Source organism: Mytilus edulis, chromosome 1 (genome assembly GCF_963676685.1).
Source record: "Mytilus edulis chromosome 1, xbMytEdul2.2, whole genome shotgun sequence".
In the NCBI taxonomy this organism is placed as follows: Eukaryota; Metazoa; Mollusca; class Bivalvia; order Mytilida; family Mytilidae; genus Mytilus; species Mytilus edulis.
Genome location: NC_092344.1, coordinates 120509413 through 120581501, shown reverse-complemented (window position 1 = coordinate 120581501; position 72089 = coordinate 120509413). Strand labels below are relative to the sequence as shown.

At 32.4% G+C, this 72089-nt stretch overlaps 1 protein-coding gene across 4 annotated transcripts; it reads right to left on the bottom strand.

The window, feature by feature from the left end:
- Window positions 1-13495: 13495 nt before the first annotated feature.
- LOC139503618 (uncharacterized) lies at window positions 13496-60694 on the bottom strand. 4 transcript variants are annotated; one of them, XM_071293454.1, is made up of 4 exons: window positions 60465-60694; window positions 51100-51207; window positions 26534-26698; window positions 13496-14411 (listed from the first exon to the last, which is right to left on the bottom strand). In XM_071293454.1, the coding sequence occupies exons 1-4, from the start codon at window positions 60479-60481 to the stop codon at window positions 14024-14026; spliced, it is 678 nt and encodes a 225-aa protein (XP_071149555.1). In that variant the 5' UTR covers window positions 60482-60694; the 3' UTR covers window positions 13496-14023. The 4 variants fall into 4 exon arrangements, with proteins under 4 accessions (XP_071149555.1, XP_071149543.1, XP_071149562.1 ...); XM_071293442.1 differs by lacking the exons at window positions 51100-51207; window positions 60465-60694 and adding an exon at window positions 41976-42722; XM_071293461.1 differs by lacking the exons at window positions 51100-51207; window positions 60465-60694 and adding an exon at window positions 33706-34161.
- Window positions 60695-72089: the final 11395 nt, after the last annotated feature.

The window sequence follows — 72089 nt, the reverse complement described above, 5'->3', positions numbered from 1 at the left end:
TTATACTTGATGCACCAATACTAACACCTAGTATAAATTTATTTAAAGAGCTAAAGGGGTTGAATTTCAAATCTAGAATTTCATATCATAAACTTAATCTTGTTCATAAAATTCTTAACGATAAAGCACCTGATTACTTAAAGGAACTCTGTTGTCCAATTGTTAACATACATACTAGAAATCTAAGGTAATCTGCAAATGATAATTTAGCTGTTGTACGACCGAACACAAATTCAATGAAGAAATCTTTTGCATATAGCTCATCTATACTTTGGAATAAACTACCAAATGAAATAAAATGTTGTGAAAACCTGGACACTTTTAAACAAAAATGTGTTGATTTCTTGACTATAAATGATTTATAACAACTTACTCAAATATTCTAATGATTTGTATGTTATGTATATATATATATGAATTTATTTTTCTCTTGTTCTACAGACAATTTATAGTTAGTATGAATAGTGCATTTACATAATATGTTAGAAAGCTTTGTAATATTTGTACTGTTTGTTCTTTGTGAGGGCCTCAAGGTAAATTAGCGAAAGCTAATTGTGTCACCCTCTTTAAATAAAGTCATTACTTACTTACTTACTTAATTATTTGTTATGTATTTCTGTCATGTAATGTTGTCATTTTAGTGGTGTATTTAAGAAAGCGCTAAGTTCAGTTAGCCACAATTTTTTTTCTTTAAATGTCCTGATATGGCAGTTGTTATCTAATAGTTCGTTTCTATGTAAGTTGCACTTCATTGTTTCTGTTTTCCTCTTATAGTTGATGTGTTTCCTCTGAGTTTAGTTTATTACCTGGATTAGTTTTCTCCCAATCAAGTCTGGGGTCTGGGGTAAATACAACATTTAATCCTTGTATCTATGATAAGTTTATTTATGACTTTTGAACAACTGTATACTACTGTTACCTATATTTGTTACACCAAAAACCGTCCAAACAGTGTTATGATGAAGTCTAATTGATATCGACATTTCATTAGTATCACAGTCACCATTATGAGTGGATTGACCGAAACAATATTTTTATTTCGTAACAAACTATCGTTTTGCTATTACAGTCTTAAATGTTTAGATACCAGAATAGTCGTCTTTATTTTAAAATATTACATTTTATTTCTGGGTGTATTACTTTCCGGAGTGTGGATTTGGATGGCGAATGATACACAAATAGCAGGGAATATGACGTAAAAATTTGGAGGTGTTAAACATGTCTACGAAAGCTCGATCTTCTTCTCACTAACAATAGCAATAACGTGTTATAGAAGTTTTTTTAAAGATTTTTTTGGACTATTACTTTTACTGTGTATTCATATCAAATTGACTTGGCTCTGTTGTTTTACATCCCGTCATTATCGTTAAATGATAAAATGTTTTGTATGCTTGTCTTTCGGTTTTGCTAGTGTGCTTTGTGTGTTTCTGTGTTACATATGACGTGGCTCTGTACTTATATATCCCGTCATTGTGTTATTGCACTATGGTAAATTTGTGTACTAGTATTCTTGTCTTTCATTTTTGCTTATGTTCTTTTTCTATATGCCTTTTTGAGCTTCTTTGTTACATAGTTTTTTTGTTTTTACAATTATTTAGAATATAGCACAATGTTGACTGTTGTATCCCTTTTTATTTATGTGTTTACCTATCATATCCACACATCGCTGTCGATAAAATGAAATTGTATGCGACTGTCATACAAGTGAGAGGTTTAGCTAGCTTTAAATCTACTTTTAATCTACCATGTTCTACATAAAAAAATGCCTGTACCAAGTCATAATATGAGTTGTTATCCATTCGTTTCATGTGTTGGAATTTTTTATTTTGCCATTTGTTTAGGGACTTTCCGTTTCAAATTTTCCTCGGAGTTCAGTACTTTTTAGATTATATTTTTCACTAATGACAGTGGTGAACATCACAACAAAGAGAAAAATGCAAAATTTTTTAAAATAGATTAAACTCATTTGATGGGCACTTAACACAAAGTAAACTAACACAAATACACAGTTTCAATCCATGAGTTGTTAATGAAATCTGTCTTAAAACCCCATTTCTATCGAAACATAAACCGTGTTATCCCCGAAGGAAATATCAAAAAGTTCATCTCCTACGCATTAACTATAAAGACGTCATTAGCAGTCTGAGAAAATCAGAATTAACTATCTAGTGGTTAGAGGACATGGGTAGAGCATCGAACCAAAAACATCGGATGTTCAAAATACTCAGTGTTTGTTTTTGCATCTAATATGAATAAAAGATGTTAGAATACGTGTCAATGAGACACCAAGCAACGACATAAATGATTATATAAATAACATTGGTTTTTATTTTATAGAATACAGGTGACCATACAATATGCCATGCACTTAAAGAGTCTGAAATAATTGGGGTATAAACATTTGGGTTTCAACTTGGAATTTAAACGAAAGTCATATTATCCAACTATAAATATAATACCGGTAATGATGACGGCCTTGCTAGATGAACAAAATGTGAATGTGAAGAAATCCATCATTGGAAATTTCTGTCAAATAATTTATCAATTATGGACAGATAAACGATTAATAGTCTGTACTTCAAAAACAATCATACGCGAATAGCGAAAATCATTTTGTTTGCTTCTTATCATAATGAACTACACAAATTGACAATGAGTGTGCGCGTTTATATCTTAACTTTATGATAATAGATATGATTTAAATTTTCTAATTGTTTAATATCCACTTTATGCATTTTCATTTGAACAGAACCGGTATATATTATATATATATATATTCAAGTTGATATTCAAGTTGATACGATATATTAGGGCTTGCATTTTCTTTTTAAGAACTTTCTTCATAAAGATTTTGGGCCACATGTGCACCTATTGGTCAAACAACACATGATAGCGGCCATATAACTTTCAAATGAACTTCAATTATACACATTTTTTAATGGCATCTAAAAGTCAGCAATCATCTTGTAAGGAACTCTTTGGGGCAAAAGCAGGCACCGCTTGGATTTCATATCATCTGGAGATATATATTCCATATGTAGCCGCTCCTCGAATTTTGCTATCAAGACTTTACACGTACAGAAATTTAAGCTTAAATCAACTGTTGTGTCATAAAGTTTTGTTCAAATGGCTCTCATGGTAAATTTTGCAGATGTATTTCAAGGTTCAACTGTATTTTTGGTAGCTTTTATTACAATATATCTATACAGATGGGATAGATGTTCAATTAACATAGTCATCAAACTTGGATTTGTATAAAGAATATCATATGGAGATATCGTCTCTTTTTGCATGTCCACTCAATAAACCTCTTAAATTACATACCTTAACAGACAGAATGTCGTAATCTGAGATGTCAGTATATAGGGAAAAGTTAGAAATCCCGTCTTTAACCATTTAATGGTGTAGGTCTGAAACATTCTTACCAGCTTCACACAAATAATACAAGATGGTCTTGAAGTATATTTGCTAGGTACTGACGTTGTTTATTATCTTAAGGTTATAGTATTCTTTTAATTGTCTTTGTATAATATGACTTTAATTGGTTAATCTATTTTTGACAATATCTATTTGACGTGGCTCGTTACTTATACATCCCGTTATTGTGTTATTGTGCTATGGTAAAAAAAAATATCCTTCTCTTTCGTTTTTTGCTTATGTGATTTGTCTATATGCCTTTTTGAAATTGTTTATTTTGTCTTGACATACTAGTATGTGCTTGTTTTTATTTAAGGAATGACTGTAATATTTTTTCTGTCTATTCGAAATAACATAAAAAAAATGTGGTACATACTGAATAACCTGCTTAGCGGGTTATTTTAAAGTGTGCCCCACATTTTTTTTTAAAGTAATTTCACATAGACAGAAAAAATATTACAGTCATTTCTTATAATTTAATTCTAAATTCCATTTTAAACCGGAGTAAACCATGAAAAAACGTTGATGACGTCACGATCACATGACAAAATTATGTCTATGACCTGATAAAAAACAACGTCAGCCAATCAGAAGACGCGTTGCATCCAAATTAAATTATTCACTTATCGTTATCAATATAATGAAATTTCATGCGACTGTCATACAAGTGGGATGTTAAGATTGTTATAAAACCAGGTTTACTCCGTCATGTTCTACACAAGAAAATGTCTGTACCAAGTGATGAGTATGACAGTTGTTATCCATTCGTTTGATGTGGTTGAGGTATTGATGTTGCCAATTGCTAAGGGACTTCCGTTTAGAATTTCCTAAGAGTTCTGTATTTAGTTTATTTTTCCTTTTTTTGAAACATTTACGCAGAACTTTTTTTGTCTCACTACACATATAACCTGATACCGCTTTACTATTGGCGTAGTTTTTCATTACTTACACAACACCAGAAGACAACTACTAAACTACTCTATAGATAGGCACATACAGAATAGGCCAGATTAAACATGTATTCGACCGTCCAACCTTCTATCTAACTTTGGAGAGTTGTGTAACAGTACAACATAAGAACAGAATATAAAAACATGACAAGAATGTGTCCATCGTACACGGATGCCCCACTCGCACTTTAATTTTCTATGTTCAGTAAACCGTGAAATTGGGATAAACCCTCTAATTTGGCATTAAAATTAAATAGATCATATCATAGAAAACATGTGTACTTAGTTTCAAATTGATTGGACTTCATCTTCAGAAAAAACTACATTGACCTAAAACTTTAACCTTAAGCTGGACATACGGACGAACGGACGCACAGACCCAAAAAAAATAATGGCCTAAGTGGGTAAAGCTTTCTCGAAAAATACTCAATCAAAATCAACATCATTTTATTATCTTTTTCATGAAACAAAGTTTGATCCCCATTTCTACATCACAAATGCCAGGTTCAAGTCAAAAACATGACAGTTTGCCTTTCTTTTAAGATCTTTGGACTTTTTATTTTGACATTTACTAAGGAACTTTCCTTTTTTAACATTCTTAGGAGTTGTTTATTTATTTATTTTTTTAAAACGCCAATGTGTTTTTAAAATTAGTTTTGGTGTTTTCGGTATTACCAGAAACTAACGGACAGACCATAGATTCTGTTGATTGTTGACCAGATTCTTCATATGCTAGTGAAACGTGTATGTGACTAAACTCAAGTCCGAATTAATTTTTGCAGCAACCAAAGCAGGCTTTTTAAGTTATTGTTAAACTTCCTATGCTGAAGGTGGCGTGAATCAGATTTTGATAATTCGAAAGAACATTTAAACTTTAGAACATTTAGGAACTTTAGAACTTTCCCTTTTGAATTTTCCTCGGAGTTAGGTATTTTTGTTACTTTACTTTTTTTTTTTTTTAGAGTGCATACATCTAAGACTCTTTTATCTCGCAATAGTATTAAAACATTTAGACTTTTCTACATTTTACAGATATATTTACCATTCCAAACTAAAAGACCTATCTAACTGGTTGGTTCTGCTTACTTCCTAAAAAAGATTACTAACGTAGAAACAAGTATCGTATCGTAGGGAGGGATAAATCGTACTTTGTAAAATATCACTCTGATTCAAACTAAAAATTCTCTGAAATTGTCATCATCAAGATGATTGATTTCTTGATTGAAAACATATTCGCATCGTTTGGAGGAACCAGTTGTGCTCCTCATCTTGCCTACTTGTTCCTTTGTTCATTTGAGACTGACGCCATACAGGAACTCCGTTGGAAGAACAAAAAGAGTATTTTTTAACCTCACTTCCCGCTATATAGATGATATTTTATGTCCTGAGTGTTTTGTCTTTTATTTGTACGGTTTTCCTGTCACACAACATTGTCATTTTAGCGTTTTTTTTAGCATTGACATAAAAGCAGGAGGTTGAGCTAGCCATAAATCCATGGCCAACCCACCATGTTCAAAGTCAGGTATGTCATGTACCAAGTCAGGTATATCCTGTACCAAGTCAGGTATGTTCTGTACCAAGTCAGGAATATGGCAGTTGATAGTCCGTTTCTATGAATGTTGATTTGAGTTTTGATTTTTTGTGTTTTAACGCCACTTGTAAGCACCGCATTTATATAGGCTATTTCATTGCGGTTAGTTTTTATTGGTGGAGGAAGCCGAAGTGCCCGGAGAAAACCTCCGACCTTGGATAGGAAAACTGACAATCCTAGTCAATTAAGATTGGAGCCGAGTGCACCCACACGAGCGGGGTTCGAACTCACAACCTCAGAGTTACTGGCTAGTGATTACAGTAGTAACTACTTAGACCACTCGGCCACCGAGGCCCATATGAACGTTTGTTTTGTAGCAGTTCAGTGCTTCTGTTGTTTCGTTGTTTTCCTCTTATATTTTGATGTGGTTCGTAACCTGATTTATTTTCGTTTAATCCATAACTATTGAACAGCCCATATACTACTGTTGCCTGTATTTTTCTTCCTAAACAATTCAAATTCGACGACTTTGTTGAACCCATTTATGCCATCGACTTTGAGGTAAAGGACACAACAAATAGTTACAGTTATTCTGCTCCATATCTTGGTCGCTTGAAAACAAATCTATACGCCAAAAGCGAAGAATTCAGCTTCCCGATTGTGAACTTTCCATTTAGACTATGTAGCAACATTTCAACAGCGCATTCATACGAGTAACTAACTCCCAGTTAATATACGATATTCCATGACTTGTATTTCCTAGCATGATTTCCTTATTATTGGTTTGCTGCTCAAAATGAAGCTATGTGATTCAATTTATCTACTTTGTTAAAATCGATCAATTAAGTAGGCAAAGTCAAACACATCAAATGAATGGATAACAACTGTATTGCTGACTTTGTACAGGCATTTTCTTATGTTGAAAATGGTGGATTAAACCTGATTTCAAAGCTAGCTAAACCTCTCACTTGACAGTCTTATACAATTTTATTATATCAGGTACAGTCTATACTTACTACCCCTGATTATATAGACATCAATGTGTGAACAAAACAAACAGACAACATACTAGTAGGTAAAAACTTCAAAGTAGGTGTACATCAGTCTACATTGTTTTACAATCTTAATCATTATAAAAAAGAAAACAAATTTAAGTCATCAAAGAAAAACAAAAGGCAAATAGACAAAGCACAAAAGCAAAAAAACGAAGGACAAGAATATAAAAATTTACCATATAACACAATAACACATTAAAATGATGTAGAAGTACCGAGCCATATCGAATGAATATAGGCAATGACGGGATGTATAAGTTTCTAGGCACGTCAAATGAATGCATGCATTGACTGGATGTATAGGTATCAAGTTACGTCAAATGGATAAAACCTTAATAATTTCAAAATTTATAAACGCACAATTTTAGTAAAGTTTGTTAAATCATGTCAGTACCGAAGTACTGACTTCTGAGCTGGTGATACCCTCGAGGACACTAGTCCACTAGCAGAGGTATCAAGCCAGTGGTGTAAAAAAATTAATACAACACGTTTAATAATTTCCTTCGTTCGAAGTGCCTTTCTGGATTTACCTTCATCAGGAACGGCAAAACATTTGAAATACGAAGATGTATAAGTACCGGAACCGTTAAAGAGCTATATGTCAAAAATACCTAAAATAAATAGCCAAATCCATCTAAAGCCAACTTTGCCCGAAGGAGTTGAAACCTTAAGTTTCTTTAAAATAATTTCAAAATTTATAAACGGACAATTTTAGTAAAGCTACTGAGCTGATGATACCCTCGGGGACTGAGTAACTGTGCAAGTTTGTATCACCGGTTTTGACTAAGCACTAAAAAGATTTTTTGCAGAGACCGTCGACTAAGAAATTTATAAATATAACAGACTCCAAGGACTCCAGAAAGACAGAGAGTTGGTGTATTCTATATGCTTGTATATTGTATAAATGGCATCCACCATCACTATTTATTGTGCCTTTACAGGGATCGTGTGTTGTATCTTTATGTCTGTGAAATCCGGTTAGTCTTCGGAGTCTAAAATGTTACTCACAACGTAGATAGATGATTGTTAATGTTCCCAGTCCTTGGCGGTAAAATTCTAGCTACAAGAACAGCGAAAAACACTTCTAGAGTTGGACATTCCTGTGTAGGTGAGGTAGTTCCTCCAAGATCCTTAATACATACGGATTGTGAATACTATTTCAAAAGTCGTAAAAATATCTTTCAATACAACTAAACATTATTCCTTTTTTTGCAGGGGTTTTGTTTGTCTATTTCGATTCACCCCCTTTTCCCTTGACATTTTATTTCTTGTTTGTTGTTTTTCATTGAGTCATATACATCCATGCTGATTTATTCCATCTTATAAACTAGTTTATGCAAGTTTTCTTTAAGTACAGGATGGCTTTGATGCTTAAAATAAACTCAAACAATTCCGGACATATTACTGTTCACGGTTTGCTGAATTTGTACAACCAAAATTAGAATAAAACCGGATATTACAGATTGCAATGTGCTGTCAATTTCCTGCTTCAGTAAATCATGCCCGTGTACTTTAAGATGTTTGATTAACAGACAACAATAGATTTAATATGTTTGAAGGTTATTGATTAGGAAATGTCTGCCACTAAGTTGCAAAACGACAGTACCTTAACATTGGTCATGATAATCGCATTGCATGAATTTACTTATTCCATCAGTTATTCAATGAGAATGTCATTATTTACTGAACATGTGTCGCTCTGTTCGATTAAATGAATTATACAGACAAATAAATTGTCAAAGAGAAATTAAAGCAGAAAGAAAAGAAACACTATATACACAACAAATACGCATTCCCTATGTCGAGTTATCTGAACAGTAGAATGACCGTTGTAACGGCAGATCGGCGGAACTATGCAGTGTTGTTTGCTAGAATGCATTAACACTGTCCATTTTTCTCCAGATGATTCAAATGTCAAATGCATCATAAATAAATTGTTTCGTTACAAAATAAAAAGAAAAGGTATGATTGCCAATGTGACAACAATCTATTCGACTCCAAATGACGGAGAAGTTATGTGTCATCGTACAGCCTTCAACGTGGTTTTATTTCGATATAGTTAAAAAAAAAAGTCTCGCTCATGAGGTCATATCAGATAACTGATGGTAAGTTACTAACAAATATTATAAGATATTTCAACTGTTCTCACTCATAAGATCACATTTACCCTTTTCCGTATCAACTTCACAAATAATTCACAATGGTCTTGAAGTCTAGATTCTAGGAACTGTCGTGTGTTTATCATCTTAACACGTGTTGTAGTATTATTTTATTTATCTTCATAAATGATTAGTCTATATTTTGGCAATATCCATTTGGCGTAGCTCGGTACTCAGTATACATCCTGTCATTGTGTTAGTGTTGTATGGTTATTATTTTGTATTCCTGTCTTCCGTTTTTGCTACTGTGCCTTGTCTTTTTCCTATTTGTTTATCTTTGTTGACATATTTGCTTGTTTTTTTGTTGTGATTCAGATTATAACACAATGTTGACTGCTGTACCCCTATTTTGACTTTTTTACCTTCTATGTCTGTACATTTCGTTGTCAATATGATGGGGTATTATGCGACTGACTTACAAGTGAGAGGTTTAGCTAGCTATAGAATCAGGTTTAATCCACGTCCGATTTTCTATATAAGGAAATGTCTGTATATAAAGTCATTCGTTTGATGTGTTTAAGCTTTTGATTTTGCCATTTGATGAGGAAATTTTCTTTTTGAATTATCCTCGGAGTTTGGTATTTTTGAGAATTTACTTTTTACATCGGATGACTTATGGTAACAAATTTGATACATATCAATGTTTGCATCCTTTCCATTGGTTTAAATTTGTATCAGTCGTGTCACATTTCCTTATGTTTATAAAGTACTATCAATTATCAACCGTTATAATGAAAAGCTTGGTATTTACATCTTCATTTGCTATATATAATTTCCCAACTGTTACATATCCGTGGTCTTTTCATAAACCCATAAACCAAACATATATTGGTCACACTATAACACGAGTGCCTCATATGAGCAGATACAGACATGTTGGTAATACTCATGCATTTATACCAAAAATATATCGGCTACAATATAATATGAGAGGCTCCTATAAGTATTAACCAACAGCATAGTAGAGGGGGAGGACAGGGGATACCCTTCTCCCTTCTCCCACCCCTCTTCTCCTTTCTCCTACCCCCGTTCTCCTTTCTCCCATTAGAATAAAACATCTCCTTTTGAGACATTTTTTCTTGAAATATTAGATCATTTTTTAAAAGGAGAGATATTTTATTTTTTCTCCTTTCTCCAACATTTTCTCCTTTCTCCTAGCCTTCCTCTCCTTTCTCCTACCCCCTTTCTCCCTGTCTCCCTTACCCTTTCCTCCCCCTCATAGTATTCACCAATTACATTATTTTACTCATTTGATTTTAAACTTTTCTAATTACAATAAGTAAAATGTGAATAATTTCCCAAAAGCAAAACAGACAATAATCAAAATTTTATAAATTTTATAAAAAGTGTCTACGTTCTCATATTTTCATATATCAAATTTGAATGTTTCATAGACCAAACCTTAGCTTTTCAGGAATCAGAATATTCAAAGAGGATAAAAACAAAATATTTTGGAATAAATGTTCAATTGCCTCAATCTCAAGTCAAGTAAATGTTGTGACTTTTTCATTCTGTATTATGTATCAGATATATGACAATTTAGTACATGATTTACATTTTTGTTTCCAAAATGTAGCAATATACTGCTTGTGGGAATTTGCTCATGTATTAACAAGTATACCTGTTGAAGGCTTTTGATTTTTTTCTCCTCACAAACATCTAATAATGTTTGAAACAGTATTTCAACTTAATTCTGACCGCTTCAGTGTTGGTGCTTTCACAGTGGGTTCGATAATATGTTCTGATAGTGTAGTGTGATGTGTTTCTTAGCCAACACTTATTACATTTATATGTTTTCTTTACATTTGAACGAATAAATGGGCACATTAGATACTATCGAGTGGTTTTAAGCGGTATATTGATATGTCACTGTTAAGTTTGTGTGTAGGAGCTGTAATCTTATCAAGGTACTTGGGGAAATAACACAGACTATGCAAACTATTAATTGTTGGAGAACTGGGATTGGTCTATAGTAACTGAGTTCCTAATTAACCTGGCATTCCAGAAACAGGCGGATAATACAGCATGACGCAGTACATTATTTTTGGATTTTGGCGCTACAGTTATTGATTCAAACTTTTCAGCAACCTGTCAATGATCAGAAAATGATCAGTAAACCGCCTTTTATTAATGTTTACAGGTTTATAACACGTGTGTTGCTTAGCTATTTCTATGGTCATAATCATAATTAATTGGGTTTCTTGTAAGATATCAGTTCGTAATAATTGTTTGATACACTGGAATCAATCGAAACTCAATTACATTTGCTTGAAGAATTCCATTACTAATGGTATCCCATAAACAAGATTCCTTTCCTAAATTATGTAACAATGCAGTTTGCCTTTTATTCTTCATTTGATTATAGATTTTCAATTGTCGAAAATAATATTACGATATGATGATATCACATGCATTAAGGAATAGCAGAAATTAAGTTCAATTGTATAGGTAAAAGGAAGTAAATATAGATCATAGGTAGAAGTAAATTTATTTTCTGCTGCCTTGGTAATTAGAAATTAAAATTGAAATAGTGAGAAATGAGTGTTGGCCATTGGTGTAGAAATAGCGAGAAATTTAGAGAAAACTCTCTAAGACTAGCAAGATTTTCTGTGCCAAATTAAGCATGGGGTGTTCTTCATTCATACTATTTCGAAAATTCCGGAACCGTTGAGTACCCTTAAAAAATGCCATTTTTCTATCAAAAAAGCTGCGGCACCATATGTGTTTGACCATTGCAATTACACCCAAAGGTGTTGATAATTCAGAATTCGAAATTTTTTTTAATGGATCTTTGATAGTGAAAAGGCAGGACCAAATAAGGCTACCATTGTCGCCTATGTAAATAATTACTTCCTTGTAACCTATAACAATAGCATGTCTGGTAAATATTAATAAACTGTTGGTCGTTATCAAGGGACATAACCTAACCAACCAAATTAACATGGTTTACACAATTCTTTTTATAAACCACTGTTATATATATATATAATACATATTAAATGATACATCAAACTGCTGTCCCCAGTATAGCAACACTCTTAATTCAGACATGAAATGACCAGAGACATTTGATTCAAAGGCACTTGTCTCAGAAAAAAAATTCCTATATACCTTAATATATAGGAATTTTTTTTTCTGAGACAAGTGCCCGTGTTCGATTGTGACTGAAAAAAAAAACATTTGACATTTGGGATTTTTTTTTATATCTACACCAACCACCCACTGACCCTCAAGATAATTGTTGCGAATTATCAGGCTGGCAAACTGTAAACAATCTTTTTTTAGTTTTTCCTTTGATTATTTGCTCTCGTCATGGAAGTAATATTCAATATTACTTCCATGCTCTCATGATTTGTTTGTACAACATTTTGTACCTGATCTCAATGCAATACACATAATCGAAATGTCATTCATCGTATAAAAGCATCCCATTTTGAATGAAAACCTTGCACGCTTTAGACAACTAATGATATCTCGTGCAAATAAAAGTTGGTGACCCAACTTAAAAAGCGGGAAAACAAATGGAAAATGCATAAAATGGCTTTTTCCACTGTTGTACTCTTTTTTCATTCAGGTTTTGAGCAAAGATTAACATATACAACAAATTTTTAAAAGCTGTCGTTGGAAACTGTGTGTTAATGGATTTAGGCACATTTTATCTTGATTTCATTTTGATTTGTTTTTAAATAATGGGGGCGATGTTGGTTAATGAAATAGAATTAAGTTTGAAATTCAAAATCGAAATACACTAAGGATCATTTATCATGTTTATGTCAAGTCTGGTTTCATTAGTTTCAGAGAAAATGTTTAAAATTAAAAATGCAAATCAAGCCTGGTGAAAATAGTCATTTCACGCTACAATTGAATAAACTTTCATATAATGAATTGTCTTATAATTTTGAATTTTGAGGAATTTTAAACTATTTCAGATTTTTTTTTACAATGAATGTTCTGGGGAAAATTGTCTCATTGGCAATCATGATATACCTCCTCATGTTTACATGCAAGATAAAAACATCATGCCTCATGTTAATGAGCTTGTCCCAAGTCATGATGACCTCTGCAGTGGTTGGTTGTCTTATTTTTTTGTATGTTTTGTCCTCTAGAGAATTTGTGTCTGTGTAATATCTCCTGCTATTCTATCAATTGATTGCTTTCTAGTTATTCTACGACCAAAATACGTGTATTATTCATCGCCATGCTTTCAAAGATTTACCACTTCTCTGTTTAGAACGTTGAATAACAGGAAATATTGATTATAAAATGGTGAACATTTTGGTTTTGCAGGAAAACAAATTTTAAGATCAGTTAACTATCTCGATGCTGTTCTGAGAAATAAACCCCAACATTACGTGTTCCTTCGAAAGTGCATCGAAACTGGTGCAAAAATATATTTCATTTTATTTAACTTGAAATAAACATAAGCAACATATATTTTTGATTCACCATATTTGGTAATTTGCAAGTGAAAGCTAATTGTAGTTTTCATAGTTATTAAGTACCGTCCTTCTTCTCGTGAATCCACCGTTCATGTATTGCCTAAAGAAATTTACAGCAATTAACATACAATGAAATGGTTTACTAAATGCGAAAGTAACGTGTATAAGACGTCTATATCGAGTGTATATCTCACAGCTCTGGATTTTGTATTGGTATTGTGACTCTTATGAAGACTAAATTTAATGCGTAAATAAATAATGAATGTACAATTATGTTGAACACATAACCTGTTTGTTGACGGAGCGATAGGAAGCCAGACATTTTCTCCCATTCTTTTATGGCACGACACTTCCACCGATTCACGCTTCACCATCCAGGACCACCACGCGCATATTCCCTTTTAAACCAGATAACGCAAGTGAAATTGGAAGCTAATGTAAATCCGCATCACGAAATGATTCCTTGATAATGCTACATAACACTACAACATTTTTTTTGTTTCTTTTTATCTTTCAGTGATCTGTCCAGTGTTCCGTCTTTCTGATTAATGTCCACTGGCTGAGAATCCGTCGATATAGATTTGCCATTTAGTTTAGTTTCCGGAAGCGCCTGCGTACTGTTTGTACTTTGTTGCAGAATAGTCTCCTCTACAATATCCTTATTTGAATTCTCACATGTATTGTTTACATCATTTCTAATGTCGGTATTTTCGGGTGCTGGATGTTGTTCTATATCACTATATTTTCTATGTTCACTTAATATAAATTGATCCCGAATTATCGTAGCCCTCTTGAGGATATCCGAAGCTTCTTGATCAAGACTGCCTCCCGGAACAAATGGGTTATCCCGGCTTTCTAAACTGAAAATAAAATAAGCAGATATTAAAATATGATATTTTATCTCTATTTGGATATGAAATGCACACTAAAATAATTGTGGGAACGGCTTGAGGATGTTTTATTGTACGGAACTTGAGGGCTACGAAATATAACAAGAGGCTCTCAAGAGCCTGAATCGCTCACCTTAATGTTTTTGGTTAAATCTCTCATCAATGATTATTTTGGCTTTTCAATTTATTTAAATGTTCTTTGAATCGTCCTATTTTCTTCAAAAGCAAAAAAAAAAATAAAAAATCATTTTCTCCTATGTTCTATTTTAGCCATAGGAGCTATAATGTTTCTTGACATACAAGGAAATAAAATATAAAATTTATACTAGATACTCTGAAACTCATTTAGCCTAAGTTTGGCTGAAATTGATACAGCAGTTTCAAAGGAGAAGATTTTTTAAAGTAAGTCAACATGATGAACAAATTGTGAAAAAAGTCTTTAAAGGGCAATCACTCCTTAAGGGGTCAATTGACAATTTTGGTCAAATTGACTTATTTGTAGATCTTACTTTTCTTAACATTTTTGCTATTAACAGTTTATCTGTATCTATAATAATATTCAAGATAATAACCAAAAACTGCAAAAATTCTTTAAAATCACCAGTTACCCAATTCGGCTGAAAATTTCAGGACAGGTAGACCTTGACCTAATAAATACTTTAACTTCTTGTCTTCTTTGCTCTAAATACTGGAGTTTTTGAGATATAAGCCAAAAACTGCATTTTACCCTGTGTTCTATTTTTAGCCATGACGGCCATGTTTTTTGACGAAATAGAAAATAAAACACAAACTTTATTTTATACACCCTACTGATCATTCAGTTTAAGTTTGGTTGAATTTGGTTGAGCAGTTTTAGAGGAGAAGATTTTTTAAAGTTAGCAAATATGATGAACAAATTGTGATAAATTGTCATTAAAGGACAATAACCCCTTAAGGGGTCAATTGACCATTTTGGTCATATTAACTTATTTGTAGATCTTACTTTGCTGATCATTTTTGCTGTTTACAGTTTATCTTTATCTATAATAATATTTAAGATAATAACCAAAAACTGGAAAATTTCCTTAAAATTACCAATTAAGTGGCAGCAACCCAACAATGGGTTTTTGATTCATCTGAAAATTTCAGGGCTGATAGATCTTGACCTAATGAACATTTTAACCCTGTCAGATTTGCTCTAAATGCTTTCGTTTTTTAGATATAAGCCAAAAACTGCATTTTACCCCCATGTTCTATTTTTAGCCATGGCGGCCATGTTTTTTTTCACAAAAGGGAAAATAAAACACAATCTTTATTCTAGATACCCTAAGGATCATTCAGCTAAAGTTTGGTTGTAATTGGTTTAGTAGTTTCAGAGGAGAAGATCTTTGAAATAGTTTACGACGACGACGACGACGGACGGACGGACGACGACGGACGCCAAGTGATGGCAAAAGCTCACATTTCCTTTTAGGAAAGGTGAGCTAAAAATACTATCGACATTAGAATTGTCTATTGCGTTCATGATGCAGGTAGTTGGAATAATTTTTTTTACAGAACTTTGTTAAAATATTGTAAAAGAAATTTAACAAAGGGTGTTCCGTAATGAAGCTGTTAGTAGATTTGTTGAAATTCTGGATTTTTCTGGATGCAATTTTCACTGGGAAAATATGTTTATTTAATGAAAACATATACTTAAGACCTTGTTTATCATGCCTGTAATTGATGTGGGATATAGTTACAAATCTGTCGCCTACGGCTAATAATCCTGATTGTTGTGTAATCCGGGATCAATACGACATATTTTGGCATCCTCCTCAGCAATCAATGTGAACAATCAATAGTCTGACGCCTTTGTGTCTCAGTGATCTTGTATATGGATATTAGTCGTTCCAATGTGTTGGTTTAACGACATTAAGTTTTAATAGAGTTCTAAAAAATGATCAACTGATGTATAATATACTAGTAATAGACTCGTATGTGTTACAAAAACAATTTTATTAGCATATTTGGTCAAATTTTAACTATTGATCTGTGTTCTCAATCGAAACAAGTATAGAAACCAATAGAAAAGTGTTTTTATACGAGTGAGGAAGATTTCGATTGGGTTCGAACTTCCCTCCTTTTGTTCATTCAAACTTTAAATGAGTAATTAAAAGATCGCACAACAAATGTCCTAAAACTTTACCGGCATAGAGAACATTCTTTTTTTAAAATTCTGTTCATTACCAGAGACATATAAAAATTTAGTATACATGTCTCTGATATTACAAAGTAATATTAACATTATTATTATTAATGCAAATATTTAATTTAGAAGTTATGTTTGCCATTGTCTGTCTGAATACTTAAAGCTATCATGTATAATTTTCCATTTTGTTCATTATTGTAAAGCCTTCAGTTAAAACATAAGTGGCTGGATTTTGTTGGTCTATTATCTGTTCATGTCAGTCAGAAACTCAATCCCAGCTAATATACTACAAATCAATACGGTTCCCAATTCTACATTTATTCTCTATCAATAATAAATAGTAATAGAACATTCCCATAATTCAATACACACAATGTCAAACACAACACACACTAATTAAATGCATGCAGATTAATTACATAGAACATGCACACGTGTTGATGGCATCATTGGGAGGATCAAACCGGTGAGATCACTCGTAGCTGTCACGGAGAATGAACCTATCATTAATAATACTCAGATAAACACATTATTTGTATTGACAGAGAGTCTGTACACAAACAATTCTGTCTAAGTCCTTGAACATTTTTTGAAAAAATGCCATGACTTCTGAAGATGAAATGATTGTGTTCTTCACAGTACCGTGGTATAAGTGTGTTTGTGTTACAGTATTTATCAGTATTTATGTAGATATACACACGGCTAGATCTAATTAACCCAGCTGGGCTGCAATCTGTTGAGGTGTGGGTGTGTCATAATTGGATAAACTACCAACTATCTTTTAAGCATCTTCAGTGCAAATATTTGTTATTTCATATTAACAAAGCGAATGACACAGATCTCCCAATAATTATGTTGGGTTGACGCCTCTTCATATGGTGATGATTAAACCATCAATATGTTGTATGTAAATGATTTTTAATTTATATATTTTACATGTTTTAAAGTTCAATCGATCATTACATTCCTGGCAACAGGTGTTAGGAATTTATTTCCGTTTCATTACTTGCCGTTTATCATCGATTCTGTAAGATAACCCTTCCTTCTGTAATGTCGCGTAAAACATCAACCTTATATATTACTTCAAAATGATGTACAACTCAAACCTTCAATTGATAAATATTTGTTCTCACATTATTGATAATGACTACCTTTAGATCAATGTGCTATATGAACCGTTAACTGATAATAAACGTAAATATTTGTTATATGGGAAAAATGCATAAAATCTTACCCCTCCTCGCCATGACCTTCCATTATAAAGCCAGCATTTGTAAGTCCTGTTTCTATAACAACCTTATTGATGATAATTTATGACCGCTACCTGATATTTGTATTTTGCTTAAAGATGGCGAATAGCAGAAAAACGTCTGTCGCATAAGATCTAGCTATGTATCACTAATTGTTGATGTAATAAAACACACATAGGCCTTCAAATATTCAATGCAACATCCTATTACTACAGAAGCCTCGTTATCTTCCAGTAAACGCGCTTCCGGTCTATTTCAGATAAGAAAACAAAACGTTTTTGAAATAAACAAATATTTGACCTATGCAATTATCTTTCGTTACGTATTATTACAGCATTTGACGGCTACTGAGAATGAATTGTGTTATCGGAATGCCTTAGATAAGATCCTACTATCGACTGGATTCCGAATGAATTCTGGTGAGCCAGGTTTCATATTTCCAACCTCTGACACATGCTACAGGTCATAAATCATACCGTTAAGTCGAATGAAATCGATTCGTATGATTACTGTTGTATAAACACAGATATATTAGAGGATATGATATAGTACGAGGAAAGTGGACATACTGCAAAAAATCATGGCTGCTTCTACAGGCTCTTCGAAAGGAGAGAGGAATAATGCAGAAATTGAGGTAAACTCGAAAAGGCGCAAAAGGTGTAAAATGAAAAATAAATGAATATGTTTTCGTCAATTAGAAAGCTTGTTGGGCATTCGAGCTCATAAGTTGAAAACTACCAACAGTCTGTACAGTACCTTACATATAAATATAAAGACTGAGCAACACGAACACCAGGAGTGGTATCAAGTGTTCCAGAAGGGTCAGAAGACCCTTCTCCACATGATACACCCGTCGTGTAATACGTCATCAAGGCAAAAAGTAAAAAAGCAAAAATACCGAAATCCGAGGAAAATTCAAAACAGAAAGTCCCTAATCAAATGGCAAAATCCAAAGCTCAAAAACATCAAACTGCTTAAACCTGGCTTAATAGCTAGCAAAACCTCTAATGTGTATGACAGTCGCATAAAATTCCATTCACGGTATTGACAACAATGTGTGAACAAAATAAACAGACAAATTAGGTTAAATGTCAAAAATAGGGGTACAGCAGTCAACATTGTGTTATAATCTTAATCACTACAAAAACAAATAAATATGTCAACAAAGTAATACAAAACAGCTTATATATAGACAAAGCACATTTATATAAGCAAAAACGAAAAACAAGAATACAACATTTTACCACATATAAAGCACATTAACACAATGACGGGATGTGTAAGTAACGAGCCACGTCAACTGAATATTGCAATAATAGACCATAAAAAGTAATAATTTATAAAGACAAATATAAGAACACAACAACACGTTGAACAAGTACCGAAAATCGAGAGAAAAAAAATGCATTTATTTATTAGTTTCAAGAATTCTTCCAAAATAGATGAACATTTAAATCTGCGAAAAAATAGGGTTGTTCAATTTGTCTTAATTATATATGAAATATGCAATTTGAATCCATAGATTTTTCCTTAAAAAATGATAGGGTGTAGACACTTAAAAATCTATTTGATTGATAAAAACAGTTATAGGGTCATATCAGACTTCCAAATGATAAGATAATAAAAACTCAAGCGTTTTGTAAATATAAGAAATATTGTTTTGAAAGGTCAAGGTTTTGATTTAAACCAATCTAAGGGTATTTGTATTATTCGAAATTGATATAGTCAGAATCAAGAATTTCCTCATCAAAAGCTGTTTTAAAAGCCATGAAAAAGATAAAATCATACAAAATACTGATTTCCGAGGAATATTCAAAACGGAAAGTCCCTAATCAAATGGCAAAATGAAAAGCTCAAACACATCAAACGAAGGGATAACAACTGTCTTATTCCTGACTTGGTACATGTATTTTTTTTATGTAGAAAATGATGGGTTAAACCAGGTTATATAGCTAGCTAAACCTCTCACTTGTACGACAATCACTCTATATTATTAATATGTTTGGTTGCTTGACAAAAAACAACAATACTAGAAAACAAGAATTAATAAAACGAAACCCAAATGTGATTTTTATATCGAAAGATATGGTATACAATCGGTAAGGGTCGACGAGACAGTACTACAAAAAAGAATATACAATATAACCTGTCAAAGATTTTCTACAAATCCAAATGATTATGCTAATCGTTTAAACCATGCAAATGGTCCGAGACCACGATTGTCGTCCCTTGATTACGAATATAGTCCCTAGTGTTGACAGTGGGTTACTTGCCATTAATTTTTATACCCCTTCCAAATTGATTTCTTTATGTTTAATGCCTCAAATTGCAAGTAGGGGGGTGAAATTACACTGTTAAAAAATTTGGGTCCAGAATTTTAAAGGAAAGTAGTGATTAGGTCCAGCTGAAAAAGGTTAAAAATAATCACTTCGGAAGCTGTCAAAAGATTTCAAGACGCCCTAAACATAAAATTGTCCATATTTTAAGTTAGAGCCGATGAAGTTTTCTATAATTTTGATATAATTTGTCCCAAAAGTAGTACAACACACTGTAAAAATTTCTTTGAGAAAGCGCAGATGGGATTATTTTAATTTTCATTTATGTTCTAAAAGAAATGCACTACGAAATAATTGTGGTCTCGGACCAAATGGTATGTTTATCAACAACAAAAAACAATTGAGTTATCCCCCTTGCAACAGGATGAACATGTTAGAATAAACAGAACTGAAGGTTTTTGTGGCCACAAACACAAACGTTTTGATAATGAAATATATACACGAAGTATAGCTTTTGGGACAAAATTTACAATCAACTGTAAATATTATAAGTTTAAAAATGAGTTATTTATGATTAAGGTACAATGACCAATATTGAAAGAGATAAAATATCAGAATAGACATTAGTTTTCTGGTTTAAAATGTTATACATACATTTGTCATTTAGGGGCCTTTTATAGCTGACAATGCGGTATGGGCTTAGCTCATTGTTGAAGGTCGTACGGTGATCTATAGTTTCTGTGTCAATTGGTCTCATGTGGAGAGTTGTCTCATTGGCAATCATACCACATCTTCTTTTTTTTTTTTTTTTTTTATATATGCAGTGTTTGAAGGCTATTACGCAATTGGTATATACTGAATCATTATCATTGAGTTAATTAAAAACGAATGTACAATACAAATTGAACAGAACGACGATATAATTTTCAAGGGTACTATTGAATGTTCTCTTATAAGGACTTATCAAATATGAAAATAATTGATCTTAATCAGTAAAAATATGCTGTAATTCCAGGGTCGGAATTGTGAGTCAAGTTCAGGGTGAACATATGGGAGTGAGACTTAGCATCAAAGTACTAGTAATAAATCCCAACCATGGAGTTAGTATAGTATATACGTGTTCATTTGATAGATCGGGATACATTTTACAATAATGTTTGTTAATTGACTTCATTCACTTGTTTCCACATGTATAAAGGTATACAACTATAATGAATCAATTCTAACGATCCAAGTATACATCAAACAGTCGTTAAATTAATTGAAACGACTTGCCTAATGTTCTTTAATAAGAAAGAGTTTGAACTTACTGATCTTTGAAATCTATTATAAAAGAAATTGTTAATAGAGGCACTTAATACGATGTGTTCCTGTTAAACCGCCATTGAAGAAAGTATGTGCTTAGAGGTACACTTTTAATTACAGCTATTTCACCAAATGATGGCTAGAGATAAAAAAAAAAAAAGAAAAAAAAAAAGAGTTATGGGGTCATGAATTACACTCGTCTAATAAACTGGGAGTAGTAAATTGATACTATACTACTACTCTATAATTATACGATTTATAATTATAGTAGTAGGTGAGGGTAAAACAAGAAACGCAATTGTTTTTTACTGATGCCAACGAATTTTCAAGAGGAGATATTTTACTTGTGGATGATAAAAATGAATTATCTTTCTTATAAAAGAGGGTTGAAAGATACCAGAGGAACATTCAAACTCATAGATCCGACAACGCCATGGCTAAAAAAGAAAGAAACAAAGAGATAAATAACAGTACACAAGACACAACATAGAAAACTAAAGACTAAGCAACACGAACCCCAACAAAAACTTAGGTGATCTCAGGTGAGCAGATCCTGCTCCACTTGTGGCACCTGTCTTGTTGCTCATGTTATTACAAACCCGGTAAATAGTCCAATACGATAGGTCACATTCTAGATAAGGGAACGGAATTGTAGTTACGACACTGCTGGAATGTTGCTACATAGAAATGAAAAGTTTACAATTGGGAAGTTGAAATCATCTCTTTTGTCGTAAAGTTTTGTTTTCAACCGACCCTCATTGTCAATTTCTAGAAGTAAGTCAAATATGAGGCAGACGTAACTGTATCTGTTGAACCCTTTATCGAAAGTTCGATGGGATAGATGCGTTCAACAAAGTAACCAAATTTTGAATTATTTATTGAGAGCTAGAACATCAATATAGCGGAAATTAAAGTTAAAAGATATATTGCTAACTTCTGTTCTTTCTCCTTAAGTAGTCTCTGTATGAATCCAGCCTCATAAGAGTAAAGGAACAAGTCGACAAGAAGTGGAGCACAATTGGTTCCAATGGTAATGCCGATAGTTTGTTGAAAAACACGTCCCATAAACGTTACAAAAAAGTTGTCAATCAAGAAATAAAGCATCTTGATAATGTCAGTCCCAGAGATTTTTTGTTTTGTTTTAATCAGAGTGATATTTTTAAATAGTAAGAAAAAAGTAAAATCACAAAAATATTGAACTTCGAGGAAAATTCAAAACTAATTCATCCCTCTCTGAGACATGATACTTGTATCTACGTTGGCCATTCCTTTTTACGTAACAAAGCAACACCAACTCTTTCAATTAGTGTTTTAGTGTGGAATTGGGAATACTTGTGTAAAGTATAGAAAAGTCAAATGTTTTAATACTATTCCAAGATGAAAGAGTCTTAGATTGTATGCACTCTTTGAATATTTTTAGTATCCACATCTGAAACACGCCACCTTTAGAATATGCAGTTTCACAATAACTTTGAAACCTGTCTTTGATTGCCTTATTGTGCTAATTGTGCTAATGCGGCGTAAAGCAACCAACAATCAATCAATTGATTGCTGATAAAATTGATGTTGATAATTTAGAAAGAGGTTTCGTGGAGCACTTGGAAGACCCAGCAGTAAACCGTTGTTTGTAAGGACACTTATGTAGTTTATGTATCCAATACAGTGATGGAAGATCTAGTTCTTTATCTTTGGTTGAAATTCCAAAGGAACATAGAACAGACCTATGATTATCCTAGTAAGTGTCGTGGGGGTGTATGTTAAGTTTCAAACACTTAGATAATTTACTATATCAAATTTGTATCATGACGGTTGAGACCAAGTACAACCGAGTCAGCGATAATAAAACAATAAAAAGTAAAATCACAAAAATACTGAACTTCGAGGAAAATTCAAAACTTATCAAATGGCAAATTCAAAGGCTCAAACACACCAAACGAATGGATAACAACTGTCATATTCCCGACTTGGTACAGGCAATAATCCACAATGACTTACAAATGTTTTCACCAATGATAGCTTTTGAGCGTATTTCAACTAAACTTCTCATTTGCGTAGTCTCATATCCGCTGAATATAAACAAGAAATGTTTATTGATATTAATCATAAGAAACGAGTTATGTCGTGATTTGAGTTATCACAGATTCGATGATATTACAATTGGAATGCCGAGTTCTATTTTCGTCACTAACACAATAGAGAAAGGAATGTCCATACAGAAGCTGTTACAAACCCTCTATACACTAAGTTGTTTGTACTTATGATCGAAATAACAGATTATACGTGATAAGCATGAAGTTATTAGCCAATTATCAATACCTAATTATTACCAATATATCTAATTATACTGAACATTACCGATAACATATATCTGGTTCGTCAACAATGCTGCTTTATGACAGCTAGTGCTAGTACGTATTTGTTACTGGTCATAGAGTAGTCCACATAGGATATCAATTCCTTTTACCGTAACGCCTTTAAAATTTGTTATGCTCATTTAATATCCTTTATAAATTGAAGATTGAGTTGCTTGAAAATTGAAATAAGAACTGGAGAAAGTATTTACGACTGATTTAACTCTATAGTCATTACTATTGAAATCCGGAGATATGGTGTGATTGCTCTTGACTGCGGACCAGTACTTTTAAACAAAGACATAGTCTAAAAAGGAGTATTAAATAGTCTAGCAGAACATAATTTAACGTGGCACTGGTTTACAGTACAAAGTTCCTTGGATTACCTTATCTGACAACACAAGATGACAACACATGACAACAGGAGAACAACAAACCACCCCCATAAACTGTCCATTCAAAAATTAAACTATCGAGAGTTTACATAGTGTCATGAGCGGGGAAAGGTGGAAGAATCAAGTACAATGTTCAACAAAACATCAAACCTATACTATAGATAAAAAGACAATAAAGAACAATAGACCAAAAACTTCTTACAGGGGTATAACAACAACCAAAAACAAATCAATGCTGACAGATATACAGACACTGCAGAACAACAATCGTCAAGAACTGTTTAAATGAAATAGAAAAACAAAACAACTAACCAATACTGACAGATATAAAAACGCGGCAAGAACTGTTTACTTAGATAGAACTTAACATACAGAACAACAGAGTAGTGTCACCAGATATAAAGACACAGCAAAACAACAATCGTCAAAAACTAGAAACGTTAACAAAAATAACCAATGCTGACAGATATAAAAACACGACAAAAAGGGATAAGAAACAACAGAACAATTAAACCAATGTTTAGAGATAAAAATACATGGCTGAAAAACAATCTACAAGATCTTCATACTACAACAAAAACTCAAACAGAACAACAGATAAATGGCAACAGATATAGACACGATAGAACAACAATCGACAGGAATTTCTTACTGCAATAAAAGCCTAAACAGAACAACAAACCAATGCCGATAGATATAAAGACACGCTAGAACAACAATGACAGGAACTTCTTACTGCAATAAAACACAAACAGAACAACAAACCAATGTCGATAGATATAAAGACAAGACAGAATAACACTCGACAGGAATTATACAATTACACAAAGCTGTCAAAGGAACAACAGAATAACAAATCGCAAGTTATAGAAACAACATCAAATGGCATGTTTTACAGACAAAGCAAAAGCAATGAAAAAGTGTTGATAAAGCAGATCGACTCCCATCATTGTGTTACCGTGCTATGTTTATTATATTTTTGATATATTAAAGTAGTTTGTATCTCAGCTGTGTTCATTGTACACTTAAAAAAACATTTCTGGTGCATACCTTCATCTTCCCTTACCAATGGTTACGATCCAGAGGAGCGTAGTGGATCATAATCCTCGGAGCGGAGATGGCATACCTTAAGAAGAATATTTGAAATGATATAAATTCGTTATAAGTTTTGGTATCAATGTTAGGATAATCCCCAAAGTACACTTGTAGAATTTAGATAACGCTAAACGATCAAATGAAGATTGGCTACTTCAACATATTTTCTGTGCTATTTTATTAATTTTATGTATGCCAACAACCCCCTTGGGGTAAAACTGTGCATTTATTTCTATAAAGTATATAAAATTTCTTTTTGTAACAGCACAAACTTCCATAAATGTAAATCATCAATGCGGCTTTCTCACTTTCTGACAATTATACTTCCCTAATAAATGTCCCTACGACCTTTCATAGACTAAGGAAACATTTGTAGAATGAATAAAGATGATATCGATTCTGTCTGTGAAATTACCCTCAAGATACTCACTTCAAATGCATTGTGATTAGAATTCAATATGGATAATTGTTCTTTTCTTCGCGCTATAAATGGACATGTGCAAATAGCCATTCCTTTCTTCATAAAAGAATGAATTTGCAGCTACCTTTTGTCAGCCATCATTTACGCAAACCATTTATTGTTGCTATAGAAATAAAATATTTCGATTATTTTCACGTGTTCTTTTCAGTTAATTAAATCTCTTATTAAGCTGAGATTAGACATTTCTATCAAATTGGAAAGATGTGTGCTATATAAACAAACATATACTTACTCATTACTTTTGCTTTTTGTAATTAAAATTTTGTTAACTGTCTGATAGCAGCAGGTTATGACGTTAAAAAAGAGATTATATTGCGATAAAAATATTTCTCATATTCTTACTTAATTTTTACTTTCCCAACCGGTTGATTATTTGTTCATAATCAACCTGTGGTCACTTTTATCTTTGTTCACCATTTGTCAACATTTAATTAGGTCGTCAAATGTTTATGTCTGTCAGAAAACTTCCCATCGTGACGTCACAAAAATTTCAACCATGCCTGATAACGTAAAATTTAAAGAACTCGGCAAGCCTCCCGTTATCAATATACAAAATTTCATGCAAACACAGCACATAACCGTTGTAACAAATGGGTACAACAAAGATAATCCAGATATCAGACGGGTACAAAAAGGAATATCCAAACATCTAAAAAGGATGGTAAATTCATGCAGAATTTTGTAGAAAACGAGTCAATTCATCACAAGGTACAACAGTAACTAAGTTTGTCCTAACCACTCCATGCAGGTTTTCCACAAGGTTGCTTACCTGGGAGTTCGTTTAATATTTTTATGTCCCGCCGGAGGGCTGTCTAGTATCAAAATCTCGGAATATGTAATCGTTTGTTCAACACTTTGCTCGCTGGCTTTAGGAGGAGTGTTGTCTTTAGGAGTATCACAGAATGTCACTTTATTCTTTAAAATAGTGTCATGGCTATAGAAAATAAACAATTGTGTAATTGCTAAAGGTAAAAAACAGAATATTACATAAAAATGCAGGTATTGACAAACATATGGCATTTTTTTCAAAATTTAATCGAGTTTTACATGATATTCGTACTCGTACCCTGAATTTTATCTCCCTCATACTAATCTGTATCTTTAGGTAAACATATTTAGATCTACAATATTCTATAAGCTAGTGCTCACTTCTAAATAAATGAATCTTACATCAGGCAAAATGGTACTCGATTTGAGAACACCATAATTCACCTTTCGGAATATTAATTCCTCATTGACCTTTTTGACTTTTTCAATTCGAGCGTCACGGATGAGTCTTATCGCGCGTTTGGCGTAGAAAGTTTTAAGCCTGACATCTTTGGTGAGTTTATCTTGTGTTTTCCAAGTGACATCATCAGTTTACGTTTTACATATGGAGCCATTAAAGACCCCGTTCACGTGCTCTTGTTTTAGTCAAAGTTTTTTCATTTTTGTTTTGGTACTAAAGAATACAAACTCGCAATAGCTACACGAAAGGTATAGATCATGTATACAATGTATAAATGTTTTGTCTCACATAGTGTTATAAGTACACTTAGTTAATCCACCGTATTCCCACCTGTCGGATGAGATATATCAATGGCATTAGATAATCAGAATTTAATGATGTATAATACGTTATAATCGAATGTAAAGTGTCATTAATGGACATTTTGTTATCAAGGTCGACAACTAGTTCGTGACCATACAATTACAGTGCTTTATCAGTTCTGAATTTAAGCTAAATTCAATCAAATATAAATAGCAAATTGTATTTTTGAACGTGGGCGCCATATTGAATGCTATAAATCGTATTCTATATACTAAAATGAGTTTTTCTTAATTGATTAAGTTAAATCAAAGTGACAATGAATTTCTAATAACGTAACTGTAAGTTGCTGCAATATAAGATTTCCAATACAGACAGATTGCTGAACAGGAATTCAAATTGATGAAAAAACTTATGTATCTTGTGTTTTTGTTTGTGTTTTGGTAGTTTGTATAAATCTGATGAGTTAAATCCTTTCAACCAATTTTAATAGGTTGTTCTTATGGTGTGCTGTTTTACCACTATTCCAGGTTAGGGAAGGCTTTGGCGCCAGCAAAAATATGGTCTATATTGTTGACTGTGTAAAATTTATGTAGGAGATGAAATTCATTATCAATTCATTTGTAATTTGTAAATATTATAGAACCATTAAAGAGTATGTTATTCTTTAGTCATATACAGTTAAAAACAATCTCATCTGTTTCATGAGAGAGAAAATAATAGTCCGTATTTTCTATGACGTGAATTCGTTACGTATAAATATGGGATTGTTTAGTTAACTCATATCGAATCCGCATTTTTCTGTTTTAATTTCATCTCTACATCTCATTAAGTTCTTATTACTATTGAGTTCCTTACTTATTTGTTTAATAATACAGCAATCCTTTATTTATTTTCAAATTCCTCTTTATCATCATTTGTATGCATCACCACAGGCACTTGTCTCAGAAAAAAACATTCGTTAAGGTATATAGGATATTTTTTTCAGAGACAAGTGACTGTGTTCATGTCGTATGTTTATCGTACCATAATTTCCCAGTGGTAAAGGTCACACAATGTTGTTTGTTATTGTCGTTGTAATTGTGTTTTACCACTACTGTGTCCATGCTGTAATGTGCAGTAACAGCACCAGTAATGAATAGATGTAATATACTTTAATCACATCAATGTTACCTATAGAAATGATGGAGTTTTTTTTACATAATAATCTTTTTACCAAAGATCAGCTCTAAAAAAAGATAGTATTAGAAAATATTTGAACGGAACCGATCTGTTACATAAAGTTTGAAGTTTTACGTGTATGCTTTTATTTTTATCACACAACACGTTACTGCGTGATTTGGTAGTACCACACTTTTAACGTTGTGTAGCAATAACACAGAAGACATTTTTCAGTAATTTCGTATTGATTTTCTATTTGTCAGCAGTGAAGAAACTTATTTATAGTTAGACATTCCACTTTATAGACGTATACACGGTTTAAGACCAGAGCGATGTAGCTTTTACGACTCATATAATGACAAATTGTCCAAAGTATTGGTTTGCGTCTCATTACAAAATAAATGTTTAAGAACATTCTTTCTAGGTAAACGCTCTTTAACAACACTTAAAAAAAAACGTATTTTGAGGAAACTCAATGTTAAAAAAAGAACGCATTCCTGTGTTGCCTGAACTTATTTAATACATTAACGGTTTTGCTTGATCTAAATTGATACATTAACGGTTTTGCTTGACCTAATTTGATACATTAACGGTTTTGTCTGACCTAATTTAAAATCTTAACGGTTTTGTTCGACCTAATTGAATATATTGACGGATTTGCCTGACCTAATTTGATATTTTCAATGTTTTGCCTTACCTAATTTTTAAAATACCTAAACGGTTTTGTATGACCTTATTTAATACATTACCGGCTTTTTATGACCTAATTTAATACATAAACGGTTTTGTCTTGCCTAATTTATTACATTACCAGTTTTGCATGACCTAATTTAATACATTAACGGTTTTGCCTGACCTAATCAAATACATTGACTCTTTCGCCTGACCTAGATTGATACTTTCAATGTAAATGCGTTACCTGATTTAATATATTAACGGGTTTCCCTAACCTTATTTAACACATTAACGGTTCTACCCAAAGTGTCAGTATAAAAATCGACATGTTTGGAAATATTTTATACATATAAGAGTTGACTATATTTATATCAAGATTTAACTGGTTGTATTAGTACTTTTTGTTTCACCTTTGATTTTTTGTATCCCCTCTTAGGTTTGTTCAGTTTACTTACCAGAGGCAAATAACGGAAACTGCTGAAAACAAGACTGCAAACATTGGCAATGCAGGTATAAAAGCTTTATGTTTAAATTAATAAATAAGAGAAAAGTTAACTCAAATTGATATATATCTCAAAAATGATCAAACCTTTGAAATAAATGGCAATGGTTCAATGAAATTATGTTTGATGGATATCGTATTGATATCCCTAAGAGATGGGTTTAAATATGCTTTTATAAGAAATTATCAGTTACTTATGAATATCAAATATTAAAGAGATTATTCTGGAATTCGATTAATTGAAATAAGTATTCTGCTACTGTTTAGAAAGTCAGAAAGGTGGAGAGCTTTTATATGTTCTGAAATAGGCAAACAATTTTCTGCTGTGTTTTGGACAAGATAGCTGTTCCTTTGAATGGTCTGCGTAGGCCTTTTTTATTTTAGAAATTATTGCTTGTGTTAGTCTCTTTGAAAACCGTTTGCATTTGATTTTTTTCTTAATTTGTTACTTTTTTGTTTCTTTCGTCCGTCCCGTAGTCAATACTTCTATATTGTCATATTTTACTTTTAATCAAAATTTCAATTCCTTATCTTGTTCACGTCATCGATCAAAAGACGGGACGAGATTATTTGCATATTTGTCATTCAAGGTTTTGATGTTGCCGGCTGTGTTTGAATGGTTTTACACTAGTAATTGTTAGGGTCCTTTATAGATTGCGGTTTGGTGTGAGCCAAGGCTCTGTGCAAAGAATATAGGGAGGGTACAACTAGTTTATTTAAAGATATAGACCCTCCACCGATTTATCTCGTTTAAACACTCGCAAAAAGTACATAACTAATGTAAGTACGTTAAAGAGTTTATCAGAATATTTTATGAAGCAAGTAAACTTATTAAGAAGAAAAAAAAGCAAAAACAAAACAAAAGCAAAAAAGGGGGAAAATGTTGAATACAAGGTCGATTATATCTTGAATCACATCAGTTTATTACAGAGAAAAGAACAAAAAAATAACACGAATCGACATACTGTGAGGCAATACATCACGGATGGTATTACTGAATACAAAACAATTGACATTTAGAACGAATCAATAAGAATCTCAGCATGAGGCGACCCTTGATCTTAACTAGATAACAATAATAGGTTTCCAAAAATAAACAGCCATTCTTATTTATATGACATTCACAGATATAGTTTTTGCATCAACATTAAGTATACAGTAGCACCTGTACACGTAAGAACCATTGACTCAAGCGATTACGCTTTCTTGTTACTTTGAAGAAGATGTGCTCTAGATTTGTGTCGATGGAAAATAAATTGTTTACTAGAAATCTATGCAAATACTTGGTATCTGGAACACAGCCAGCATCTTCTCTCAAAAGATGTCTATAACCGGAATGTGCCTAATTAGAAACACCTAGATGCCGACAGGTATCTTTCCAAAAAATACATTCGTGTTGTTAGAGAGAAAAAGTTCTAAGGTTGTTACAAAACACAAGATACAAACATTCCTGATTGACAAGGTCAAGGCCGTGAACAGATAGTCAAATTGTTTCTCATTGAATTGTAAATAAATCTTACCCAAGCTGATCAATGAATCCATTTATCATGTTTTTAAAGAAGCAAGCCACAGAGAAGTTTAAGAAGGAGAATAGCTACTTATATCGATCAACAGAAGTGAAACATAAAATAACTGTGGTCAACTTGATTATATTCATATATAGTTTTCTTGGAACGTTTCCCTGCTAAACATTGTGTATTTTATGGTATTTACCATTTATAAATGTCAAGAGTTAAAACATATCTTCCATGTATCTCCTATTGATTATATAAAAGATGTTTTATTTCCAAAAAATGTTTTTTTTAAATCCTGGTAGCAAAAAATTGATAAGGCTCAAAAATGAGATAAAAAACTTTTGTAGAGGTCAATGAAAGACATCATGAACATAAGAGAACGAATACTGTCCACAAAGTATTACAATGAAGATTGAGTAATATGATCCCAAAACAGCGGGGAAAACTCAGATGCCTATTTCAAAACTTTAAACTTTCAAAACTTTAAACCATAACACAAAAATCACAAATAATAATGAAGACAATGAAATTCTAGTTATTCGATAAATAAAAAAGTAAAAGAGAAGGAGAAACAAAGAAGAGAAAGAAAACAAACTCAGATACTCAGAAAATTCCTTAGATTGAAATGATTGATTGATTGTTGTTTTATTCACATTCAGTGGCGAATAGTTAAATATATATTAAGACTGTGTTAAATGGCAGAGAAAGTGGACTAACAATGGAAAAGGTGGGAATGGTGGATAGGGGTAAAACTTAACCATGCATCTGAAGGACGCCTCCGGGTGCGGCAATTTCTCGCTGCATTGAAGACCTGTTTGTGATGTTCTGCTGTTGTCTGTTCTATGGTCGGGTTGTTGCCTCTTTGACACATTCTCCATTTCCATTCTCAATTGTATTAGGTCACCAAGGACCATGGCCCCAGAGAGATCACAAGGGTGCTTAAATGTGCAGAGTTTGTGGCACTGTACCTACACGATGTATTAGATTTAACGTCCCCATTTCGATCAGTTGTGAATTCGTATTTATTCATCCTCGATAATCTCACGACCACCCCACTTTAGCAAGGCTATTAGAGGATCTATACCATGACATTTCTTAACCTCAGTCAACCCTTGGGATGTGATTATCTTTGAGGTTCAATTATACATTCTTTATAAAAAAAAAAAAGAAGCAGATAAATTGATATTCTATATGTAAGACCCTGTCTTGGTATAGCAAACCTATGACATAAGGACAGAATGTAGTATTACAGTAGAATACATCTAATATGAGATAGTAAGAAATTGAAGGCTATATATTTGTGTATAAGACATGATTGATCCACGTAACTTTGCTTGTTGTTTTTTGTTGGTTGATTGAGCGCTGATGAAAACCTATGATTTATATTGTTGTCGTTGGCTGCTGATGAGAATACAAGTACTTTTCATCACTGTTGTATTAACAACAAACATCTTGTGTAGACACGAATGGGATATGTCAAACAAAAAACAATGCTTCAGTTTAACCGAAATATAAAACTAAAGAGATGTAGTACAACTATCAATCAGATGTGTGCATATTTCAAATTGTAGTAAAACATTTCTTTATTCTTTATCTCATCGCTATAATCTTAACATATTTAAAATCAAATATTGCAATTTATCTATTACAGTAAATGAAATAAATTTGTTATGTTAGCAGTTGCAATAAGAAATTTAAACACGCGGGGAATTGCTTTAAATTATCACAAATCTGTTAAGAACAATTCAGTGAATGAAATAAATATAAAAGCAAAACATGTGATTTTGTGGATTAACCAGCAATAAGAAAGTTATATCATTGCCTATTCAGATTTTGATTATATACGTTGATGTACGTAATATTTGTATTCCAACTGTTCTAGATAAATAAGGATGTAAGTTCTTTAACACTAGTTTAACCCCACCAATGTTAAAGGGCCTGTCTCGAGTTAAGAACCTCGTAGATAAATCACAATTATACCTTTTTAATTTGATGTTTACGAAATTGGTTAGATTTTTCGGAATTTTTGTGAATTTGTGAATTTTCACGGTAAACAACTAGCTCTAGTTAATCTGCGTCTGAATATCGAAGAAAACAAGATAAAAAAAAAAGCCGTTGTAAACTCCAAGAGCCACTTTCAATTAAACATTGTTTAAAAGAGACTTTTTACGTTTTTTTTCATATTGGCATATGTGCTAATTTTAATCAAACCTCTGTAGTCAACATAAAACACCAACATCCGACTTTTTACATAGCAAATATTCAATAATTTAAATGCGCATAGAAAACATTTCAATACGAAAGGAAGTATGTGTTTTAAAGGTAAAAATAAAACACAAAAATTAACAAGTTAGGATAAGCAAAAAAGTCCCTTGAGATAGCTAACAATAAGTTTATAGATTAATTGCCCTTTGGAAAACGTTTATATCTTCCCCGAGTACTATAGAAATTATATTGTCTAACAAGCGTAACATTAGACGAAAAGCGCAACAAGTTCTGTTTAAGCAAATGAAAATAAGAGTCTTTCGCAAAGTATAACTATAAATTAATTGTTTACCAACCAGGTGCATGTGCAATTAGAATCCTTTTTCCTCGTACTTTCCAGTTGGATATAATTATTATTTTTTACATCAGTTTCATCGGCTGTCGACATTTCGTGACACCAGTGAATGGTCAAATCAAATCAATATATCCCAGAAATCTATAAGTGTCATTCTGTAACAAACATAATAAGCCAGGGTACGAAAATATATAATATGGCACTTCACCAAGACGAGGCAGAAGTTACTAATGAAATATATATATCACTAAACAATTAAAGCAATTGTGGTTAATTAATAAGGACTATTCGAAACAAACGAAACCAGCTGCTAAAGAATCTATATAGATTTAAATCCCTCGAGATACGAAAAACCACTGATACGCTAAGTAACTCCTGTAATTCCTGACGAGGAAATGGTGCTGGCTTACTGTTATTAATGGCCGCCTACAACCAGGCTGAGAACGCTGTTTTCATCATTACGTAGTAGATACACCAGTAATATGTTCCTAACAACGAACGGCTTCAAATTAATTCTACATCTCAGGGTAATTTTTGTTCAAAGAGAGTCTCACATGAAAATCATTCTTTGGCATGCACACTTTCAATATAGCAATTACAACTCAGAATTCATTACAGCAGATCATAAAAATTATTCAAAATTTGGTAAACAAAACCCATCAAACTGCTAACTTCAATGATAATTAGAAAAACAATACTTCAATAACCCACCATAGAACCATTAAAGTAGTATCTGTACTGCTGAATGTAAACTTAATGTCAGTTTCCCACATGCTAATGTTTGTTTATTCAATTCCTAAAACCCGATAAAATTGTGATATACAGGAAAGAGCATCATTTATCTGATTTAAAATAAACCATTGTTATACTATATCTTGGCTTTCTATAGACCATATTGTAACTTTAAAACCTTGACCTTTTTTTATCGTAGATTTACCGATGAACTTGATTCGTTATACCGTTGTGTTACAGTATAGAAGTGGAGCTCTTTAAACCGTAGTTTTCGTGTATAATTTGACCTTTTAGAATGCAGTTTTGCTTTACAGAACTTGACTTTAAACCCCGAAATGTTGCTTCGGACCATCTCCTTGTTAATTGTAATGGTGATGTAGTAATTTGTCATCTAGACTACGAACTTGATCATTTTGTCTGTAGTCTTGTCGTATAGAATTGTTTTCAAGAACCGAGCGATATTTTCTTATTTTCCCCTTTAATCGAAGTGTTCCTTTTAAATTGTGTTTTGCTAATTCCAATGAAGACCGTTGTTAAACTGTCGAACTTAGCATTTAACCCGGATTTTTCTTTAGAGCTTACACTAGCGTTTTCTTCACTTTAAAAGTCAAATTAAGTCTATGATTATAGGAACAAAAGCTTGCACCTTACTAGAAGTTTAAGCCCATAGCATCTTTTTGAGCGGAAATTCTACATGTTGTAACACTACCTCTGAGCAATGAAGAGTCATATGCAGAGTAAAAGTACATAATATAAGATCACATAACGAACAAAAATCAAAGGTCATGGGAGATACATATGGAATAACTAGAGTGCACACGCTGAAATGTCTCGCCTTCTTTACTAATCATTGATATTATGTTGATAGACCTAAATATAAAGCTTTATTACAACTGTCACATAAACTCAACATTAACCAAGAAAACAAAACATTCATCAATGAACCATGAAAATGAGGTCAAGGTCAGATGAACCATGCCAGGCAGACATGTACAGCTAACAGTTCTTCAATACAACAAATATAGTTTACTTATTGCTTATAAATTAAGAAAAACAGACCAAAGCACAAACACTTAACACTTAGCAATGGACCGTGAAAATGAGGTCAAGGTCAAATAAAACCTGCGTAACAGACATATAGATCATAAAATATTTCCATACACCAAATATAGTTGACCTAATGCATAAAGTATTTGAAAAATAGACCAAAATTCAAAAACTTAACTTTGACCACTGAACCATGAAAATGAGGTCAAGGTCAGATGACACCTGTCAGTTAGACATGTACACCTTACACTCATTCCATGCACCAAATATAGAAGACCTATTGCATAAAGTATAAGAAAAACAGACCAAAACACAAAAACTTAACTATAACCACTGAACCATGAAAATGAGGTCAAGGTCAAATGACACATGCCAGTTGGACATGTACACCTTACAGTCCTTCCATACACCAAATATACTAGCCCTATTGCTTATAGTATCTGAGATATGGACTTGACCACCAAAACTTAACCTTGTTCACTGATCCATGAAATGAGGTCGAGGTCAAGTGAAAACTGTCTGACGGGCATGAGGACCTTGCAAGGTACGCACATACCAAATATAGTTATCCAATTACTTATAATAAGAGAAAAATTAACATTACAAAAAATCTTAATTTTTTTTTCAAGTAGTCACTGAACCATGAAAATGAGGTCAAGGACATTGGACATGTGACTGACGGAAAGTTCGTAACATGAAGCATCTATATACAAAGTATGAAGCATACAGGTCTTCTAACTTCTAAAATATAAAGCTTTTAAGAAGTTAGCTAACGCCGCCGCCGCAGGATCACTATCCCTATAGTTGTCGAGCTTTCTGCAACAAAAGTTGCAGGCTCGACAAAACTGAAATTTGATTTAGCTATTCCTTTAACGCTCTGGTTTGACCAGAAATCTTTGCTCGATGTCGATATAAATTCTAGGCATCTCTACATGGAAGGACAATATATACGAATATATATACGGTGTTCTTATATAAAATCAACAAATTACAAAGAAGCAACGGACAAAGAAATGAAATAAATAATCTGAAATTCGAGTAACTTTGAAACAGCTAGACAACTTAAAAATGCATGTTTTCTTTCATTTGCCAACGCTATAAGTATAACTAATTTTTAGAATGGTGCAAGCGTCCTAACTGATGTTCGGTTTGACTTTTTTATTTTAACATCAGAATCTCACTGAGGAAGGATATCTGTTATCCGAAATATTTATAAATGATTACATTTATAGTTACCTTTTTTTGTATTTGGAGTTGTTGTGTACACTTTTTTAGGCGTTTATATAATTTATTTATTGTGTACATATATCGTTACTCGTAACGATCCAGCGCCCTCGTGGGGAAAATCGTTGACTACTTTTCAGATGTTTTATATTATATATATATATTGTAAGTCTAAATTGAAAACTACGTTCAAACCTATGATTGCGTTGGACAAAAACCGCAATTTTATACGTGTGCATGTAAAACTAATTTCGTTGTAGAAGGGTCTAAATACAGCACAAACAACATTTTCTAAAAGACCAAAAAAGTGAAAAAGTATATTTTAACAAAACGCATTTGACTAACAGGTCGAACAACTGATGTCCTTAAACCCTGCTGACTGCTATTGGCGATTGCCAAATAAATTAATCACAAGATGTGACAAAATGGATCTTAATATGAATTTTATACTAAACAGAAAAAACAATAAACTTGCAGCAAAGATGTTATATCACAAACATAAGGTGCAATTTTTTTTTGTGTACACCAGATCCGGATTTCGACAATAAATGTCTCTTCAGTGATTTTAGGGATCGCAACGGTATTTCGAAGGCCATATAACTTATCTCAATTTAGGATACTCTTGAATTTAAAGAGTCAAAGTAGGATGAACGGATCATATAAACTGGGGGAGGGGGGGATATATTTAAATATAAGAGCTTTTTATTTGCGACTAAACGCTGCACTAACTTCATAAACTTTCTTTTTCAAAACATCTTTGCACATAGGCGAGTGCTTTAACTTCATGTATAGCTGTAAGCTGTATCTATATACATTTATCAATTTATTTCTATAACGTAACACATTTTAGCTGTCACCGAGGTTTTAACCCCAAAATAATCAATTTAATACATTAATATTAATTTAATTATCAAAATATTGACGCAACCATTTAAATATTTACTCTACTAATCAATTGTTTACGAATGTATTAGAATTGAATACAATAAATGTGACATGATGGTTCAAATAGAGGTGTCACTTAAGACAAATACATTTTCCAAAACCACTCTTATAAAGTATTTTTCCACAGAGAAAAGAAGCCAAAATTTGTGTAGTATACTAAGCATTTATCTACATGCTAGGCACACGGTCGTCGAAAGATGTAAACAGTAGTTGCTAGTTTTTCTCTCTTAAGATATCCCTTAAAAAATACTGTGTGGATAGATGCGTTTGAGGGTGAAATTTCTATTACTTTTTTTTAATGTTATTATCACTTATAATTTGCAGGCAACATGCAAGGATTGTTTTCTTGTATGAAATTAGCAATAGGCTGAATATATATTCAATAAGAAATTCATTTTCATAAAAAGCTGGTCGTCCTGATATTCTTCTATCTTCTACTGGTCAAATAATTAAAAAAAATGTGATCATGGTTTGTTTCAACAGTGTTTTTAATTTAGTTTTAAGTAACCGGACTTTAGTATCAAATAATTTACCTTTACTGTTTTTTCTCTCCATTATATCATTTTGGCGTGGAATTTTGTTTTAAGGAACCAGACTTCAGTATCAAATTATTAACCTTTACTGTTTATAAAAAAATATGGTATATGAGTATAATGAGACAACTCTTCATAAGTGACCAAATGACACAGAAATTAACAACTATAGGTCACTGTATGGCCTTAAATAGTTAGCAAAGCCCAAAACCTATAGTTAACTATAATAGGCCACGAAATGACAAATGTTAAAAACAATTCAAACGAAAAACTAACAGCATAACTAATGTACAAAAATGAACGAAAATCATATATATACGTAACACATTTAAACAAACGACAACCACTAAATTAGAGGCTCCTGACTTCGGACATGCATACTTAATGTGGCAGGGTTAAACATGTCAGCAGGATCCCAATCCTCACCATAACCTATGACAGTGGTGTAACAGTACAACATAAGAACGATCTATAAAAATCAGTTTAAAAAAGCCTAACTCGTCAGATGGATACAAAGAGAAATACATCTAACAAAAACACAGAGTGGACGTGGTCGGGTACTTCTACATCCCAACAACAAAAAGATACTAAGTATACAGATATGAGAATGCTCACAGTTACTGGCAGCTAATTCAAAGCTAATTCAATAACAACAAATACAAAAATCATGCATCTAAGACTATCCCCCCCCCCCCTCATTTTTGTTCATCATCTACTTGACATGCAGACAATGTGTTATTGTGTGCTTGTAATATTTTGTATTCTTGTTTTGTATTTTTGTCATTATACTTTTTATAATAAAGTCGAGTACATATCCGTTTAGACTGTCAAGTCATTTATGAACATATTCTATTAGTAGTTCTCGTCTGGTAACCCATTTATAAGGAATAATAGAAACTGTTGTTAGAGAAGATACCCTCTTTTACATTGACCATATTTTCAACATGAAATCTATATTTTATTTTTTTGCCAGTGTCAGAAGATCCAACTTGATAATAAAAACCGAACTACACAACGGACATGCAACGTTCAAAGACATTGCAGAACGTTTATGATAAACGTAAAGGGTTACCAAATCTGTACTTAGAATAACACCTTCACAAGATATCACTCTGCTAACCTGTATAGTTCTTCAGTATTGTTTTTAAAGTTAGTAATATTCAAGTACCTGCTAGAGGCATATTGACTTGGTTCGAAGTTCGAGGTTAATATGCTGCTATAAGCCTATACCGGTATAGCATTGTATTAAACTCAAACAAAGGCATGCACACTGAGTAAATACAAGTGTAAATATGATCATGTTTTAACGAATCATAAACCCTTAAAAATATTCGATTAATAATATAATATTATATCTACAGAAGAAAATACTAAAGACATCTGGAATCTGATATTTGCATTTTGTATTTTTAGATGTAGACTAAACAGGAAAGTCTTATCCACAGCATACCGGCCAATTTAGATAACACACAATGCACGGTACATCTATTTATTCTTGTATCTGATTGACCAGAATACTGCTTTGTTCTCTCTTGGTATTTCATAGTCTAGACACGATTATATTGGATTAAAAATATATTCAATGCAATTGTTTTGTTGATACACTTTTAAATAGCTTATAAACTTTCAAGTTATAAAAGAATATTGTGTCGCATCTATGAACACGGAATCTTTCATCTGTCTGTTTAGAAACATGAATGAGATGTCATATGATTGCCAATGAGACAATTTAGACAACTATTAACAAAACACTAGAGGTCAGGGTAGTCAACAGTTATAGGTCAACCACAAAGGAGTAGGTTCAGTAAGACCCCTTTTTGGCCCAAAAATATAGCAGTTTTACAAAATTGTTAAAATGTAAACTTTTAGTTATTTATTGCACAGTAGAATGCTTCTGCTACTTTTTGACAATACAATTCACATATATCCGGTACTAGCACCATTAAGTCATGCTAAATTACTGAAATCTTCACAATTCTAGCATTTTAGTTAAATTTTAGATGGGTTTCGTGTAAAACGAAAGTGGCCGCATTCGTGTTCATCCTTTTAAATAAAATAATATATGTAAGTTGTATTTGATGATAATACATAACATATATAAAGGTTGAGGATGAACACGGATGCGGCCACTTCCATTTTTTCCCAAAACCATCTGAAAAGTGACATTTTTAGGCATATTTGGTAGACTTTTCATATTTGGCTTGAATCGGATCGTTTTTAATGACTAAATCAGTTAAAATCTTTCCCATAAACTAATTAATTCAAATAAAATAGACACTTTAGTGTTTAAAAAGTGGTAAAAATCTTTCGTCAGATGAACCTGAAATTTGAGGCCAAAATCGGACCTACTCCTTTTATTTCAATGGAAGTCTTTCTGCAACTCAAGAACAAAACAAATCACTGGATACATGATTTGATACTATGTGACTTCAATTCAAAAGAATATAAACAACTTCTCTGAAAGTGTTTCAAATATATAACTTGTAATTCAATAGTCCCCAAATACAGTTTGCTGAAAGCATTATACAAAGTTAACAAATGTCAGAGAACAAATTACCTTATGAAAAGATTGAAGACTAAGAGATGACTGCATTAATTTGAAAACGACAGCAAAACATTGTCAGCCTTGATATTAACAGCATCTTTTCGAGAAAATCAATTATTATGTCTGAAGACTCCTAGCTACTTATATAAAACAGTTCTCTATAAGGAACATGTTGAAGTTGTAAACTTGAGGTTGATGTTCACGAGACAACAGGTCATGTTTACTGACAGTTAATCAATTCCATGTCTATTAATGTCTTCCTGAACATAATATTCCAAATATCCATTTAATATGTTTCATTTTTTTAACTATCACCGTCAATAGAATAGTTTATGAAGCATAATTTATGCATACACAGCACTTTCTATAATTACGTAATATTAGAGACGTTAATTATACTAAAGAGACTCTTTAATACAAAGCCGTTTATTATTCATCATAACCCACTATTTGGTTAGTAGATTTTATTTTCACCAAGGAAGAGTTAAAGTGACTAATATAGAAATGCAGAAGATTACATGTGTGTACACTCATTACAGAAATATATATATACAGCTCTGGGCGGATACATATAACTTTATGGCTCACCTCTCGTTTATTGATGCATTACACGTTGAAAATAAAATTTTAAAATTAACAATTCAATCAAATAATAAAATCTATATTTATTTCAATTGAAGTTTAAAGATTTTACTAAATGATATATTTGTGTAAGACTTATTTCGTCATTTCTATACGGTGTCCGTTTTCAATAACAAATAGTTATCAAATGAAATATAATCAAGTCAATATATTTATAAGGTGTGCTTTTAAGAATTCAAGACACACTGAAAATGGGGCATTTATCAGTTATATATGCATTTGTTTTCTACTTTATTGCCAACTTTTATGTTTTGTTTTGCCGGAAGCTAGTTGTTTGATTTAGTCATAAAGTAATACCACATTGGTTTTTGTTATAAGTTCTGTGTCAACAAACGAACAGGTGAAACAGGTATTCATAAACATATCTCTCTATATAAACGATATAGGACATTTAAATAAACTATTTTCGACAAAAAATGCTATTTATGATAATAAATGCAAAGTATTTTCATAATTTTTCAATGAATTTTCAATATTATAGGTTTGTTGAGGGTAGTTTTCCCTAAACCTGAACACATATACAGCCAATATTTTCCGTTTTCCCTTATTGCCAAGTTCAACTCTATGTTTTTGTGATTCAATAAATTGAGTGTGAAGACTCACCTAGGAACAGTTATATCCTTGAGAACATTGTCAGTCCGGAACACTTCCTCTGTCCATTCATCAACTGTTATTATACTATTGCACCCCTCCTCAGACCAATCGTCTAACAAATTTGTATTTTCCCCTTTACTTGTAATGTATCCACTATCTGAGGGGTAGAACGTTATTTCATCATCACTTATTCGAACGGATTTTCGTTCCTTTTTCTTTTTACGATTAATTTTTTCATCACTATTAGAATTTTCTAAAACAAGTTTTGCGGCCTCGTCATGACTACAGTCGTCTGCTTCTGATATCGACATTTTATGAATGAACACTCTTATCAAACAAATGCATTGAAAATTAATAATTCCGCTCAATATTTCATCCTTCTATGTTTAGGTCCATTATACTGCATTAAACCATCGAATAAAATGTCGATACAACCAATGACTTTTACTACATAGCCAGGAGCGACATCATACCTAGATATATGTATTTAAATTTTACAGCATGAAGTCACTAAGACTTTAAATACATGTGAACTTCTCTTCAAATGGTTAATTTTAAGATAATGAGTGCGTGTTTGATTAAATTGTATCCTGTTGCGTTTATGTTACTGCGACCTTCACAGTATCATTACAATCATAATGGGGTAAGCTGACTCAAATCGTATTTTCAATTCTCTTAAAGATCGCTAAAAAGTCAATATCACCAATACATTTGCATAGTAATTAATGTTTGTCTCCATTTGTTCATTTCAGACTCCCTATCTGTCTAAAGTAGTCGGCAAATACCAGATATGCATAGCAACATCGATCATGTCCACTCACCTGTGGAATGCACCACAAATATGCATGAATATGTATTAACTGCAGTAAAACACTGATTGACAGTGTGACGACATATTGGTGTGACGGTATCTCGGTGTACAAACACATCTACTCGTTTAATCCAAGCATGTATCTTACTACAACAATATTGACAACAATGTCGTGTTTAATCACACCAATGTTCACATATTGTATGTCTAGCGTTTATTTGTTGGTATGTATCATCGTATGAAATAAAGTTTACACAGAAGTAATATTGATGATCAATTGTCGATAAATCTATGGTTATTATAGATCAAATTAGTTTCCAGAACCTAAGCAAGGCGAGAAAGACTTGACCAGTGTTTAAGGAGGAGTACAATATTAATACGGAACAGATTCGATCAGTCTTGAACGTACATAATGTAATTATAGCATAAGAATTTCCAAGTAAATCAACATTTTGTATTCTTGTTTGCACCGCCCTCCCCCTTTATTTTTAGAATAGTGATATCGATTTTCATTCACCGAGCTGTTTTGCTGCTATTTATTATGATCACTCTAAAAGAAGAGGAACGTGATTTGAAGACCAATTATGAAACGGTAAATAGGGGTTCAGATTAGAAAGGATAAACCACTTACCTATTCTCATTTCAGGGTGACTTAAAACGTAATATATTTATTATATTTCGTAACATTATCAAATTATGTAAATGCTTAAAGGTGATTTAAAATTGTAATTTTATAGATTTTAGTACAATTTTGAGTATTTATCTAGAAGTAATCCCCAACTAGTTACGATTGTTAAGCTGCTTTAGGTCACATATATATATTATATATAGCCTTATAAGTATGTACTTTCATGGTTTGAACATGTTGACTTTATTTATATAGTTATAATGGAACCCGAGAACATGTGTACAGTACAGGACGACAGTTAAGGAACAACTTGCAATTGTAATTTGGATGCATTAAAGAATACAAAATATTAATATTAAAATTGCATCAGGTAATATTATGCACCAAAACGGAAACATGCTTTTGAAATATCCTATTTGAAGACTTAATGTTTCAATAAAGAATGAAATAGAGTGCATGTACGTTTTTCGTCTGATTTATTTCCATAATGTCAGACATCAGCCAACTTAACAGGTGAATTCATCTTTAAAACAATCACTTTCTACTAATTAATTATTTGTAAATGCAGTTAAACATACTTCTGTTAAAAGAAATCCTTTTCATTTAGATGAGAACAGATAAAATACAAACAGTTGAGTTGTTATTTTGCTGATGTGCTTAACCCATTTGAACTAGAAAATAAATTTAATCAGCGTACCAAACAATCAAGGTATTTCATTCAGAACGGAATGTATAATAATATTACACTAATAAGTGATAATAGCAGCCCCTTGCACTGTGGCATGCTTTCAAAGTACTGGAAACTTGCCTTCCAATGTTAAAATCGTAAACAATTATTTGGCAAAAAAACTCTTAAACGCACGTGCCAAAGTGGAAACGTCTGCCAAAACGTTAATTTGATATACTTACATAGTATTCAAATGTTTTGAAAACAAACATTCAATATAGATAGGAATTAAATAGTTAAAAAGGAATTTACAGAAAAAAGCTTAAAAGCAAAATGTCAATATGGTTTTGTATTTGAAGTGGAAGATATAAGCAACAGGTAAACCGTTTAAGTCATACAACAATAACTCATTTTTAGTAAAAGAAAACAGGTGGAAACTTGAAGATTTTGTACGAAACACATCGACGAGTACTCATTAGGATTCTGATCAGAGCACTGATTATCATTTTTATTCTTAATAATATTTACCTTTCGACTACTGAAGCTTTAAGAAGGAACCACACTCGTTGATAATCAAATCATATAAAATTACATTAATGTATATATATAGATTGACGTTCTCTTGGTTTTTCATTCAAATGTACAGGCAAATAGAAGTGCACTTGCACATTCATGTAACTTTTATACTTCAAGAGATAACGTAATTAAGAAAATCCTGCAATTTAGTATGAATTTATTGGATGCACGTGTCGTACATACCCTTTAAAATGAATAATTTCATTTCTCGAAATTCTTTCGTGTGAATTTTCTCTACAAACATTGCATGCATGCCCTTTAAATTTTCGATTCATGATAAACGAAACATACTTTGATCACAGAATTCGTTTTTGTAAAAAGTAAAGAAAATATTGAAAAACGTCGACAGCTCAGTTTTGTAACAAAAAAGAACAGGCAAATCTTAAAGCATACAACAACTTGAATGACCTATATGCATTAAAGGGAAAGTTGGGCTGCCCGATAAATAATGCGGCAAAAAGACATTTCAAAACAGAATTAACATATCAGTCGCACAGAAAATTTATGGGAAAGATTTTCTAGAAAACACAATTTACAGTAAAATCCTCTAACCTCTTTGGCCTCTTTATGGTAAAATAAGACGGAATAAAAAAGGCTTATGGATACTATAGTATTTCTATCAACGTAGGTGTTTGTCATTATTGGTAAAACAAAACTGAAATTGCTCTTTTAATTAGGCTATAAGATTTGACGAGAAATATTGTGAAAAGGTTGAAAGTCAAATGTTTTAATACCGTACATATAATAGTACGGGGAAAGGGACTTCTGTTGGTTGATCTCTGTAATGTATTTACTGGGTTTATTTTAAGTTCTGCACTTTCCCTTGATTGTGTAGATTCACAGTCATTGTAAAGTGTTGATAGTGTAGACGTATGTGTAAAGAGGATTTTTTTGGAGTGTTATATACATTTTCACTACGATTTCACCTGTTTTTCTGCAAGCTTTATCTCCTGAAATGTATACATTCTCATTGCAGATGTAACGCCACTTGTTCTCCCTGCGTGAACACAAAAAACAAAACAGTTTACTAACTGCTATTAACTAATCGAAATATGCACAAATTCAATTTTACTAATTGAATTCTGTTGTAGATTCATCTTCGATTTTAAGAATTCTTCTGACAATAGATCTTTACAGCTAAAGAAGATATAGTTCTCAATTATATATACGATAAAACAATTATATATACGATAAAACAATTATATATACGATAAAAGATCGCTGATCACATTATATATACGATAAAAGATCGCTGATCACATTATATATACGATAAAAGATCGGTGATCACATAATATTTCAATTTGTTTTAGCAAGAATATTTGCTATCTCTAGATGTGTATACTTCAAAATTGAGTCTTCAAAATCATTTAGAAAAGTTATAAAAAAGTTTTGGTAGAAATGCAACAGCAATGTCTACGTAAGACAATATAATAACGCAAGTTAACCTTTTCATCAGGTACTTTGTTTTAAATTTGATGTTAAATTCCAATAGAGAAGTTATAAATAAATAATTATCTAACTTTTATATACAACTTGCAAACCTTGTCAGTCATTCAGATTAACGAAACTATTAATAAGTTTTCACGTGTGTTTTTCTAGAAAAAAAATAACCCTCTTTAATAAAAAATGCAAAAAATGTGCGTTGCTGTTAAAGAACAAAGAAATATCATCTATCTTTTCTATTCAGTGTGATAATGATTGAAACAGCATGTAAAAACTTTCTGAATTATAATCAAGTTGTAGCAACACAGATATTGAACGTAAATTTATTTAAACAATGTGTATAAATGAAGAGAAAAATGCGTTAGTTTATGAATATTTTCTTCCTTCTTTGATAAGAATTTCGAATATATTTTGTTCACAAAATTCGTTTAGCTGGGCTTTATTTTTTAATAAATACTGGTCATTAAACTTATTAATCATCAACCTCGAATGCTCTTTAAAACATGATTGTCAAAAGTGCAAAAGATCATGGTTTCGATCTGCGATCTAGTGAAATAAAAACGTTAAAACTGTTATTTGAAACTTTCGCGCTTAACAAGCAGTGCATGCTTGGGTAATATTAAAAGCAAAGAATGTAAAGACAATATTTTCACCGCGTGAGATAAATTGTCTTCTTCAGTTTATGGTCAACCGTTAAAAATCTCGGTCTAGAACAAAGCAGGATTACATTTTATTATAAAATAGACATGTTTTACAACCGAATATTACAAAAATAAGATACTGTTGATAATACATGTCATTCCCTCCATCATACAGTTCTTAGTGTAAGATCAATTAATGTTTGTCTTAGTAAGTTTTTAGACAATACTTTGATTTTTACGTATTTAAAGGAAGCTGGATCCGTTGAAATGGGAGAAACATACGACTCCTTATAGGAGAGGACACATTTTGTAGGGAAAATATTGTCTTACGACAGGTAACCTTGGAATATTTATTAAAAGACTTGTATCATTAACACATACTGAAGCTTTTCTTTTGGTAACGTTTGTTTTGTTGCGCATGCAGTTATTCAACGTTTGGGTCTCCAATCAATTTCTAGTTTATATGAGGAGAAAATAATATATACATGTGAATCTTCGATCACCAATGCCAAAAGCTACAGAAAACTTCGTTACACCATCGCTGTCACGGATTGCTATATACATGTGATGTTTGGTATGAACTGTCTACTTATTTCATTTGTTTTTTCGTTTTGCACTTTTCGTTTTATCGTCGGCGTTATACATAACTTCCAGTACTTTTTGATATACTGCTCCCTATATTGGGTTTTACTTTCTGACCGGTGATTGTTCTACTTGTTTCCTTTAACATTTTTGTTGCAGAACTGGCTTCTGGTGATATAACAGCCACAATTGTGTGCTCCTGCTTCAACAGTGAGCAATGCTGAACATTTCTTCTTAGAGAGCGTGAAGGTTTCATTTTATTTCTCTTTGTAGTGGGTTCCCAATTTGACTGATATATAGTGCTTGAATTTCTTAACACTTTCAAATAGCATCGGATATTGTTCATTGTTGAAATTGAGTTATTTTTGGTCACAGAGCGTTTTAACTATGGTCTATTGTCAAAGTGTGTTATATAGAGCACTGACAGAGAGTTAGAGCCCATAGCTCATGTTAAACCCAACTAATATGTTAGTTATATTATACTGAAATGTCCTGATTTTATACTTTTTTTTTGTCATTCTGATGTTCTGATTATTTCCGCTTTGTATAGGGGTTATTATTTGCTAACAATATAGCAAATAAAAAAGCAAGGACATTTCACTCCAATATAGTAAAATTTGATATATTGTTTATAGTATTTGCTTTCTGTCTGACATCAACTCAAGCAAATGATCCAGCAGTCTGATGCTTTAGAACATCATTCTTGCAAATATGTCGATCGAAACGACATGAACAAAACAAATATTACTAGTATATGGATCTAAGAACTAAAATGCAAATACAAATTGTCTGAGGAAATGTTAGACATGAAGAAACCTTCAAAGACTGCAAAGTTGCAGAACTATCATCCTATTAAAACCTTTATCATTATTGATAAAAGTGATAAATTACATAATCCAGGAGCCATCTATCATTTATTTCATTATTTATCACTAAAAAACTATTTCCAATACAAAAATCAATGAATGTTTAAATCTACCAAACGAACCTGTTTAAATCTGTAACTACCCAATTACCTTCTTGATTAAATGCTCTCGTAAAACATATTCTTCAATTTTCTTGTTTTCTAGAAAACTTTTAAAAAATCAGCTGAACTTAGATCAACTTAAAGTCATGTGTAAATATATAAACCAGATAACATTTTGAATTTAACCGATATTTTTAAAGTAGATTTTACCTTTGACAGGAATTGGGTTTCCTTGATTGATTTTATTTTTTTGTTTAAAAGAATTTAACCAGATTTCTTAGATTGAAATAAAGGAAAATTGAACAGAGCTTTTGCCATGTTAGTGCCTATATTAAGACTTTGAAAACTTTTGTGTGGCAATGTCTTGTGGGATTATTCCAATCATTTTGTATTCCCAAAGCCTAATCTACTTTTATTTATATTTTGTTTTGACATTTTGAAAAGATTTATAGATTTTAATATTAGACTTAATACGCTTACGATATCGACCACTCTCTAAAAGTGTTTTAATGTTATCAGTACACACTAAAAACTGTAAAAGTAATCGACTCATTAAAAAAAATTTCCCGAAGTTTGCCGAGGTGATTATTTACCGTCCCTGTATTTGATGTAGGCGTAGTGCTTGAGTTACTTATAAATCGTAGTAGTTAAATCAGTGATGTTTTCATTTAAGACCACGGAATTAAGGAAACTGACGTAATTTAAATATAATATAACTTGTCATCTCTACTGCCCAGAAATTGTAAGAGATATAACGACTAAACATTCGCAACTTCAGTACATTCGGGTTGGAGTGACACTATTCTGGTTAGCTACCAGCTTAATAAAACAGAAATTTGTAAAAACCAGAATGAAATCTGTAAAAACCTGCATGAAATTTGTGAAAACATGCATGGACCACTTCCTTTAAACTGAGTGCACAGGTGAACTTGCTACTTTAGATTTTGGATTTTTTTTATATTGCTGTTATTTCTGAATATTTAACAATGCAAGTCTATTTAATGACAGAAATTGCCCATTTTATATAATTTTTTGGGGGGAGCAGCAAACCTTATGTCATGCATTTTTCATGTTTCAGTTTTGTAAGATAAAAAAGACTTGCAATAAAATTTGCTAACAGCTGATTTTCAGTTTTATCGAACCCATGCAGAGATCTTACTTTTACAACGAGACTATAAATTCATTAAATCATAACTAAAGCATTTTAGCTATTTTTCAAATAAGATCTTTTTAATAAATTGTAACATTTATGAGTTTGCCTGAATCATTGCTTTTTGTCGTGCTGTGAGCTGCCTCATATTAACGAAATTAACAGATTAAAATTAAGAAGAGCTTTCTAAGCACTCCCTCAAATCTTTTGAGTAGATTGAAAATAATAATTTTTTGCCACAACATGGATTAAACATTATATCCGTTTGCCTTTTGATGTACAAAACTATGACTAAATTCACAGAGTTGCTAATCTAATTCATCATGGTTAATCAATTGGTTTGATCTGAGTTCCCCTTCTATATGTCGTGCATCGTTCATGATCTTAAATCGTTAAGTTTGAAAGACGAGAAAATCATCTATGATTTATTGTCTTTTGGGATCTGAGTAAAATCTGTAATTATTGCAACACTTGTTGGAATATTATCATAACTAATGTATAATATCAAAATAATGACTTTTCATTCATCATAGCTTTGCTTGGATTGCATCTTAGTACGGAATGGAAACAAATTGTTTATTTGTTGTTGTTTTCATGGTTAGTATGTGTGACATTTTATTTATGATAACAAGACCGTTATATTTGTTGCTTACCTCCTTCTAAATGAAGAGTCAACATTAAAAGCACCGAATTCTCCCTATTTCAAGTCGATAACCTTGATTGGAATTACAGTCCTTCAAATTATTGGGTTTGATGGTAGATCTTTGTAAAGTTTTGCTTATTTACAGCTCATTTAGACTTGGAGTGATTAAGAAATTGACATATAGTATTTATATATAGGGAGATGTGGTATGAGTCACTGTGCCATTGAGACAACTCTCCATCCAATAGATATAGGGAGATGTGGTATGAGTGCCAATGAGACAACTCTCCATCCAATAGATATAGGGAGATGTCGTGTGAGTGCCAATGAGACAACTCTCCATCCAATAGATATAGGGAGATGTGGTATGAGTGCCAATGAGACAACTCTCCATCCAATAGATATAGGGAGATGTGGTATGAGTGCCAATGAGACAACTCTCCATCCAATAGATATAGGGAAATGTGGTATGAGTGCCAATGAGACAACTCTCCATCCAATAGATATAGGGAGATGTGGTATGAGTGCCAATGAGACAACTCTCCATCCAATAGATATAGGGAGATGTGGTATGAGTGCCAATGAGACAACTCTCCATCCAAGTAACAATTTATAAAGTAAACCATTATAGGTCAAGGTACGGCCTTCAACATGGAGCATTGGCTCACAACGAACAGCAAGCTATAAAGGGCCCCAAAAATTACTAGTGTCAAACCATTTAAAAACGGGAAACCAACAGTTTTTAGATATAGGAAGATGTGGTGTAAGTGCCAATGAGACAATTCTCCATCCAAATAACAATTCATAAAAGTAAACCATTAAGTCTAATCTATATAAAAACGACAAACGGTCTGATGACCATATGCTTGTGACAATAAAAAATATACGAAAAACAGGCCATAGTTCGTATTGATTTGGTAGCGGAACTATTTTGATTCGAACACCACTGGTTTCTTGATATGTCTTTATACTATTGTTTTTTATTATTGAAATTGAGTAACTTAATAATGAAATGTACCTACTTGTAAAAGTAACAGTTACAGATGCCAGGCTCGTCTGCTTCTGTTGGTTCGGGATAATCATCTATAATTAGTGTCTCCACTAAAGACCCCTTCATGCCGAAGGAGACTCTGAAAAATAATGTTTAATATGATTAAAAGAAGGAGTAGGATACACTTACATCAATGTCCAATATGATTAAAAGAAGGAGTAGGGTACACTTACATCAATGTTTAATATGATTAAAAGAAGGAGTAGGGTACACTTACATCAATGTTTAATATGATTAAAAGAAGGAGTAGGGTACACTTAAATCAATGAGAACGCTACACATGGACACACAAAGAATTATATTTAACCTCGAAACTGGATGCTTACAGTAATACAGAATACAAATTACATAAATTTATATTCATCGAGACATCAGACGAACAACAGGCTTAAATTCGCACACGATGCGGAACAGGTGTAAAAACTATATAAAAAAAAAAGATACCAAACTGGCAGGCGAATGAAAAAAGAGGACGTCCACAACACGGATAAAATCAAAAGTCAACAATCAACACAAAGCTGCCATTTTCATGACTTGGTACAGGCATTTTCAAAGAAACAGTGTTTTCCTTGTTGTCAGAAGAACCGAAAAACCGATTGTAACTAAAATTTGTGTGCTAGCCAAGTCTTTGATTTCAACGAATAACACAAGATTGTCACATAGGCATACTTTTCAATACTACTATAAGACCAATTTGAATAATGTACCAATTCAATTTAAGTATATATGAATCATCGTATGAGTAGGATGCATTTATACATGAAACCGAGGCTAATTGATAGTTTTATCATTCCTCAGCAGACGATTGAACTGTGTTATTTTCTCTCCTTTAAACAGCTTTACCAAATATAGATCGTTCATTGGATGAACATGTCAGTTGTCATAGAACGCCCGTTTCTTTCGTGACCAGACTATATTGTATGATCAAGACAATTAGAGAAGTTAATTGTGTCATTTTGTTAGTTACCAAAACTAGTGCCAATTTCTGATACAATATTTTAGTGTCCCGTGTGTTCAACAATTGTTCTACTTTTAATGAAAACTGCAATACAGACATTATAAGTCACACGGGAATTGTAGTTGAAACAGCTTTTCCGTGGAAAGGAAAAATCAAACACGATATCCTATAATTATATCGTCTCAATTTATTTGTTAATTATCTGAAGCATGCAAGGTCAGGCTAATGATGTTGGAGGTCAGGTGTACGTTACTGGATGGTATTTTAGCTAAGAAAATATTGTCTATTTATAACATGATACTATGACTATTCTAGTAGTCTTATGTCGGCTATGTCAGTACTTTGTGCCGTCATTGTCATTTTGATGTTTGTCTGTGTGTCTGTTGTTGCCACCTGGTGAATGTACCACAAAAGAACTGTTTTTTAAAGTTTGATCTATTGTTGTTCTTTTACGCCACTGTTCTAGATTTGTGAAAGGCAGAGCTGTCACAAACATGTTTAGCCACTTCACATGTTTTACAAGCCTGTCCAAAAAGGCATGATAGGACTTTTTAATGAAGTCCGTGTGGTGAGCTGTGGTTGTTTGATTGGTACCCGTTTTGCAATAAGTGCCTTGTCGTCTTATTTTTATATTGAGTCATTCAATTTTGTCCGTAGAGTCCATTTTTGAAAAGTCAACATGGGTTGAATGACTATGCAACACTAGTATAAAAATAAGACGACGATAACAGATTTTCAGGAAACGGTAAATGCTAATTCCATCCGTCAATGATAAAATGGAAGCGTTGAATAAACTTTACAACCAAGACTGAAAGCACGTTCGACTGGTGACCCTGGTGACAAAAACATTCTACTATCAACCATAAAAAGACTATTATCGAACTGCAAAAGTGAAAGAAATACAAATAGTACGTTTTATAATGTGTGAATTATAGAAATCTTTATTAATAGAAACTAATTAAATAACACATCTCGCTCCTTGTTCAAAGAAATTGATTAGATTCGATTCACACTTCTTCATTCAATTTACTTGGTTGAAAAACTAATAACTGAATTATTTTTACAATCCTGTTGAAGTACACTGTGAAAAAAACATAATTATTGAAGTCCTGGATAATATCTGTTAATCAATGATTATTTATCCAGGAATTCGGATTTACCTTCCTTATATGTGTAGGCTATTATGATACACCTCGAGATGAGTATAAGCACTACTGGTTCAAAGAATTCTCGAGAGCAGATTGTTTGGAGATTCTCAAAAAGCTGTCTTTGGTATAGTAACACCATTGAAACAATAGTCTTTTAAAGAGGGGCGCTTGTTTGGCTATGCGGGATATATAAATACGCAGTCACATCCAGTCGGAATGGCGACCTTCAATCCATGGCCTCGCATAGAAATAGTGCATGTCGAAATGCTCTGATTTATCCGTAGGTAACATATTGCAGAGCAAATGTATGTACTTGTTCAACATATCATCGTATACCAGTTGTTGTCCATATTACCCACATATCAGTAAAATAACATTGGTTGTTTTATTTTTATTTTGTGGCTTTATGTGAAAGGTTTTGTGTTTATTTATCAGCCATTTTGGTAATAAGTTATTGCTTTAGTTTGCTATGCTATTTTTGAGTTTATTTCTAAGTTATGATTGCTATAGTTGGTTATTTAACTACATTGTTCTGTCTTTGTATCCATGTCTCAGATTTTTTGACCATTATTTGTTGATCATGATCTATGTATATTTCTTTCTCAGACAATTTTGTTATATTTGGTTGTTCGACTTTGTTATTTTGTATTTGCATTTCTGTCTGATCATACTTTAAGTATGAATAATAAGATGTGGTATGATTGCCAATGAGACAACTCTCCATCAGTCACAAGGAATAAAAAGTGAACAATTATAGGTGAAAGTGTTGATTTTGGCTTGATAGGCAACTTGATTTTTCTTATCCAGAAATAAAACAGACGGACGCGGTGTGTATTAATACGCAGCCACGTGCGATGGTGCGTTATGGGAAAAAACGGTACTATTTATTCTGCAATAGGCGACAACACTAACATTTTCTAAATTTACCAGTTTTTATAATAAAAACCTGGATAAAAAAGATATGTGTGGTGTTAGTACTTTATTACTCTATTTTAAAAATTGAAGCCTAATAGTATCATGACAAATTTCCAACGGAGCTTGTTTATGTTATCCATGCCCACCGTCATTTTACACCAAATTTATGAAATTTTGGAAGCCTCTTCGAATAATTCTCTAGAAAATATTTAAATAGGTTTTAAAATTTATATTGTAAATTTACACACTGCAGTTATTCATAGATAAATTAAAAAATATATTGTACCCTTACATCCAATCACAGCCCCCTAAGTTGACTTCCTTCACCTGTCTTGGGTACACAAAAGGCCAACCTAATGCTGGGAAAATGAAATAGTACCGTTTTCCCTATATGTGATTTCTTGTGTAGGGAATATGTCAAGCGATTTGCTCGTTAAAGAAAACGTGCAACAAGCATTTGATAGATACTAGGTGGACTCCTGTGCACAAAGAAATATTTCTGCTCCAATTTATAGTCATTTTTCAGATCTATATTTCCTGCAGGTTGAATTATCTACCTATTAGTATGGCAAGCCGTTCTCGTCAAAACTATGTTTAAACCCTTTTTTCGAGAAAAAAAATTCACACTGAGATTTAAAAAACCTAAAATAACACACTGAAAAATCGAAATTACACACTGAGATTTAAAGAAATAAAGAACACACACTGATAATTCAAAATTACACACTGAGATTTTAAAAAGACAAACTGAGATGAAATAAATTGAAAAACACACACTGAGAATTGTTAATTACACACTGAGATTTCAAAATACACAGTGAGATTAATATGCAAATTACTAATGAATAATTCAACAGATTAATATCTTGATCTGAAAAACTCTTGTCATTATAATGAAATGCGATTCCTTCAACCAACATTCGTAATAAATTTCAAGACTTAACATCGCTCATATTCATAAGTTTGTTGCCTATAATTCAGATCATTACTACCAGTAATAAAACATGTGTGACTGTCCCTTTTATTGTCTTCCAACTATTTCCCTGATTTCGCTAGTTAATCTTTTATATTTTTGTTACGTTTATATGCTATAATAGACACTTGAGTAAAAATTTCACTGCATTCATTTGCAGATTGTTCCAATGTTTTCTTATAATTTTAATAAAGTTTTTCACCATTTGGTTATATTTTGTAATAAGAGTAAGTGGGTATTTTTCTTGTTCTTGTATTTCTAAAGTTTTTTTATTAATAATTTGGAACCAAATCGAAGGACTAACGAGTTCTGTCCCCTTGTTGTTTTAAGCTTGAAATAGATTCAGATTAAGTATGCTAATTAGATATGTGCGCATAAAAAGTGCGCACAAATCTCAGTGTGTAATTTTAAATTCTCAGTGTGTAATTTCAAATTCTCAGTGTGTGTTTTCAGTTTATTTATTCTCAGTGTGTGTTTTCAGTTTATTTATTCTCAGTGTGTCTTTTTGAAATCTCAGTGTGTAATTTTCAATTCTCAGTGTGTAATTTTCAATTCTCAGTGTGCGTTTTTCATTTTTGTTATCTCAGTGCGTCTTTATGAAATCTCAGTGTGTAATTTTTAATTCTCAGTGTGTAATTTTCAATTCTCAGTGTGTAATTTTCAATTCTCAGTGTGCGTTTTGAAGTTTTTAAATCTCAGTGTGCTTTGTTGTAATTCTCAGTGTGTAAATTTTTCGAAAAATGGTTTAAACATAGTTTTGACGAGAACGGCTTGCCATATTTTAGACCTTTTCAACAACTTTCGACACCGACTAATGACACCTACAGTTTACAGGTAAAATGGAGGGGACGTCTCAAAGACAAAAACATCTGACTATTATAACCTATACAAATTCGATTTGGCGGTTATACATGTATATAGCTACCGAAGATAATATATATATATATAAAAAAAAGGAAAAACATATATTTCTCTATATGTATTTACACGCCATTTCACGTAGAATTGATTAAAAAAATTACACTGCAATAATTCCGCATCCTAATCAGCTTTCTCTTCACATTTATGATTATGTCGCATTCTAATAACGATACATACATGTGTTTCTGCAAAAACTTTCTAAGAATTTATGAGAAATATGAAACATAATTACTGGACTATCTGTCCGTGTGTCACACACTTGTAAACACGGTCGAGTTTGTGTTTTTCAAAAGATTTAAGATACCATGTTTAAGTTGATGTATTCCTTTATGAATAGGGAGGGGATTTAATTGATTTCTCGTTCCAATGTATCATTACTTAAGCAAAACATACCTGCGTATGGAATTAATAATTCAAGACGCTAGTTACTATAGAGCTTTGTCATTGCAAATTCTTTTTGGACAGTGCCAATCAGGGGTTGGGAGTCCAATGACTTAGGTTATCCCTTATTTAATTATATGGTAGTCCTCACGAACTGATCGACCAATATAATTGCCCGTGTTCTAAAAAAACAAGATACGTTGTCCCTCATGATTTTCTAGTTTTCGAAAAAAAACCACCTCTGGGTTTCTTACCAGAAGCGGGAATTGCTTAGCAATGAATTTTAATGTTGATCGTGTTGATCAAGTATCATATATGGTTTTATATGTTACACTGTCATTGCTATCTTTTATTTTATGTTTTTGTCAACGGGTCAGAAATTGTTTCTGTTTCTCTTTTCCTTGACAAGGCTTTGCCGGATTTATAATCTTTTCTATTTTTACGTACTTATGATTCTTTGTGAGTTTTTTTCTCCCAATAAGAATAGTAAAACCCCGTCGCAAGTTTTGTTCGCCTGAACCAAGTCCTAAAAATGTACGGCCTTTACACGGTTGATATTTTAGTTAATGATGTCACATTTTGACTTTATGCTACGCTTTTATATTTGATTCCTTTTTAGTCGATCAGAGATCGCTGTTTTTTTTCATATTTTTTTTTTATTCTTTTTTTGTACCGTAAAAATAACCCTAATCTTCATTCTAAATTAAAAAAATCCATGTCAGTTGGACTCTGTCTTCATTGCCAATCAAATCAATTTCAAACAATAAATCCAATAGTAATCAATAGTATTATTTTCAATCTATATATTTGAGACGCCCCCTCACAAATTACCTGTCGTAGTCGTGCTCAACTGTAGGTGTAGACAATTGTTGAATTGTCTAATGAAAAGATGCTGGTTCTTGATGGTTTTAGCAAGTTGTTGTGACGTTTTTGTGTTTCTTTCATATATATGTTAGTATTGTTGGTTGTTGCAGTTTGTTGTTTTGCTCTTTCCAATGCATTAGTAATTGTTTGTTGATGCCGTTCGCGATGAATTATTTGTGGTTTTTTTTCCAGAATTATTTGGTCGGTCCTTGTTGTTACATGCATTTTGTTGTCTATGTGTTGTATGTTTATTCGTCGTCTCCTTAGGTAACTGTTGATGGTTACAGTCTGTGGTGCCTTTTATGTTTTTATGTATCAGTCATGTTTGTCATTTTTGTTTGGTTTAGTTGTTTATGTTGTCTGTGTGCTTATTTCAAAATCATGTTTTAGTAGTAGTCGTTACTTATGTTGTCTGTGTGTTTATTTCTACGTACTGTTGGTCGTTTTAGTTTGTTTTATTGTTTGTGTTTTTATTTCTAGGTCCTGTTGGTTGTTGTCGTTCGGTTTTTTTTATCTGTGTGTTTCTTTCTATGTCATGTTGGATGTTGTCGTTTGTTTTGTTTTGTTTTGTTTTGTTTTGTTTTGTTTTGTTTTGTTTTGTTGTCTTTGTTTTTATTTCTGCGTCGTATTGGTTTTTGTCGTTCGTTTTGTTATCTGTGTTTGTTTTTTCTACTCATATTGGTTGTTGTCGTTCGTTTTGTTATCTGTCTTTTTTTTCTAAATCGTGTTGGTTGTAGCCATTCTTCTTGTTCGGTGTTGTTGTTCAATTTGTTGTGTGTGTTATTATTCCTAGGTCATTATAACAAAGAAGATGTGGTATGATTGCCAACTCTTCACAAGTGACCAACATGACAAAAAAATTAACAATTATAGGTCACCGTAGGGCTTTCAACAATGAGCAAAGCCCATTGCACATAGTCAGTTTGTAATACTTTTGTTGTGCCTCATATTTAGACATTGTTGAAGCTGGTTATTGTTTTGTTTATTTTCCACAACCTGTTGGGAATAGTTGTTTGTCATGATATCTGCGATCTTGTTTCTTAGGCCTGGAAATAGTAGTAATTGCTGCTTGTTACACGTTTTTGTAATAATGTCCGCAACTAGTTTCTAAAGTCTGATAGTACTTGCTGATTGATTTAGTTTATAATCATGTCTGCGAGATTGTTCCGAATACCTTGTAGTAATTGCTGCTCGTTATAGTTTGTAATGATGTGTATAAGAAAAAAGTAAAATCACAAAAATACTGAACTCCGAGGAAAATTTATAACGGAAGGTCCCCAATCAAACGTCAAAATCAAAAGCTAAAACACAAAGGAGTTTGTATTTAATGTCTGATAATAATTGGTGCTTGTTGCAGTATGTTATAATTTCTGTATGTTCATCTTTTATAGAATAGAATAGAATAGATAGCATATTTTTATTGACCAAATTAGGGCCCCAGGAGGACATATAGCATACAAACAATATTATTATAAACAATAAAATATACAATACACAGACAATAGATATGTAACATGTGTATTAAAATAAAATAAAATAGTATAATATACTATAGAAAATACACTCAATAAAATAGTAGCAGTGTATTATTATTCAATGTTGAAATTGACTCAAGTGCACCCGGTAAGTGTATTTTCACTTTGAAAAAGACAAACAAGAGGCATTAGTAGTTTGTGTGGAGAAATCTCAATATGGAAAAAAAACAATTTTAAGTACTTGCACATTTGACTATGAGGTAAATTGCAAATAACAAGTTTATTATATAAGTCCTTGTGCTGTATGTTTTTTGAAAATGAGAAAATGATTGCCAATGAGATAACTCTCCACGAGAGACCAAATATCATATAAATTTACAAATATAAGTCATCGTACCGCCTTTAACAATGAGCAAAACTCATATAGAACAGTCAGCTACAAAAGGCCCCGACATGACAAATGTAAAAAAAAATGAGTTTAAGGCTTGTTCGTTATTGCTTTTGTTTAAATTTGTTGTGCTGTGTGTGGTTGTTTCTAAAGTCTGTCGTTATTTTTGTTATTTCCAGTTTGTAATGTTATATGTGTGTTTGTTTCTAAGTAGATATAAGAAGATGTGGTATGAGTGTCAATGAGACAACTCTCCACCCAAGTCACAATTTGGAAAAGTAAACCATTATAGGTACAGTCTTCAACACGGAGTCTTGGCTCACACCGAACAGCAAACAAGACCTGTTTATTACTGTTGTAGTTTGTTATTGGATAACTGATATCATCGGGGATAACTGAACCAGTTTTTTCAGTGAATAACAGATTCAGCAGTGTTATCTCTCAACTAGACAATGATTCCCTTGGAAAATGACAGTATCACATTAATGTTATCTGTCTATTTTACCTACTGGGAAATGGTTACCATCAGAAATAACTGTATGATGGGTGGTAAATGTCTAGTGGAAAAATTAATCCCTCGGGGAATAACAGAACCAGCAATGGTATATTTCTACTGAAACAAATATTCTGTCATTGAATAACAAATCCAGATGAAGTATCTGTCACTTGGACTACTGATACCATTAGAGATTACTGCACCATAAGTGGTGTTTGTCTACCTTATTTACTCGACTGACTGGTATTATCGGGGAGAAATACACAATATATTGTACCTGTTTACTTGTTCATGATTCCCCCGTGGAATAACAGAACAAGCAGTGGTATCTGTCGTCTGACAAATGATTCCCGAGAGGGGGGGGGACAGCAACAGCAATGGTGTCGATCTAGTTTATTAAAAAATATAAGGCATTTGAAATAATTAAAATTAGTATTCTTGCAAGTTGATTGTTAAGAAATCATACTTTCTAGTTGGACTTATAAACGTATCGCCTTTCAGTGCGCACGTGCCTAAAGTAAAAATAGCAAACAATAAACTATCTGACCTTCAGATTCTGAGGTTCATTGCTTCTATTTTAAGTCGCTCTAACAATAACATACAGCATTGATGTACAGATAGCAGATATTCAATTCATTCATTAATTGAACTGAATTACAATGCCATGTAAAAGATAAACACAAAAATCCGGAACATGTGTGGTCTCTGTAATTAATTACAGCAAATTTAACGGTTACTGAAATTGATTACAAAACCAAACATTGGGTACATGTTCACCTTAAATTACCTTTCTCCAAAGTCAGGTGATTAGACTTACCTTTTCTGTGTGGTCATGTCTTCTCATTGTCGTTCAGTGTAGAAGTCACATTCTAATTCCACTGATATATCTTTATGAAATAGATTCAATTAATTCCTTTAAACGAATATAAATCATTCCAGCAAATAAATGTTTAGCAGTGAGCAAATACAGAAAGCAAACGAGCCGTGTTCTGCGATATCCTAGTAACATCAAATAATTACATTGGTTTTAATTCGCCAAAGATGCGGATCCTGAGAAATTGTCAGAATGCCAGGAGAGATATATAAGTTATGGATGGCACTCGTCAAATAGTCTTACTTACAATATAAACCAGTTATTAAGAAATTCCAGTGAATTAGGGAGTATGGAAGTTCATTAGATAATTGTAAGAAAACACAACGCCTAAGTAGGACGAAGAGGATACAATAGGAATACACCTGTATCTTTCAATCATAGAAAAAAATCAATACACCTGTCATTTAGAATATTCAGTTTTCGTAGAAAACCACTTTATATGATTTACTTTAATTAAGAATTTTAATACCGTAGAATTACTCGTAATAAAGCGCTACAACAAACAGCACTGAACCAAATAAAAATAGCTATGTAGGCGTTAAAATGATTGGTTTTCAAAGGTCACATTTAAAAGTGGAACCCTTCTGGGACATACACGGAGAACTTGATGTTATGTAGCGCACTGGTCAGTATCTTCACAGTACTATTCTATAATTGTCAAAAGAGGTAAAGGTAGAAGACAAATCGACAGCAAACTACCAACATTTAAACTTTTTATGATTTGTCCACTGGTCTATACTTCCCTATGCAGTATAGTATGCTGAATTGTTATTTTAAGCTGTATGCATTAATCATATAAGACAAGGTCCACTTGACTTTTTAAAAGCCACATGGCCGGTGCATATAATATAATCCATGTCCGTGCTTATAACATGAATATTTTTTTCTGACCTTTTTTCCCGCTATGTTATAAACATTTTTGGTAAATATCTAATTAAAGAAACAAAATGAAAACTGATCCTCCTGTCTTGAAACATCAACTTTTTTTTTATTAACCTTTAACCTTGTTACTTTGGTGTTATCTTGGTTTTGTGTATTGTGATATGAAACTGTTATTTCAATCATAGTCTGGTTTTCATTTTTGATTTCCATAAATTTCACTCAAAGTGAGCTCAATTTGTGGAAATCAAAATCTGGTACATTGTACATTGATAACATTTAGTATAAAAATTACCATTGCATGGCTCTTATGCCATGTCGTAGATTCGGGTAAACAAAATTTCATGGCACTTCCATACGTCGACTCGTGGGGATCTGGAACATCTTTACATGTGGTCTCCATAAAGAAAAACATGGGAATGTTGTGGATTTTCTGTGGCATCAGTATGTCCATTTCATTTACGGACTTGATTTTCATGTTTGAGCGACTGCTTAAATAAATAAAAAAAGGCGGAAAAATCAACTGTAAAGTTTTTTATCACTTAAATATCTAACTTATAATGATTTATAGGACACCTTTATTTGTTTTAATTATTGCAGTGTCTTGTTAGACAGTACCTCTTTTCAAAAATCATGATCAGCGTTAAGTTATTGTGGTCAAGTCCATTTCTCAGAAACTATAAGCAATAGGTCAACTTTATTTGGTATATGGAATGATTGTTATGTGTACATTTCCTTGTGGCAGGGTTCATCGAACTGTGGCCTCATTTCATGGTTCGTTGTTCAATGTCAAACTTTTGAAATTTGGTCGGTTTCTCGGATACTATAAGCAATATGTCAACTGAATGTATATTTCGTATTTTGAATTATTAATTACAATGTGTGCATGTCCGCCAAGCACTGACTAGTGTTCAATTGACCTTGACCTTTATTCATATGTTTTTTTTATCAACCTTAATTTTTTTTGACATCTGTTTCTACGATATTATAAGCAATTGGACAATGATTGTAAGACGTTCGAGTCTGTCTAGTAGTGTCAGTTGACATTACATCATTTTCGTGGTTCATCAGTCAACGTTAAGTTTTAATTATTTTGATTGGTATCTTGTAGGTACTATAAGCGATATGTCAAACTGTATTTGGTATATGGAATTTACGTGTCCGTCTAGCAGGGATCATCTGACATTTACCTCAATGTCATGAATCTCTTATTCTCAGTTAAACTTGTATATATATCCACATTTAAAACTGTTTGCAAGTTGTATAAAACCTATTCTATGTTATTGCAGTGAAATATGGGCTCTTAATATGTTAGTTAAAGATAACTCAAGCCTTGAATGTAGATATTTGTCTTTTTTACCATCAAAATTTGAAATAAAATTTGCTAAATATCTTGTTGGTGTAAATAAAGCTGCAGCTAACACAGCAGTTTTATCAGAAATAGGTATGTTACCTATTGCTATTGATGCGGTTAAGGCTTCTGTTGGCTATTGGTGCCATTGGATAAATGCAAGAAGACAGTTATGCTTCAAATGCTTATAAATGTAGTTTGAATTTAAATAATGGCTTTGTGGTCAAATTAAAAAATGTTCTTTCAAAAATAGGGTTCAATCATGTATAGGAAAATTAAAAAAACTTTCTCCAAAAAATGCCTTATTAATGCTGTAGGCAATAAATTAGCTGAAAGGTATACAGATTTTTGGAAAGACAGTCTTTTTAACAACCAAAATAACCCTAATGGAAACAGGCCCGTAGCCAGGAATTTCCAAAGGGGGGTTCGTAAAAACTCGACTTTAACAGTCACAATTCGAACAGAACGTTGACTTTAACAGTCATTATTTGTTTTCAAGGGGGGGGGGTTCGTCCGAACCCCCCTGGCTACGGGTATGGGAAACAAACTAAGAACATACAGAAACTATGAATATCATTTTGCTTTAAAATGTCAAATTTTAAAAGAATGTAGGCAAATAAAATTGAGAATGGAAATGGGGAATGTGCCAAAGAGACAACAACCCGACCATAAAAAAAAAAAACCAAACCAAAAAAACAACAGCAGAAGGTTACCAACAGGTCTTCAATGTAGCGAGAAATTCTCGCACCCGGAGGCGTCCTTCAACTGGCCCCTAAACAAATATATACTAGTTCAGTGATAATGAACGCCATACTAATTTCCAAATTGTACACAAGAAACTAAAATTAAATAAATACAAGACTAACAAAGGCCAGAGGCTCCTGACTTGGGACAGGCGCAAAAATGCGGCGGGGTTAAACATGTTTGTGAGATCTTAACCCTCCCCCTATACCTCTAGCCAATGTAGAAAAGTAAACGCATATACAATACGCACATTAAAATTCAGTTCAAGAGAAGTCCGAGTCTGATGTCAGAAAAACTTTTTCAGGAAGTAGAGAGTATAGTTCCAGATTTCCCTAAAATGTCTGTTGAGGAAAAAATAGCATTTATGTTTACTTTTTAATGAGTATGATGTAACTAAAATTATTGTCAAGGGAGTGAATGATTTATATATATTAAGACCTCCTCCAAAATATCTAAATATATATATATATATATATATATATATATATATATATATATATATATATATATATATATATATATATATATATATATATATAGCTATATGTCTTATAGAATATGAATGTTGTTTTACACCAATAAAATGATTTGATTTGATTGGATTTGAATCATTGAAAAAGTTATCATTATGCACTACCTGTAGTGAAATTTTTATCGTAAAGGCCATACGATGCCAATATCCCATGTTTTAATTGTAAATAATGACATTAAAATTAATGTATGTTTCATTATAAAACGTTATTCTGATTGGCTAACTGCAATCTCGCGTTATTCCTTAATCAACTTCATTACACAGAAAAATTCATCATTCATGAAGACACGAGGTCCAACAATAAAGTGCACAGGCAATTTAAATAAAAACTTGATAAAAATCGTGTTTTCATTATCCTAGCTAAAAATGTAATTATAAGTATTGAATGCTTCTTTTTGTAACTTCATAGGGTTGTAAAAGCGTTGACCGTGCGCACATTTTTAGAATAAAGCGCTTCCGCGCTTCATACAAAATGTACTTCGGTCAACGCTTTAACACCCCAATAAAGTAGAAGCATTCTACTCTTAATAGCCAAATGAAATTCATTTGATACCAAAACTGCAGATTTCGACTGTAAAACTAGAAAATATGAATAATGTAAACCTAAGGAGAAGCTTTTATCTATTCATTAGGCTTAGATAACCACTCAAGATGATTTAACATGGTTAGAATAACCTTTATGAATAATAAGCAACATGTTTTAATTATGACGGCCCTATGAGTGTCTTCGGAAGCTTTGTTTATTGTATACTAGAAGCAAGGAAATGATAAGAATGATAATGTAAAGCAGGATTTTACGCGTAGGGTTTGTTTCACGTAAATACAACCGGTCTGTTCAAATGAACACCCATTAGACAATTTATTCAAACGTAATGAATTGTTTACATGCGTGAAGTTTCAACAAATTCCGAAGATGAGCTGCATGTTATCAGTTGTAAATAAATCAGCAGATGGTGCGAGAAATATAATGATTGATACCGGTATAAAGTAGTATTTATGGAAGGAGAAATTATCAAGAAATAATACTCAATCTCTTTAATAACCCCATTAATGAAGCAAGGTACAGCCCTTTCCGATGAGATAACAGTTAAAGCTGCAACATATTTCATTCTTCAAGTTTATTGCAAATAATTCTTTTGATTGTCTCCATTTCTCCTCAGTTATTTGCTGGGTTAGTATCTTCACTAACAGAATAAAAAAATATATTATGAATACTGAAGTTTTTTCATTACGTATACGCCTCAATCAAAAAGATAAAGATATTTATTCCAGTGAAGAATTTATTGGACTTTTACAGGTATTTGTAATGAACTTTCGGATTTCTATTTCGTTTACAGGTAGTTTATTGTAATAAACCAATATATTTTATGTCTTTTAATCAAAGTTTAGTGAGTGGATGACAAATGATATGATTACGTCTTCTAAGATGAATATGACATTTATAATTGAAACACTCTGGTAAATATTTGTCAGATTTAAGTCTCAACACTTTACAGGATTTCACACAATTTTTTTTAATAAATTTCGGTAACATACAATCATACTTTGATTGAAATACTATTTGTTACATATGATAAACTATCAAAACAGCAGTCATAAGCTACAATGGTCTAACAACATTAGCGTTCGTATATTTACCCCAGAGTACAAAATAAAACAGTTCCTGAACTCGTGCAGTGGTATTTAAACATTTGCCCTCTCGCCGTTTCTTTTGTAAAGACCATTTTAATTGTGCGTACTTTGTTTCAGGACGGGGGAAATTCTACTCTGTGAAACGGGTATCTGATTCAAACAAAAAGTCCAATGACCCAGAGAAATCAGATGGTGGATCTCAGATTGACAACACATTTTGTTACTAGACAGTATGAATTCCAATATTGGAACTTCTTATCGCTGACTTCCGAGGCAGTCTTAATACAAAGGTTTCTCCAGTAAAATCATTACAGATATAAAAATATATAAATATAATTGTAGAACTGGCATATAGATGCCCCAATTGACATATATCACTCGAACCGAGCATGTGCAATACTGCAAGTTTCTATAGTTCTAAACACCGTACATACAATTCTACATATTTCATATTATACATTTATGATCATATATTATATAGATGTACATACATTTATTTATTAGTTCCGTGCCTTGTTTTCATTATTTGTATAATTCTACAAATTTCCAAAGTTTTCAACTCTTTTGCACTATTTTAGAAAATCACGTTTATTTAGTTAGTAACCTCATATGCACAATTCTGTGTGTTTACCGGTTATTTGTACCTTTAAGCATTTTTGTGTAAGTTTTATTTCAGTGTACAATTTCACAATAAGTTGCGCAGTTTTGCAAGTTGCGTTAGTTCTTCAAACAATTCATGTGCACATTCCGCATAATTCCAAATATTCTACTAATTAGCATTTTACCAACAAATTGTATATTTTAAATTCTATAGTGCACACTTTCACTTTTATTTGCATAACTGCATGAGTTCTATAGTGCACAATACTGCGTAGTTTTTTTTTTACATACATTGTACCTTTGTTCTTTAATGCTGGAACATAATATATGTTGACTTTATGCTAGACGGTTAAAGTATCATAATTTTACGAGTATGCACAATTCTTCAAATTTTTGGATAATCATTTCAATCAAACATTCCTATAATAAAGAAAAAATAAAATGTTTGGTGATATATATGTTGATAGCGCAAATGACGAGGCTGCGTTACGGCAAATTGTGAAATTATACAAAAGGAGATACTCATTTATATTAAAACAACATACTAAAAAACACGACAGAAAGCAACGAACGACAACCAATGAACTACAGGTTCCAGACTAAATTCCGGCATTCAAACTTTCTTGAACGTATGTGTAGTGGTGTACCGTAAAAAAATATGTAAAACTTGGATTTTGTCGTTAAAGATACAGGAACGATGCTGCTTTCAAGTTAGTTAATAAACCAAGAGTTCAAAGTGGTTAAGTTTAAATCACCTTTCGAATTTGTTTTACAGATGCTATCAAGAGTTAGTTGACCGTTATTGAATATCTATTTCAGATGTGACGATCTACTTACTCTTCAGAAGCACATGATATCAACCTCAGTTACGTTTGTGTTGCTCAGTCTGTAGTTTTCTATGTTGTGTTTTGTAAACTTTTATGTGTCGCCCTTGCAACAAGAATGTGTCTATAGAGCACACATGCCTTACTCGCACTATCATTTTCCGTGTTTATTGGACCGTGAAATTGGGGTAAAAACTATGATTTGGCATTAAAATTAGGAATATCATGTCATGGGGAACATGTAAACTAAGTTTCATGTTGATTGGACTTCAACTTTATCTAAAACTACCTTGACCAAAAACGTTTACCGGGAGCGGGACAGACAGTTGAAGATCATTGATAACTGAAAAGTTGAGCCAAAATTCAGCGAAGGCAGTTTATATCTTGGGTAGAAAACTTGCTTTGAATATTTCAACATTTATAATTTACATCAAGATAGTTCAAAGGATCATTTGTTTAAAAAACAAGAAAACTTCTCTTTGACAACATTTTGTGGAAGTGTAGTCGAAAAGTTAGAACTGTCATCCGAATTGAACATATTGAACATGTTTATTTCAAACTATCCCATTAATATGTATGTAATAATTGTATATCAGTCTTAACAAAACAAAAAACGAACTCCAAGTAAACTTCAAAACAGAAAGTCCTCGAACACATCTAACACATGGAAAGTAATTGTCATATTCTTAACTTAGTACAGGCAATTACTTAATATGTAGAAAATTGTGGATCTATGCCTCTCACTTGTATGACAGTCGCATAGGATTCCATCATATTAAAAACAATTTATGAGCAAAACAAACAGACTCAATAAGCAAAAACGTCAAAAATTAAGGTGCAGCAGACAACATTATTAAATATCATAATCACTATGAAAACAAATATCTGTTTTAACAAAGACATATAGATAAAGTACATATAGAGGAAACAGGAAAATTAAAGAACTCAAAATTGACCATGACAATGGCGTTATGTATGAGTACCACGTCATAAGTATAGACGTTACGCACGGTAAATATTGCGTCGCAAGACGTAACATGTATAATTGACAAATGTGACGCCATATACTAACTTTGACATTTTGTTATCAAGAGCGGAGAACCTACTCAATCGACTTTTATCAAATATATAAATACAACAAGCTGAAGAAATGTTTCAAAATTTATCATGTATAAGGCAATTAAGTAAGGATCGTTTTTATTTTCTGATCCGTAATGAGATGAAAACAAATGCAAATTTTTCCAATTTTATTTTGGATAGGATACATAGCAACCTTAAAAAAAAATCTTGCTCCCGGAGGGACACATGAAAACAAAAATATAGTTGAACATTTTTTTGACAAATTGAACATAAACACTTATGGTATTTATTTCATAATAATCGGTCATATAATAATTCAGCAATATTTCTTGTTGATAAGTATTTTAGTTGAAATGTTTTTTTTTTTTAGATTGAACTCACTATTGTCCAATATTTGTATGTGTCTGTGCGAATTTTCAGACTATTTCTCTATCTTTTTAGCACTGATGGTTTTAGTTTACAAATACGTATTTATTTAATTCTTTAAAAATCATAAGACCATTGTACCTCGGATTCTAATCGGTTTCTAATCTATAAACGTGTTTTAGATTTGCGTGAAAACTTTTGTCCATAAGAAATTATCCCTCGGCCCATCTATGTCTATAAAGGATTTATTCCTTATGTTTGTGTGTTTTTCTAATCTGAGTGATATTTTGATTCAGCAGACCATTTTGGAATGAGAATTTCCCGGTATCATTTTAACTGCCTAAACAGTTCGTAGATAGTGTGTATTTGTATAAAAGACGCCAAGTTCTGTGCAGAAACGTCAAAATGACGCCCTTGGACAAAATGGCTAGACATAGGGAATGCTTTCCGAAAAAAATTGTAAGGTCATCATGTTTGCGAAAACACCCGACTCATTTAGCCATTTGTATGAACTTATAGTTTGTATCTTATAAATATGTTAGTTTTGTATTATAAATGCACATTTAGTATTTATACAACATGTTTCACCTAATTAGGAATGGACAAAAATTACGTTTGGATATAGTGGCTAGACATTCGATTTTTTAAAATTCTGCTTCAAGAAAAAGTTCTTTTTACATTTGAATCTTTGGAAATGTTTATCTTTTTCAGAACTTTCTATTGAGTATAGTTTTAATATGATTTTATTACTTTATAGGGATAATAATAAAACTGAAATGTTGATAAACTTTCCTTATAACACATTAAGACAGGTTCCTCTGCTGAATATTTCGTTGAAGGCTTGCTTCAAATTTCAGCCAACACCGAAAAACGGGTATGATGTTATAATATAAATCTAGTAGGAAGCTGATATACTAAATTTCGCAGATTTTATGTGCAAAATTACAACGGAACATAGAAAAATGCATTTTTATTTAATTTGAAATGTTACGCCGGACATGCAATTTTTAACGTATAAGTAAGATTTGTGTGTTCAATAAAATAAATGTATGGTGCCAAAATTTATAGAATTAACTTAAAATAAGAAAAACATGTCCGGGCCTTTCTGTAGATATATGGATGTTGGTGATTTTATTTTGTATAGGCAAATGGTTGCGTTCTTAAATCATATAATAACGTAATTTTAATCCGAACGCATTACCGTGCGTAACGTCATTATAATTATAATAAAAAATGAATTAACTGAAATGGTTAAAACACACAAGTACAAAACATGCAACTCCAACACGTTATTTAGACGAAAAACACAAGAGAACCTAGAATCTATAATTCAAGACCATCATTTATTATAGATGTTCTTTGACATAACCTTTGCTCATCAACTTTTTGCTCAGACACTGATGGCTTTTTATAAAATCCGAGAAGCAGCTGCAATGTCTTGAATACCGATTTAGTTGTGACTTATACCATATGCAGGTGAAGTTGGTATATTGCTGCTAAGATGGGGAACATTTATAATTTCAAAATTGAAGCAGTCTCGCTTGTCATAGATTCTGGTATTGATACGAACACTTACGTCAAATTCGAGTATAAGTCTAAAAATGAGACAGAGGAAGCTGTGTCTATTGTTTCTTAAATTTATAGTTCTCGAGGAATCTTTGTGATGTATTAGACTCTTGGTACATACACCAGAATAGAAACTGAAATTTATTGCCTGCAAGACAATTTCACAAAGTTCCCATGTTATAATTGTGATGTTCCTCTATCCCCCATTCTTTGGTTTGTAGATTCCAGAAACTTTTACCATATGTACGGTTGTTAAAAAAGAAAAACTACACGTTATAAACACGCTATTCTAGAATTACCTTCATTAGGAACAACCAAAGCCGAACATTTGAAAGCCATGAATACGTAATAACCTTAATAAAGGCAACAGTAGTATACCGCTGTTCAAAAATCATAAATCGATTGAGAGAACACAAATTCGAGTTAAAAACTAAAACCGAGGGAACATATCAACTATAGGAGGACTACCATATTCCTGAATTGGTCTAGGAAATTTTTAAGTACAATTGGTGGGTTGAAGCTGGTGTTGTGGCTAGCCAAAACCTCGTGCTTTATTGTAATATTAAATATACCGCTTAAATGACAACATTACTTGACAGGAAGTGCAGCGAGGAGCTAAATGAATTAAAAGAATAATAAAAAAATTAGCCAAGTGTATCTAATGTCCATTTTGCCCGAGGGAGTTATCTTTATTCTGTAATTTCAAAATTTACACACGTAGATACATAAAATGTTCTAATGGAGCCGACTTTAGACCGAAGAACCATTGGTGACACTCGGCTGAATCTTCTCTTTGGTCGGGTTGTTGTCTCATTGACACATTCACCATTTCCATTCTAAAGTGTATTCAATGAAGTTTGGCACTCATACTACATCTTCTTATATCTAACAACCCTGGTTTTAATAGTTGTTTTTATAGGGTGAAAAATAACACAGACGGTTTAAAGATTTTAAAACATTAAGCAGTCTTTATTAGCATCTTCCTTTTGTAAAATTTGTATATTAAACATTCTTTCTCATCCTAAGTTCTATTGCAATGTCGTATATATCACTTAAACATTGTAAATTCTTGCAATAAATCTTACATCCGTCAACATTTAGCGTGATATACTAACTTATTGATAAAGGGTTATGGCGTTTTGAATACTTACTGCCATCTCATAAAAACTGGCTGTTCCAATTTAATGACTTAATTAAACCGTTAAAGCATGTTGTTTATGATTTTTGTTTGCTACAATATGCACTAATAAATGTGGTCACTGTTTAGTATCAAGCACATTTTGACCCTGGTCTCAAAGTTTTGTGCCGTCTTCCGTTTCGTTGGTTGTTTAATTGTACAGATTTTACATTGACTGTTCTTCGGTAACCTTTATTTGGTGTAGATACTATTAGTTACACAGAGTGCTATATTCCAGTCTTTATAGTTCCTATACTTGATAAATGAGTTGGGCTTACAAGAAAGCTATTAACCAACAGTTCCATGTGCTGGAGGTTTATAGTTCCTATACTTGATAAAGGAGTTGGGCTTACAAGAAAGCTATTAACCAACAGTTCCATGTGCTGGAGGTTTATAGTTCCTATACTTGATAAAGGAGTTGGGCTTACAAGAAAGCTATTAACCAACAGTTCCATGTGCTGGAGGTTTATAGTTCCTATACTTGATAAAGGAGTTGGGCTTACAAGAAAGCTATTAACCAACAGTTCCATGTGCTGGAGGTTTATAGTTCCTATACTTGATAAAGGAGTTGGGCTTACAAGAAAGCTATTAACCAACAGTTCCATGTGCTTGAGGTTTATAGTTCCTATACTTGATAAAGGAATTGGGCTTACAAGAAAGCTATTAACCAAAAGTTCCATGTGGTGGAGGTTTATAGTTCCTATACTTGATAAAGGAGTTGGGCTCACAAGAAAGCTATTAACCAACAGTTCCATGTGGTGGAGTTGAAATCATCCCTTCGTTATTTAAACACACATGACAGTGGACCGAATTAACC

Bases quoted from the DNA above. Each gene is read 5' to 3' on its own strand.
- LOC139503618 (XM_071293442.1), bottom strand. From the start codon at position 42,277: ATGTCGATATCAGAAGCAGACGACTGTAGTCATGACGAGGCCGCAAAA. The intron at 26,699-41,975 runs GTGAGTCTTCAC...TATTTTCTATAG, and splicing joins AAGGATATAACTGTTCCTAG to CCATGACACTATTTTAAAGA. The intron at 14,412-26,533 runs GTAAGCAACCTT...TTTTATTTTCAG, and splicing joins AATATTAAACGAACTCCCAG to TTTAGAAAGCCGGGATAACC.